This window comes from Cornus florida, unplaced genomic scaffold (assembly GCF_030987335.1).
Source record: "Cornus florida cultivar Cherokee Brave unplaced genomic scaffold, ASM3098733v1 CherokeeBrave_3.0.0_Hap2_Chr04, whole genome shotgun sequence".
Lineage (NCBI taxonomy): Eukaryota > Viridiplantae > Streptophyta > Magnoliopsida > Cornales > Cornaceae > Cornus > Cornus florida.
Window position 1 is genome coordinate 101,010,336 of NW_026775574.1, and position 60,292 is coordinate 101,070,627.

Below are 60,292 nucleotides of genomic sequence, written 5' to 3' on the forward strand. Positions count from 1 at the left end.
TGGTTTTCAATGTGACTGTTATATATAATGCTTTTCATAGGTGGCCGTCATTAATTATCACTTAGGTTTACCTATGGGCCGAGTTATATATGGATTAGGGTTTAATATCTAAACCTATATATGTGTATATTACGGTGGACTAGGGTTTAAGTCATCACAAAACAAAACGTAGGTTTTCTGTAGAACAGAGATACAGTGAGGTATTGAGAGACACAGAGGAAAAAAAACTAGAGAGTGGTCTGGAGAGGAAAACACAGAAGGAGAATCACAGAGTGTCTTGAGAGATTAATTAAGGGGTTGCTTCGGGATGGAATTAAGAAGCAACAGTGGAATGAAACTGTGATCAGAGGAGAAACGGTCTTGATGAATTCTGGAATTTAGCAACGGCGTTAAAAGATTTCAAACCGGAATCTTAAGGCAAGTTTCATTCTCTCTTTCCTGTAAACTTGTGTTCTGTGCATGCTTAATAGTCTCCAGGAACCTAATTAACTTTTAAAACAGACTTGTATGAATATTAGATTGGGTTGTAATCTGTTTTATGCTTTTAGAACTGAAACTGTGTTTCCTTGCATAAATTGCTTTGAATCGGTTATAGTTTTTTGTCAAGCAATGTTAAATGGAAATTGAGGAGTTGTTAGGACTGTGAGGGCTTAATTTAATTCTAATTAGTCTAAAAACAAAGGGGACAGAAGGTTGAACCTCGCCGGAAACACAGATGACAGCCAGATGAAGCAGAACGAAGTCTTGGATGTAGAGACGGCTCTCAGAGGGTGAGAGACGGCTCTCTAGGAGAGAGAGCCGTCTCCCATAAATGTAGAGCCGGCTCTCCATGAGGGAGAGCCGGCTCTGGATAATAAAGAGCCGGCTCCCGTGGGGGGGAGCCGGCTCCCTTGAACAGATACCCCTTCGGGGGTATTTTTGGCATTTTTCTGCCTCTAAGGCCCTAAACAAAGTTTCTGGAAAATAACGGGGTTCTAAATAATTAAAAATTTACCTATTAGAACCTTTAAACAGAGGGTTTATGCTAGGGTTTAATTCTAAGGGGCATCATGAACATAAACATTATTAATGTGTATGCTGTCCGGAAGAAATGAAGGGAGACGGAAAGGCTAGTTGTTTCCGCAAATTCAATGAACTGATATAACGAATATTGTTGGGATTTTATAGCAATGATATCTAGGATATATATGAGTCTCAAGAGGGTTGGTTGGGTTGTGGTTGTGGTTGACATGTAATTTTAAATATATATAGTTGCATGCTGTGAGGAGTGGAGGAAGTTATAACTACTGGGTTGTTTTCACCAGTTAAATGGGCTAGTATATTGTACCATTGGGGACTTATATGAGGTACAGTTTGACTTCTCTGTGTTATACAATATCAACCACAGGTTTTAAGTTGGAGGATTAAAAGGACGTCATATGATGCAAACATAAATTTTTATGCCGTCAGGGGGTTAAGGAGGTTTGTATTACTAGTCTTTGTTTTAATGATTTTTATGAACTAGTATAAGGGTATGGTTTGGGTTGAATGGTATTTTGTGCTCAATTCATAAGTCTGATAATCATTATACCCTGCTATGGTTGTTAATTGATGAACTGATTTAGTTTCTGTTTTGTCAATTGGATGGATGTGGATAACTTAAATTGTTTAACAGTACTATAACAATTTAACAGGAGTTTTATGATTATAATCATATACGGGATGCATAATAGGATCTTAATAATACCTGTTTTCTATTATGCTGGTTCATGGATATACTTGATGTTCTAATGAATGTGCATCACCGGTGGATCATTTGCATTATATGTACCGGTATAGGACGGTGACGTATCAGGGATGGATTAGATCAAAAAGCTAAGTCCTACCCCTTCATACATACGGAATGGATTAACTAAAACAGTTAAATCCTACATGGATGCATGTCCTGTCAACTAAAACAGTTGAACGACATAACGAATGTTTGTTTTATCTTTCTGCATTAGGAAGGAATTTATATATATATTTATGGTACCGTGATACAAGCTTGAATCTCCTGATCATGATTAGGGTGCGTATATTGCAAAGGTTTAGTAGCTGGATATAGCTAATGTTCCCTGGTAGGTCTAGGTACTTGGCCGCTGAAAAGCGTGTTTTATATGTCACCTCTACCCAGGCTGGACTATGTTATAGGCTAGTGAGCATCCTATAGTGTGTATATATATATGGACTATTTTAGACATTGCCGAGCTATCTAGGATGTATCTGCGTATCGGGTTTATGTACGGATTGTAGTAGGATGGAACTTGTATGTGGGCCTGACCCACCTTTATTTTTCAGGTATTCGCCAGTACCAGCTTAGAGCTTGATCGGGTGCGTATATTGCAAAGGTTTAGTAGCTGGATATAGCTAATGTTCCCTGGTAGGTCTAGGTACTTGGCCGCTGAAAAACGTGTTTTATATGTCACCTCTACCCAGGCTGGACTATGTTATAGGCTAGTGAGCATCCTATAGTGTGTATATATATATGGACTATTTTAGACATTGCCGAGCTATCTAGGATGTATCTGCGTATCGGGTTTATGTACGGATTGTAGTAGGATGGAACTTGTATGTGGGCCTGACCCACCTTTATTTTTCAGGTATTCGCCAGTACCAGCTTAGAGTTTGATCGTGTTGATGCAGATACAGACACTCACTCTTCCGGTTACATAGGATTTCCTTTCTATTATGGTTTTGGATTTTAATTTTGTAAATTTATATAAATATTTGAATTTAGGGGTCCACTAGGTGAATTCCCGAGTTGTACGGATTTAAATTATATTAAATTATTATTTAAGGTTTGAGGATTTTCATTTTAGTAATCTTTCTGTTTATTATTATTTAAATCTTATTTCAGCTTTTCCTGCTTGTTTACATATTGATTGTTTGGTATCCCTCGGATCTGTACTCGGACTTGATCACCCTTGGCTCTAGAAACGAGGAGTATCACAAAAAGGGACTGAGCCTCAGCAGTGGCACATAGGGCCATAGTGTGGTAGAGGCCCTACACAATCAATGACAACAATATTAGTGGAGTGGAAAAAAAGTTGAAAGAGTAACAAAGAAGGGAAGAGAGTGAACCTCCACAGCCCGAACTGGAGCAGAAGGAAGAAGCTGGTCCAACTTCATATTACCCATAATCTCTTCATCTTTAGGCAGCCATACTCCTCGTGCGACGGCCAAACCTATAGAAGGATCGGTAAGAATCGAGTCCCTGGAGTGAAGGATTGATTTATCCACCCTAGAAAAGGTAGGCCTCCAAGGCTCACCTTTCTCGGCGAAGATAAAAGCCCTCACCTCCTCCTGAGGGTCAACTTCACTAGCCTTCTTACCCTTGCTCTTTGAAGGGATGACACCCTTGGTTTTGGTTGCTACAGGAGGGTTTAACTTTGCCTTTTTGTGCAAAGGAACTTCATCAACCTCTCTTTCCTGCTCAGTGAATCTTATGACCGCCAGAGGCTAGCTCTCTGCAGTCTTCCTTTTTAAAGCTTTAGCTCTCTGTTTCTCTTCATCAGTCAAAAGGAAGCTGTCAAAGGAGGGGAGTGATAGGTCCATAAGGTCAGCAACACTGGAAGCAATTTCTTTAAGGTTAGAGGAAGAAAGTAAATCCTCAACCGAAGGAGGGTCATTCTAAACTTGTGCCTCGAGAAAAACAAATCTCTTCTTGGCTGTGGTGAAGGGGAATGTTGCTGAAAGAATACCAAGAAATTCGTAAGTATGGCGAAATAGTAAAACTTGACATAAGAAACAACTAAAGCACTTTTCATGAAGGCAGGGAAGATATTCTATACCTAGCTTCCCAAATTTGCGAGGGATGGGGAGGTTATTCAATTGATTCACGGACCAGTTCCCCTTTACAAGTATCATCCTCTCTTTCCACTTCTTCTCGAAAGAAGGAAGGTCTGTACATATCCTCTGTTGAAGAAGGGAAGTAAAATAAAAGCGGCCAAGCTCGGTCCCATGCCTGGCGATGGTGTAGGTAATTAGAAGGTCAGCAAGAGTCAAGTCAAAACTCTCTAACCTTCGGCAAACTAGAAGTGCCGAAACTATTCGAAGAAAGTTAGGGTTTACTTGAAGAGGAGCAAGTCTTAACTTATTGAATACCAGGTAATAGAAGGCGTGAAGAGGGAATCGAAGAACATTAAGATACCCGACTAATAAAAGCAATTTATTATCTCCGACGCCTTTGCCGGAACTGAAATCAGCCCCCTCTGGGTATTCAACAATGTCTACCCCTTCAGGGATCTCAAATTCCTCTATTACAGACTCAATGGTGAACTTGATACACCGAATGGACCAAATCAGCCTTCTATCCTCTTTAGTGAACACACTATCTGACCCAGAAGAAGATACTTCGCTTGTGGAAGAGAGACATCCATTTAAGTGGCTGAATCGTTCGCAGATTTAACGGGGTCAGAAACCCTAGGGGGAGGAATCCTAATGAGATTGGGGAAAGAAGAGGGTGTGGAATCAAAATCTACGATGTCTATATGGTCGTGAATGGATGAAGAGTTCATGATGCGAAAGAAATCAAACAAATGAATAAGGGACTAACCTGGAATCACATTGAAACAATAAGCACAATGAACGTCGCAAAGCCAAAAACAAGTTATGAAGAATCCTTTTGGTCAGAATGTCAATAATCGCTCCTCGAAACTGCCTCTTACAGAATTGACACCCGTACAACTTCAATTCCTTTCTGATTAGGAGCCGTAGTCCAATTAAAAAAGGAATTGGGGGCAAAGTGTGGAGGGAAAAATCCCCCTCCAATGAAAGCCAACCACATAGCCACAACGTAAGTCTTATGTTTAATCCTTTAATGGGTTAAAAAAGCCCAGCCCTATTCAAGCCCGAACAAAGACACCAACAACCCAAGTCGCTAGTGTTGGACCTCTAGCCATTAACAAAGTCATTTGGATCAAGTCGCGTTCGGCCCAAGTTTGTTTCAAAAAGGAATAACTCCTACTAAGCAAAGGATCCATTACGAAAGGAAAGTTCCATAAGAGGAAGAAATCTGATATAGAGATAGCTGTAAAAGGTAGTAATTTAATTAGTAAGGAATTGTATATGGAATTAATTGGAGAACAAGCAAGACGAATCCTACCATAATTCCACCACCTTTTTGCATATAAATAGAAGCCTAGACCTCCAATAAAATCCATTGAGCAATATACGCTTTTCTCTAAGTATTATAATTGCTTGTCTTGAGTGAGTTGTATTATTCTTTTTATTTCCTTTAATAGAGAAAAATTTTGCACCTACAATGGCGTTACAAGTCTCGAGACATGGGTCTCTAGGCCAACCGTTTGCTTCCCACGTCACCGTTCCAAGCCGTCACATCATAATTGTGTCATTTCGATAATCTCACCCTAATTAATTAGGGAGAGATTATGGGGGCAGATGAGGATATCAAAAATGGCCTGGGCCGAACAAAACCCAACTTGTCATAAACGGGTCGGGTAAGAGCAACCAACCAAGTCAAAGTTCTCATTCATCCGGCCTAGGATTGGAAGATCAGGGAGAGAGCCCGGTCCAAGATGAAAGGGGATGGGCCCATAACCAAAATGAGCCTAGAAGTTCAGCCCAGCGGGAGATGTTAGTTAGAAAACTTCTAGAATGTTTGTAACAGCCTATAAATAGTCTGTAAAAAGAGGGAAAAGGGGTTGAAAATTTTCTTGAAGAGTAAAATTATTCTTTCTAAATTGAGAGTATTTTTCTTGCATCTTCAGGACTGTTACTCAGGTCTGCCATGGATGCTTCGAGCTGGAGAAACGAAGAACAGAGACCGGAATGCCCCATTCTCTAACCAAGCACCTATACTCAGGCGAATCAGACAGATGACAAGTCAATAGTTCTTTCCAATTTAATTTAGCATTATTGCTTTTAATATTCTATCATATTATCATTTTTTATTATTGTGTTAACTACCAAATCAACTACCTATTCCACTCTCATTTTATTTGTAATTACATTATAGTGTGTTTTTTTTTTTTTTTTTTAATGTTTTATTCATGTTGCAAGTGTATATATTCCAAAAATGTTTGTAGTTATATAGTCTTGTTTCGTTAATTTGTATACATGTACAGTGTAAATTATTGAAAATATGAATAAAATGAGTGTTTAATGTTCTTAGCAATAACAGAAGTCGCCATTGATTGGTTAACCCTTTTTTTTTTGGACAATTGGTTTCGTCAAATTGTTAACTTCTTAATCATTAACCTTCTTGCCAAATCCATAAAAATTGAGCTTGGAATAGAAAAACAAAGATATATTTTTTCAATAATTAAAAAAAACACATTCATTACATAAAACATAGTAAACATTTATTAATAATACTGCATCAACACAACACACATCACCACCAACGCCTTAGAGCATTGTGGGAATTATTTGAAAAAAAAAAAAAGCGCACAACACTAGAGAGCAAGGGACATTATTACATGCACGGTAGCAAATACCATGATAATGATATATATATAGCTTAATCGGTGCAACAGCGATATGTGATGTACTTCTCCATGGGACGGTTACAGTCAATGCAGGCCACCTTGTCAGGGATGATTCCCTCGCCGGTCTCAGGCAATGTGAGATAGTTGCAGTGATGATCATCCCGGGAATGGAGTTTTATGAGGTACTCATTGAGTGCAAATATAAAAGTAGTCTTTTCCGCACGTTCCTGCCATTCCTTATATTCGACGAAAGTTTTGGTCATAATGTCACCCTTTGCTTTTGCCACTTCCCTATCCGCGGAAGATCCTTTACTAATCAAAGCCCATCCTTCGCTACTGCAATCGAAGCTGAGCAGTGACAGGATGTCTTTCATTATCGGATCGGAGTCTGCAGCCTTCTTGTCTTCCTCAATTTTGACCTTTGAGTGCCACATGCTCTCTATCCGTGACCAAAACCACCAGATGGCGGCTATGTCTGGCAGTGCACTACTAATTTTTTCTTGAATAATGGTGTCATTGATCTTCCCAACTTTATTGGTCGGCTTGCTTTTCCCCACGTAAAGCATCTCTAATGGGATGTTGGCGGCTTTTGCAACCGATTTTAGAAGAGTGGTAAAATTCCGAATCCATTCTAGGTTATCTCCTCCATACAAGCAAACCAACTTTTCTTCACTCATCTGAAATCAATTATTTAATTGAACAGAAATCAATTACTAATTCTTGATCTAACTATGACATATATATGTAGACATTCATAAATTGAGCATGCTCTCCTGTAAATTTTAGCAAATAACCCCAATTTAGGTTTAGTTGTGCCTACATCCCAAAAGGGGAGGACCATATCAATATTATCATCTTAAAACTTTTTTATGGTAGAGCAGCAAACATAAGACAGAAAACAGTTTGAAATTTCATTTACGGTTTGAAAACGTAAGACACTCCTAAAATGCTCTACCATAGTTTTTAGCAGAAAACAGTAATTTAGGTTTTAATAGTTCATATATCCCACCAGGGATCGATGATCATACCAGCATTGATCATCTTAAACTTTTTTGCTGTAGAGCAGCAAAGTAAGACAGAAAACAGTTTGAAAATTCTTTTACTAATTGAAAACGTAAGACATTATTCATAAATATTTTTTAGCAGAAAACCAAAAATTTTCGTAGTGGAGCAAACATAAGACAGAAAACAGCTTGAAAATTTGCTTACAGCCAAAATTGTGCATGCATGTGTTAATGTACATATATATATATAGTATAAGGCATTTAGGAAATTAAAATGTCATACGTACCCATCTAAGGATCATTGGCTCTATGGAATCTTCTACTACGAACTCAACCTTCAAGGTCAATTCCTGGTTCCAGAGATCTGTCTCTCTGGACTTGGTGAATGGGAAAGCCGAATTTCCCCAAATCGACATCATGTGGAATGCATTGTAGTTCACAGGTGTCCCATGAGGGTCTATCACCACAAGCACTGGCTTCTTGTTGAATTTCCATTCTTCATTGATGTACCTGATGACTGCCCCATCCACCAAGCTAGGGTCAGCCACCGTGTACCATGGCATTGGCATATAAGGATTGATTCGTGTGTCCTCAAAAATCTTTTTCTTCACTTCATTCCAAGGGGTTGATTTGTCCACCGACACCGGGAACCACACCACCTCGTAGTGGCTGTCAGCCCTTTCTGGTTTCTGCCGTGACTCGGCATACCTGTGCATGAGAATGGAAAGTCCTCCTTCATGGGAGACCTCAAAGTCTGAAATGAATAGCAACACAGTCTTCCTTCTCAATACATCAATTCCATGTTCATATGCCTAGTCACATATATATAGAAAGAATATCAGTTCATGACAAGCATTACAACAACAAAAACAATAACAACGTCGCTTTACAATTACTTGGAATCAGCAATATGAATCATATGTTTCTATTTTGCTCTATTTGAGGTCGTACCCTCAGTCATCATGACCGACATTGCAAATGAGAATTAAAGAACATAAAATAAATAAATTTTGAAGTGGCTTATGATGGAACAAACCATTTTCTTGGCATCATAGAGTGCAGGCTTATCCTCCTTGTAAACAAAAAGTCTTTTCATAATCACTGTGTTATCAAAGTGGGGTGTCGACTGGAAGAGGCGCACAAGGGCTTGATATTCGTCAATTTCTATCTTCTTACCTGCATCAATCATTCATACCAGTTTTTATTCATATATCATGAATATGATCCACCCTTTAAAATTATATTGACTTTATTATATTCATATAAATTCCATGATTGTCTTTTCTAAGATTCAATACCCGCCAAAATAATTTCGAAATACGTCACTAAAAAAAAAATGTGGTGTCAATAGTCATTTTTGTTGTAGTGCTTGGAACTAGTAGCATTTTACATGGTCCATATATATAATTAATTTAAAATATTTAGACAACTCACCAATGTGTTGACGACATAAAAACAGTTGGTCCGTCAGTTGCATGTGTAGGTTTTTAATCCTAAGAGTGCAGATAGAGAGCTGCCAAGCATCATTGGGTGATTGGTAACTGCAGTGGCGGAGTCAGGAATTTGATTAAGGGGCATATTAGACATGATAAAAAATAACGATAATAAAAATTCTTTACTGTAATCAAATCAATAATATTGCATGAATAAGAATTTGAAGTTGATATAATATGAAAGAAATTAAAACTTACTCAGGACCCAAGCTCATAAAGTTCAAAATTCGTGGTGCACAATCCACAATACTCTCAATAATGTAGTAAACTTTGGTGGGTATTTGAGCATTGGCATTTTGGTAAACGGGTACAGTGGGAGTAAAGTACTGAGACGGGAGCTCATAAAATTCGATAATGCTCTTGATCAGATCGAACAAGGCTTTGATGAAGTCGTTCAGTGCCTCCAACTTGGGTTTCAGAGTCTGGAAGCCCTCCTGTTTTATGTCCGGGAGTTGCCTAAGGAATCCGACCGACTTGGCGAGTGGATTGGTGGAGTGAAGCTGAGCAAGAAGACAACATTCCCCATAGTTCACTGCGAAAGCTGCCAAGACTACCACCACTTTGCCAACCCATGTGTAGGTTGAAAGTGTCTTGAGAAGTGCCATAGAGTTGTTGCGCGTATCTCTTTCTCCAGAACAATGGCATGATATCTGTCAAAACACATTTTTTTTTTTTTTTTTTCAGTTCTTGAAAAACAGTGCATGTTTTTAAATAACATATAAATATTTCTAAAGAATTCACAGGTCATCATCAAATGATCGAGTATATTAATTAAGAAAAATGATATTTGAACTGATAAGTTAGGTCTTTAACAGCTAGCTAGCTAGTAATACCTCGCAGGAAATTTTGCTTATTGTGAGTGCCAAAAAGTCAGGCATGTCAGTGTTGACACTACGAAGGGCCTTGTCATCAGATGCATCCAATTTTTGAGCTTGAGTTCCCTACAAATTAAAATTAATTAAAATGGTTAATTCAATGAGTAGAAGTAGAGCTAGAAAATGCAAAACTATACTATGCAAGTACGGTATAACAAAGGTGGAGCTAACTTTCTGAAAATAAACAAAGGAGGAGCTAGGTTGATCGAATACTTGAACAATGCTGTTGATGGTAGGGGTTGAACGGCGCATGATATCCTCGATGATTTGGAGAATAGGTTTGACCTCAAACTCGTGAATGAGTTCATCTTCAGGAGCGTGTGTGGCTTGAACATGGCCCATCAACACTTCGTCCTCCAGTGATAATGTTGAGTGGCGATCTTTTTGTTGTTGCATCTTAGCTGCAGATGCAGTAGCTGGCTTAGCAGGAGCCATGAAGCCAAAGGTGAGGTTGTGAATCAGAGAAGAATGGGTATGTAGATACAGTATTAATTGTGTTTGTTGGTTTACATTTGCATTGCATCCTCATCAGACTTATATAGCTAATGGAAAGTAGAATAAAGGCCACTAGTGAACCAAATAAGTGCCATTTAGTACCTTGCTTCCAATGTGGTTTAAATTTTAAAGTCACGCATACAAGAGAGCTTTTAGAATTTTGGATGACAAACTTGGATGGGTTGAGGTGGTCCAATTGGTAATTTCCTAATTATCTGTAGATTGTAGAAGGTTAGTCCAAAGAATCGTAGGCAAGTATATATGCTAATATATTATTTTAATCAATGTGATGAACAAGCTATCTAGGTTGCGTATTATTTATAATGATTCTGATGTACATAAAAGTTAAAAACTTCAAAGACAATAATAATCCAGTGGTAGGAAATTTTCTGTGAAGTTACGCAGTGCGGAAGCGATTAGTTGATTTAATTGTGATTAATCTTCTTTAATGACTTAAATTAGATTATTAGGTGATCAACTTGTCCAATTTTTGTGATTGATTAAATTATTTAAGATATATGATCAATTAAACATCCACAATCATAAATATAAATACAGAAAAATAAAACAAGTCGAATTAGAGAGATGAACAAGCTATCTAGGTTAAGTATCATTTATAATGATTCTTATGTACAAAAAAGTTAAAAACTTCATAGACAATAATCCAGTGGCAGGAAACTCTCGTAGTGTGTCTGTGTGTGTGTTTTTTTTGGAGGCTTGATAGGAGAAACATAAAAATTGTTGGTTAGAATGGTTGGTTTTTGTTAGTTGTGTCTGCAAAAGTGTGGTTAGTTTTTTCGAATGATGAAAGTGTGGTTAGTTAATTTAACGTTACCTTGGGAAAAAAAAAAAAAAATTAACATTGCCTGATTTTTAAAAGAACGAAAGAGAGAATAAATAGGTCCCTTTACTCTATTTTTGTGAATATTTATTATATTTTCAAGGCTAATGAACAGTAAAGGAAAAAAAAACACACTAATTTTGTACGTGAAAAAATTCAGCAAGGAAAAACCACGCGATGACCATAGTCCTAGACCGATGCCATCAGCACCTTGCCAAGATATAGTTGCTAATAATTTACCTTAAAATTTATAACTTAGGACAGCTGTTACGGACTTCAGACTTACTCCAACGATCTTGCAAATAGGTCGCTGACTGTGTTGACATCCTTTTTGATAAAATTGCATGGGTGACGTGGCCGTGTTTGAATTACAGGTTGATGGTAATTTTTTTTTTTTTTTTTTTTTTTTTTTATACGTGAATTAGAGTTGAAATTTCATGTAAGAGTGATAAAGATGAGAGAAGTCTTTGAATTAATTAATAGATAAGAATCAAGTGCTACTATTTATCTTTTAGTTGGTTTTAGTTAAATGTTAGTGGTTATCTATAAAATAGTTTAATTTAAATTTATAGTTAGTTGGGTTACAGAGTTGTAATGTAAGTGAAATATTTATGTGTAGGAATTGGTTTATGCATTTTTCTATAAATAATTGTAGAGGTATGCTGAGAAAGAGGTTCAGCACCCTCAGAATTTTTTAATTATTGTTATTGCTTTCTTAAGCCCTTCTCCCATATAACATCCTTGCCATTTCTATCTCTCTCTATCTCGTTCTACTTTTCTCTCTATCCCTCTTTCTATCTTTTTCTCTATATCACCTTCTATATCTATATTTTCTCCCCTTTCTGTTATCAAATTGTTACTATATTATTCATTGTTAAAGTCCTTTTAATTAAGGCAATCCTGAACTCATAAGAGGAGTTTTATTGTTCTCTTTCTCTTCGCATCGCCTGAAAGTCAACGTTCTCAAAGAGACTTCAGTTAACAATTTACACTCGAACCACATTGTTGGTTCTGTCACGCCCGCAACACAGATCAATTTAGAATCGGCTAAGCCAGTCGATTTTAGCATCAACATTCTTGGCACGCCCAGTAAGACCCCACTAAGTGAACGATTTATAGTAAAAATATGCAGTCGGTTTCTCAACCGACGTACGAATGTTCTGATTAGTCATATCAGCTGATGTATCAGTATTCTAATCAGCCATATGGTTGGCTAGACAATTATTAGTAATCAGTCGCTGATTATCGGTAGACGCCAATAGTTGATTATCGGCAGACACCAACAGTCGATTATCTGCAGACGCCAGCAGTTGATTATCGGCATGTGATACACAGGGGGCAGCCGATGGCTAATAAGTCATATGGTTGGCCTGAAAGTTATCAGCGACCAGCAACTGATTATCAACAAGTAGCAAACTAGTCACCAACAGCCGATTATCGACATGTGGTAAATCAATAAATGGGAGAAATAAGATCCTAAATAAATCCCCAAATGGGAGAATTTAATCAGAAGGTATTTGCCCAATTGCGGGAGATTAATCAGGAGATTAATCAGATGATTAAAGAATTGAAGGCTCAGATATCGGCTACCCAAAGTCGTCATTAAGCTGAAAACTCAGCATCTCATGAATCAATTTTTCAACGTATTTCTTTACCGTTGACAAATATTTCTCAAGGGCCACAAACAACTACGACAGGAATTGTCCCATCGAACACAACTCTTGGTATGCCCATCGGCAATTCGCCGATAATAACAAAAATACCATTTATGCCAATTGAGCCGAATGTAAAATCGACAAAAGTTATTCTACAATGCCCACCAATTAAGTCGATTCCCCCTCAGAGAGAACAGCAAGATATGGGGGGCAATCAGAACCGAGGAAGAAACAATCCACAGGTACCACCGACGGCTGCCGGGGGACATATGATTGCAAACCCACAACTGGAATGGGTTGATCCGTATACTCTGCTTCAGCCTGATAATAGGGCACTGATTTTAGCCCTGATCCAGGCCGAGGTAGCTCAAGGGCGTAGATGTCCTTAACTCGTGTACATGAAACCCTATCCTGACCAGGTGGTAAATAAGTATATCACCCCTGTATCACAACCTCCGTTATATGAGGGGCTGTCGATAACCAGTACTGAAATTGGCCAGCCTTGCCGATCTCAGCAATAAATTTTACCAAAAAATCGGTAGCAAAGTTTGATAGAATATTATCGGTCACTGACTGGCGATTTTCGGCAAGTTCCAACAGTCGAGTATCAGTAGGTGGTAAATCAGCCGGTTGCTCCTGTGAATCAAGACGGAAAGATAAAGCAAACCCAACTTGCTCCCATTCAACATGGTTGCTGCCATATATGAATGGAAGGGTACAAATCGGCTGAAAGCAAAGCAGCCTATGTACTAGAATTCTTTGCCGATTGTGATATCTAATAATCGGTAAAAACAATCATTAGCTGAAAGAATTGTTTTAGCTCCCTCAGCTCAATTTCAAGAAAAAAAAAAAAAAAAAACTAGCCGATGTTAAATTTAAAAGGTTACTTAGAGCTCGGTTGAGAAAATCGGCTGAGGCAAAATCGGCTGAAATACCCGCAACTGCTTGGGGGCATGTGATCGCTAACCCCAAACAAAAATTAGTTGATCCATAAGCTCCACTTCAGCCAGCCGATTATAGTGAGGTCATATTTGCCAATCAATGGAATTTTGGACATGATGCAGTCCTGCTGATAAAGCTGAATGCAAAATCAACTGAAAAATAATCGGCTGAGACAAAATCGGCTGAAAGAAAATCAGCTAAGAAAACTCCTTCCTGGCACAATGTCATAGAGATAATAGGCAGATTGGCTAGAATGACGCTTCACAATAATTTAATTCCTGCCGATCATAATCATGATTTGCTGATGGAGTTAGAAAATGCATGGGGGGCAAGTCATTCCTAGGTTTATAAGCAGGTGATATCGGTAAACTTTCTGAGAATCTAGAAAGAAGCCTAAATCGGCAAATTTGGCTAATATGAAATAAAGATCATCTTAGGGGTCATTCAGAAGAAACAAAACTTTGGTGCTTGTAATCTTATTCCAAGTGAGTAGCGCAGTCCTTGTTCAAAATTTCCTTCCAATGTACTTTAAACTTCAAATATCTTATCGGCTTAGGCAGCCAACAACCGATAAGACATTTAAAATCGGGGGGCATTGTTGACACCTTTTTTGGTAAAATTGCATGGGTAGTGACATGGCAGTGTTTGAACTACAAATGGATGGTATTTTTTACGTGGATTAGAGTTGGAATTTCATGTAAGAGTGATAAAGATGAGAGAAGCCTTTGAATTAACTAATGAATAGGGATCAAGTGCTAGTAGTTGTATTTTAGTTGGTTTTATTTAAATACTAGTGGTTATCCATAAATTAGTTTAATTTAAAGGGTAAAATGCAAAAAAAAAAAAAAAAAAAAAAAAAAACCCCTTAAACTATGAGGAAACCTACAACTAACCCCCTGAACTTCTAAAAATGCAAAAAACCCCCTTGAACTATGCAAAAAAGTTGCAGATCACCCCATTCGTCACTGTTCCGGTTGGATCTTGCCGTTAAAGTGATCACATGATGGTCACATGACACTTACTATATCTTTAATGACCATAATGCCCTCACGACCATGAAAAGACACTAATGCCCCTTATTTTAACAATTAAATCCATACCCCTTTAATAAACCCCAAACACACCCTTATACTGTTGATCCTCTTCCCAAACATACCCTTATGATCTTTTTCCCAGCATTGCCTGAAAAAAAAAAAAAAATTTGACAAATCTTACAACCCCACAATCAACACCCCAATTCATAAAATCGGACCATGTAATCAACAATCCAGAACTGGAAATTCACACTATTGTAGCAAACAACTATCCACCCTCATACCTTTCAACCCACGGCCGGAGAAGAACACAATCCCAGCACCGAACCCGCAAGCGATGCAAAACAGCGACCAACAAACAGTGGCCATGTGAATTGGGGTGTTGATTGTGGGGTTGTGATTGGGTGTAAGATTTGGTTTGTTTGATTGATTACAGTGGTGGTTTGTGGGTGTTTATGCACTTTTTTGGGGTGAGCACAGTGATCCAAATTGGTGATTAGTTGATTGATTTTGGGAGCTTTGCAACAAGAAGTCTTGGTCGTCGAATATGTAGACGTGGCTGAAGTGGAGGGCAATTATGGCCATTGGAACAAACGAAGCAAGAGCATCACGAAGAAATCGATTAGCTAAAAACTAGGTTTGATTCGCCGGAGATAGATCAAAGGTTGTCGATAACCACACAAATGCACTGCCACCATCCCCATAGATTTGGGCGAATTCGCCGTCGTTACGAAGAGGAGAGGAATGAAGGCCTGACCAGTGCTGGGTCGGTTCCGGGAAGAAGCGGTAGGTCAGTTTCTAGAGGGGGAAGCCGCCGCGCTACTTCGTTACCGCCGCCGCCGACCTTTGGTCTCCTCTCTCTACTGGTTTACTCCGGTGATCAAGCCGGATCGATGACCTCCTGCTCCGCTGACGAATTGTTCTTGAATGGCCGGAGCCGGCCGAAGTGACAGTGGCAACCGACGGCCCGTCTTCATCGCAATCGCAATCACCATCGCCATTGTGAACCCATTTGTGGCACAACCGAAACCAACTTCTCCACCATCCTCAGCATCCCTACCATTGGCACAGTCACCACCGTCCCCATAACTACACCAGCGGCATCACTCCCATAGAAAAACTAAGTCTTCTATTACGTGAAATCACTTCCAATGAAAAACTTAAGTCTATCTGAAATCACACTCCAGTTGGTGCAGCGACGACGTTAGACTGTTGTGATGGAGCAATGAGACGAATTGGATAAAAATTATAAGTTGAATGAGAGTGTGAGTCTTCCTCTCTTTCATCTTCTCTCTGGAATTGTTATGAACCTAAAAGGAATGGGGTTTTTATTTATTTTTTATTTTTTCATTTTCTGTTTTGTTAATTTGTTTGACTTGTTTGATGCAAAAAAAAAAAAAAAAAAAAAAAAAATTTATTACAATATTAGTTGTCAAATTCTTATTAGTCCATGAGATTGCACTGTCCACGTCATCCTCTATCCCATCCATTTAAGTTTTTAGTTATTGAAACTACGCCGTTTTAGGAAGGTTAAGCTTGTCTTTTGATTTTTTCGGTGACTGGTTGTCCTTAACTGCAACAAAATCAAAGTTCAAGGGGGTTTTTTGTAGTGCGGGGGGTTAATTGCAAAACCCCAATAGTTCAGGGGGGTTTTTTTGCACTTTTCCCTAGTTTAAATTTATAGTTAGTTGGGTAATATAGTTGTAATGTAAGTGAAATACTTATGTGTAGTAGTTGGTTTACGCATTTTTCAATGTAGTTGGTTTAATTGTAGATGCATACTGAGGAAGAGGTCCAACATCCTCAGAATCTTTTAATTATTGTTAGAGAAATGATAGCTCTTCCGACTTTAATTATCGACTCATTTTCCGAATACAACGTGGTTGGATCACGGTTGAAACTCTTAAAACAAAATCTCGTAAACAGCTGTTTCTTTTCGACTAATTTCCAACTATGTTGTATTCGTAAAATGAGTCGGCAATTGAGGTCGGAAGACGTATCACTTCTCTTATTGTTATTACTTTCTCAAGCGCGCCATTTCCCCATATAGCATCCTTGCTATTTCTATCTCTCTCTCTATCTCGTTCTATCTCTCACTATCTTTTTCTATTTATCACCTTCTATATCTATATTTTATCCCCATTCTATTCTCAAATTCTTACTATATTATTCACTGTTAAAATCATGTTAATTAAGGCAATCCTGAACTCATAAGAGAAATTTTATTGTTCTCTTTCTCTTCACATCGCCTGAAAGTCAACGCTCTCAAAGAGACTTCAGTTGACAATTTACACTCGAACCACATTGTTGGTTTTGCTACACCCGCAACACATAACAATTTAGAATCGGCTAAGCCAGCGGATTTTAGCGTCAACAAACGGAGAACATGATTCTTACATAAACAATCGTTCCCTTCGTAATGATTCTTTACTTCTCCAAAAAACACGTACGTAAAGGCAAGGGTTCTTCATTCCTCCAAAGAACACCATTAAAGCAAGGAAGAAGAAAGCTGGTTGATGAAGATCAATATCAATAAAGTTCCATGCTCTTAATGCAATCACACGTGACCATAGATATTTATTAAACTTCCTACCTTTTTTTTTTTTTTTTTTTTTTGAAAGTTAAAGGGTAATTGTTATTAATTATATAAGAATACATAGAAGCCTGAGGAAGCACTTGATTCCATTTCATGGGATTTTCTCCTTGACACACTCAACCTCATGGGCTTCCCTGTAGTCTTCACTACCTGGATCATATTCCTACTTGTGAGAGAAGAAAGCTCACAAAAAACACTATAAAAAAAAAAGAGGATATGTTTAGTTTCGTTTTCTATAACAGGTTTATGTTAAACAGTATGAAAAAACTTACTTTAATTGATAGACGATTTTTGAGAACTGTTTTATAAAATCTTAGTTAGAAAAAACAGAGTCTGTTTTCTGATTGATACCCTATGATTTTGAAATCCAAACTTGAAAGCAACACATTGAACGGAATCTACAAATATCTCAACTGTTTCCATAGCATTATAGACTAAAGCAAAATTATCTCAAAATTATTCCAAAATTACCCCCAACAAATTTGCTTTCTAAAATACCATTTAGCTGGTTCTAATTTTGTCTCAAGCAGTTCTATATTTTGTCATACCAAACTATTCAAAACAGAATCAAGTTGAATCAGTTATGAAAATATGGCCAACTAGCTGGTTCTACTTGATTCTGGAAACCAATTTTAAAAACCAGTAAGTCACTTTAATTCCCGAGACTGCATGGAGTCATGGACCAGCGATTTAATCTTATCTTATGCAACTAATACTCTGCTTTGTGTGACTTTTCTTAAAACTTTTCATTTGACATTATAAAAAACTTTTGACAAACAAATATAATTGAAAGAGAAAGGACAATATTGGCAAGTTTTGTTTTGTTTTCTATTTAAAAAATTTTTTATCTAGAATGACTAGTCCTTTATTTAATGATCTAAAACTTATTTTATATTTCCAAAACTTGGTAAAAATTGTTTCACTTAATTAAACCAAACAACCCTTCACGAGTTCCTTATGTCTCATGATCACCAAGTGAGTATTTTGTGTGTGAGATCAAAATCCTCTCTAATATATTTTTTTCTCCTTTTTTTGTTGTCCGTCATGTGGTTCTCACTTCATCACATTTATCTTAAAATTTTATCATTGCAATAATAAAAATTTATCCTATGTACATAATAATGTCTTTTTATAAATGAGTAAAGTGACGCTTTGTGTGTTGTTGGATGATTAGGGTTTTTGGATGATTAGGGTTTTGATCCGAGAAACACATTGGGCACTGTTTGGCTCTACAGATTCCAAAATGTTAATACGGGGCCCAAAATTTAACAAAAGCAAACAAAAGGAAATGCCAGACGTCCTTTTTCTTTTGTCGAATTTACAACCACACATTCTCGTCTAAAGCTGTGCCTAAGATGCGTCTATAAACTAGGAGAAGCAAAACATCTACGTGGGGCATGAAAAATTCTTCCCTGAAACACGTTGTCTTCAATTAATCGGTGGATTATAGACTAGATGCTATAAAGGACGGTTGAGGGTTATGATACGGCATTACCAAATGTGACCACACACACACAACAATCAAAGTAAACTAACAATAATTAAACACATTTTAATGAATAAAAATACAAGTTAGTTTCTTTTTGGACAATGATACCCCTGTCAGCTCTTGTACATAAAAATATTATAAAATGTCTAAATTGCCCTCGTCTTTTTAAAGATTTTTAATAAAAGAATGATAACTAATACTACGATAAAAATATTCAAAGTAAATAATTGAATCTAAAATATATATATATAAATAAAAAAAGATTTTGGCACTAGCTAAGATTTAATTAATATAAGCAAACATGTTTGTTATAATATTTATGTTAATATTAATTAAATAATGCATAACGAAAATGATATCATTTTAACAAGTTCAAGTATTGTGGATATTATATATATATAACATCCGTTTTTTTTTTTTTTTTTTTTTTTTTTTTTTTGGTAAATGGTAAGCTTGTATAAAAAAGAAAATATGTACAAAAGGACACAACAAGCCAAAGGAAATTAAATTGTTCAATGTTCCATTTGAACTATGGTCTCCCAAAGGACTCAGTTACCTTGCAAGTGCAGTTGGCAAACCTACCCTAGCTGATGCTAACACTCAAGAAAGGAGTAGAATTAATTATGCTAGGATCTGTGTGGAGATTAACCCCCTCTCTCCTCTCCCAAAATCATTCCAATCAAAAGTGGGAAAACTAATATTATAAGAGTCCATGTTACCTTTGGATCCCACATGTATGTACCAATTGTTCTTCTTTTGGTCACACGAATGAGTTCTGTGTGATTACTAACCACAGCTTGGAAATTGAAACACAGAATCAACCCTGCATATCTTAGTCTTAGCAAATTGTCACTAGGAAGAAGGGAAAAAGCTCCTGCCATCCTATCCCTAACCCTTTTCCAAATGATTGTCATACACAGTTGGATGCATCCACCTTAGCAAACCATAAAGGAACTAGCATTGATCTTCATGATTTGGCCACCTCTGCTGTCCCCATTATAATGCAGCATGGTGGTCAAGGTATACCAACCTCACCAATGATTTCCCGTCAGAATGTAGTTGTTGTTTTACCTCAAACCTCACCCATTGTTTCAAAATTTTCCACTGAACCTCCACACATTAATACTGTCACCTCTGCTATCCCCATCCCAATTCAATCTGGTTGTCAAAGCACTACAGCCACACTAATGAATTCCCCACAAAATGTAGTTGTTGTTCCTCAGACTTCACCCATCATTTCTGAAATTCCCACCGAACCTCCCCACATTGACAACACAAAAGCTATTAATTTTGTCATTGACCTATCACAACATAAGCTCCAACCCCACAATCTTTCTGCAGCTACTTCAGCACAAATCAAGGTAACAAACGCATTTGTTATTCTCTCAAAGGATGCTAACAGTACTGATCCAACTTTTTCAGGGGAATTAGCATTATTCTCAAGTGAGGATTCCTCTTAGAACCACAATGACACTGAATACCTCCCCATTATGGACAAATTATTGAAGCCAAGGAAACCATCCCATGCCAAACACTCCAAGATTGCCAAAAGACCAAGAGTGGTTTAAACCAACTGTTAACAGTATCTCCTTAAAGGGGTTTGGGGGTCTGTGTAGCTTATCTTCATCCTCAAAATGAATTGGGCAGCCTGGAATATTAGAGGGTTTAACTCTACTCTCAAACAGATAGAGATTAGATGTCTTATTAGAAATTTTGAGCTAAGTTTGTTGGTCATTTTAGAAACCAAAGTCAGCAGTAGCAACATACCTATTATACATCAATTCATTGCTCCTCAATAACACCTCACTTTGATCTATTTCGGGAAGGGTTTGGATTCTTTGGGATCCTCTCAAAATCTTTTTACACTCTAGAGAGGAGCATGACCAAGTTATTAACCGTTCCATGAGTTGATTGATCTTAAAAAGAGAGTGTTGGCTTCTTTTGTGTATACTGCAAACATAGTAGTTAATAGGAGATTCCTTTGGAGAGCTCTTAACACACATTACACCTCAAATGAAACTTGGATTCTACTGGGGGATTTCAATGTCCTCCTTCATGTTAATGATTCTTCTGGAGGGGCTTTAATTAAGATGGACACAAGGAATGCAAGATTTCAAGGATTCTTTTATGCTCTAATTTGGCTGAATTGACTTATTTTGGGGATAAGCGCCTGAAAAGGGTAATAACATGAAATTAATCTAAAACAGAAAAATAAGATAGATAAAGGTCCTAGAAAACTCAAGCTTAAGGGGTTTAAATACGCATTTTTCAGCGTTCATCAGGTTTCTGATCTTGAGCTCTCAAATAGAATTGCAAATCTGAAACATATTTGGAAATTGTGTCTAAAGAAAGAGAGTCTTTGGGTGGCATGGACATACTCTGACTTAATCAAGGACAAAAGTTTCTGGTCTGTTAAACCCTCTTCACTCAGTTTTGGTTTTTGGAGGAGCTTACTAACACTAAAGGAAATGGCAAGGGGTATTATCAAATATAGGGTGGGGTGTGGAAAGGATACAAGGTTGTGGATTGACTACTAGCTACCCAATGGACCGATTGTAAAGCAGTTAGGGCTTAATGAGGTGGAAATTCTTCAACTGGACACTATGGCCACAGTTGATAGCCTAATTTCCATTAATCATTGGATGGTTCCCTTATCACTAAGTCATTTACAATTCTTTCAATCTTTGAATTTTCTTTCTCAGCTTTACTCCTTACCTTCCCCCTCTGATGAACAAGATAACATTAATTATATGGCTTCCTAGTCCAACTGGTTCATACTTCTTCTCACATAATATTGCTTGTTTTGCTCTACCATCCCCAATTTTTGTTTGGCACAAACTAATTTGGTTCAAGAATCATCTACCAAAGCATGGCTGCATAGCTTAATTGGTTAGCAGTCAGAGGTAGACTTTACATATTAGATTCAAAACCAATGATTTATAAGTGTTATACCCTTAATTTTAAAAAGAATAGTCTGGTATTTATTTTATGGTTTTATTGCATTTTTAAATTCATTATTTGGTTATTTGGCTATTTGTTTAATTGTTTAATTGAATTATTTGTTTTTCATTATTTGTATCTGCTTATGTGTATTTTGTGTACCTTGATTGTTAGGAATTAAATCATTTAAATGTTTGTTTTATTTTATTTTAAATTTTTATTTTTAATGATGGACTTAGACAATAGTAATGGACCAACCGTTTAGGTCTCATGAACTACTTGGATAGGAGATTTAAATGGGTACAATTATTACCCATGGATAGTGGTACATATATATATGGGTATATATGTATATAAGTTTATGGTAATTATTAATTAAAATTAATAGTTACATTAATAGTGATATTCAGTATATACTATATATTATATAATTATAATGGTTTATATATATATATATATATATATATATATATATATATATATATGATATCATGTTGGATTAGGGAGCTGATATATATAATATGTATTTTTTTTTTTTTTCTTTTCCTTAGGTAATTAAAATTAGGTTAAATTAAAATTGCCTATAAATATATCATTATATGTCTGTCTAGGGTTTAAAACCCTATTCACTTACAGAGAGGTTTGAGAGAACAAGTTAAGGTTTTGGCCATAGATTGAAGGTCAGACCAAGGAGGAAGGAAGAAAAGTTACTTCTAGGTTAAATCAGGAGCAGTTGAGGAGTTTAACGGCAGTTAAGGAGTCGTCGAAATAATTAGAGAAGACGGTTTAAGGTTTCAAACTGAAACCAAAGGCAAGTTCTTTCTCTTACTCCTTCCTTTAGACTTGTGTTCTATGCATGCCTAGATAGTCTCCAGGAATTAATCGGATTTTAAATTAATCTTCTGTTCATGTTTATTCTTATCTAAAACAAGTTTTGTGAATATAATTACAGTTGATTGATCTTGAAGTATATGGCATGAATAATTGTTTTATTGTTATTAATGATGCATAATTGATTTATATAAATTACGGCGATGATTTGGGACATAGTTCAGACACTTATGATCATTATCAATGGAGAACAGAAGAGTTGAAACTTGCCGGAGACAGGGAAGAAGGAGTAAAATAGGTGGAGAGCTGGCTCTCAAGGTGGGACAGAGCCAGCTCCCTTTTAAAATTGGTTTAGGGCTCTCAGAGAGGAAGTGGGAGCCGGCTCCCTCAAGCAAAGAGCCGATTCCATGGGTTGGGGAGCCGGATCCATGGGTTGAGGAGCCGGCTCCCTTATGTGTAGAACCGGTTCCATGGTTAATGGAGCCGGCTCCCTTTGTGGTAGAGCATGCTCTTGTCATGATGCGTACAGAATGTGTTTTTAGGCACTGTTTGGATGTTTTAGGGTTCCAGAACTGTTTTGAGTTAATGTTGGGGATTCTAAATAATTTTTCATGACATATTAAAATCCCATAATGCATAATTTATATCTATATGCAAACGATTAGAATAATATGAAATTTTAAACAAGTTTTCATGTTGTTAATGGGTATAGAGGATTTAATTACTTAATATTATTTTAGCAACTTAAATGACTGTGACATAATTTTTAAATCTTATATTGGATGCATAATATGGTCATATACATATCAGATTTTTATTATGCTTATTCTAGATTAATTGATGTTTTAACTTATTTTTATCTCATCAATTATTGGACTGTATGGATGTGATGTACCAGTATAAGATGGTGGCATCTTAGGGATGGATTAACTAATAAAAGTTAACTCCCTCCTACTTGGATATATAAGGGAATGGATTAACCATAGAGTTAAGTACTACTTATTTATGTCAGGCCACAATATCAGATAGATGACATTTTTGTATTAGGCTTATACAAACTTTATATATATATGATTATGGTGTCATGATATGAGCTTGAGTTTCAGGATCATAGTTAAGGTGCATATATTGCCTAGGATGGATAACTGGATATAGTAAACATGTGGGTGCCCTAGTAGGTCTAGGTACACGTGCCCACTTTATGTGCAATTTGTATGTTACCTTCTATTCAGGTTGAGACAGACCTATAGTCCAGTGAGCGTCTTATAGTGTATATTTATATATATTTATGAACTTTTTAGCTATTGTTGAGTTGTTTAGGATGTATCTGTGTATCGGGTCTCTGTTTGGATCGTAGTAGAGTAGAACTTGTTCGTGAGTCTAACCCACTATTATTTTTCAGGTGTTCGACAGTTCCAGGCTTAGAGCTTATTCGTGCCCGGCAGAGACAATCACTCACTTTTTTTACTACGTAGAACTTTGCTTCATGTTTTAGTTTTGGTTTTCTTTTCAGTTCAGTTATTTTAATTACAGTTTGGATATTATTAGGGGTCTATTAGATGGATTCCCGAGTTGTAATATTATTGGAGGTTTTGGAATATTGGATTATTTTATTAATACTTCGAGGATTTATTATTTAGATTTCTTTCAACTTAATTATTTTTTACTCCCTCCGTCCCTTATTAGTTGTCCATCTTTAGTTTTATAACTTTTTAAGGGGACATGCAATTAATGCATTGTCCCCTTTTCAAATTACTAAATTGTCCTTTAAATATTAAATATATATAACACCAAGTTGTAAAATTTTTGAAAAGTTAGAAGAGTAATTATGGAAAGATGACATTTATTTTGTTTGACTTTTCAAAATGGACATTTATTTGGGACACTCTAAAAAGGGAAAATGGATTACTATTATGGAACAAATGGAGTATTATTTTATTCTTCTTGTATTCTATGCTTGTTTATACACTTAATTATTTAGTATCACTTGGATCTATGTTCGGACTTGATCACCCGTGGCTCTAGAATCGAGGGGTATCACAATAAGCACTATGTTAATAGATGCTACTTGTCTCTCAGAGAATGACTATTTAGATCACTTATCTTCAGGTGTAGATACAGCTCACTGATTTGGAGATTTCTTCAGGAGATTACAGGATTTCATTCACTCCCCAATAGTTGAATGGATTTAATCCAATGGTATTCAACACATTGGACCTCTTCTGATTTCTTGACACAACTCTTACTTTCTACAGCAATCTATTTCCTATGGCAGGAGAGAAATAATAGAGCTTTCAGAATTGTCTCTACTTCCCACCATCACATCATTTCTCAAATCAAGACTTGCATCAGAGCACAACTTACAGCAATCAAGCTTAAAAGGGGTTCCAACCTTAGGCAAATCACAACTAAGCATGACCTTCATAGTCTGTTTGTGCAGGCATGTTCAAACTCTGGTATGCATTATTGGTTAATCTTATAGCTATGTAGAACATACCTGAGGTAGTGTGAGATTGTTTTTCACTTCCACTTTGCTAGTTAATAGTCAAAGTGTTGTTATAATGATGTATTACATTGGAATGTGCTTGTAATGGTTGTATAGTAGGCTGCAGTAAGCTACATTGCATTGCATTATTTTGTTTTGTTTTGGCTGTGGTGATATTAGTTTGCCACTGGTTGTATTGTTTCAGTTCATTCCCCTCCTTAGGGACTCCATGTATATTATTCCTTTCTTTAATACAAGCTTACCCTTTAACTAAAAAAAAAAAGTCAAACATACTCCAAAGGCATACTCCCAAGGCAGTGAGGTGAAACAACACAATATCATTATCATGACAGATGGTAGACCATACTTGCATTAAGGCACACTACGCATACTACAACCAAAGAGAATCAACCATACTTGCTCAACCAAATTGTTTCAAGCAAAGGATATTCAATTAAATCAAATTAGAAACCAGGATTGTCCATTTGCAAGTGAACAACCTTACATAAAAAGCTAATGCATATAACACCCTTGAATATGCATCTCGTCAATAATTTTTTTAAAATTTAATTAATAACAGTTGTATAATCACTAGTATGATAATCATCGTGTTTATCATACTACCAATTAGAACAATGAATCATATTATTTGACGATAAAATGCTAATAAGTTTGATCTACTAAAATGTTGAGAATTAATAGAAAATTTATAATAAGAAATTTAATGCATATGTAATTATATTTTTAGTTATGATTTCGTAAGAAATGAAAGAAATTAAGTTCAACCCTTTTAATAATGTCAAATTACTAAGGTCTTGTTTGTCTCTCATAATTAGTAATATAGAGAGAGATGGAGATTAAACTAATCTGTAAATGGGTCTATTTACATATTTGTACAGATTTTCATCCTAATAATTAAACATATGTGTGTGTGTGTGTAGTTGGTAAGAATGGTATGTAATTGGTAAATTTATATATATGTATGTTGTATACATAGTTTATATATATATATATATATATATATATATATATATAAACTAACTATATATAAACAACATATATATATATATATATATATATATATATATATATATATATAGTTTGGTTGATAAAGAATGAAGCAAAGAGTATGGAGGGTTAGTTTGGTCCAATAAAATAAATTGTAAAGGTTAAAAATGTAATTTTATTATTCATATGGGTCAACTAATAAGTCAAAAGGCAATAATGTCAATTTATCATGGGTCAGAAGTGACAAGTGGTCATTAGTGGTGTCTTTGTTAACTTTATCAGACGTATAGAGTTTTATTGTTAAAAAATGAGTCAACTTGTATATGCATGTCAATAGAGCAAATAATTTACCCTAAATATTACTATAAAGATAAGACATGAAAGTAATATCATATATAGTATTTATATATGGGGGTATTTATATATATATATATATAGAAAGATAAACAAATTAAAGCATCACTTTGCAGCTAAGGCACGACCACTTCTATAAAGGTGTCATGTCGATTGTGTCGTATTAGGCACTCCTCGACGCATGGCTGAACGATACTTTATATTTTGCCCATAATTTATAAATAATTTTTATTATTTCAGATACTTTACTTGCACATTTTGAACACTTCGCTTCCATCTTTCGTCCTTACCGCAAGACCGCTGGCGAAACCACCGGACATCAATGTAGGAGTTTGAGGAGATCTTCTCCATGAGCCTCGCAGCAGAGTTTGCCTCCAACGGTCTTCTTGTCTCTTGGTTGGGCTTCTTTGATTGGGACTTACGTTTCTTTCAACTATATGGGCTGTAATGTTTGACAGTTATGTTTGTATTTGGGCTGCATTGGTTAGCATTGGGCTAGCCTTTGTTTGGCTGTTTTTTATATTTAAAATCTAAATCTGAACTTTCAAAATATATATATATATATATATATATTAAACACATATTTCAAATATCTTCATCTTCTAATTAACTTATGTAACTTTAACCTAAAAAATATATATTAATTAAAATTTTATAATTGTTTTAGATTAAATAAAAATTTATAACTGTAAGTTTTAGACTTAGCCATGTTGTGTTCATGTCTTACTTTTAAAAAATTTGACTTGTAAATGTGTTTGTCTTACTTTTAAAAAATTTGACTTGTGAATATGTTTTTGTCGTATTCATGTCATATCATGTTTCTTAGCTATGAAGAAAACTGGTCTTAGAATATGAAACCAAACATATTTTAGGCCATTATTTCCTCTTTTATGCAGTTAAAAAAGCACACAAAACGGTTTATAAAACTCGTCTAAACAAGTTAACAGGCCCAAGGTTTGCAATGACTTCTTTTGTTCGTACACTTTCTTCAACGACCATAGAAGGTGATTGTGTTGCGAAATTAACTTAGAAAACACAAGAAAGATATTAAACATACATATATAAGAACACACAAATTTTATTTGATTCACCCAAAAATCAGAGGTACGTTCAAGGGTTGTAAAAAATTTACTATGATGATCAAAAATAATAGCGGATACGTAAAATTCAAAATTAATGAATAAATATTCTCGCACTAGAACGACATAATAAGTGCAAAAATTACCAAATACCCTCCAAAAAAAATAGGAAGTTGAGATTTGGTATATAATATCTATCAGGCTCTACACTACTCATCAAATTATTGGTTCTCAGAAACTTTTGTCCTTATTCATGTAGCAATGATTAAAGAAAATATAGTGGCTCTTTTGTGAACAAAAAATAAAATAAAAATTCCTATTTTATGAGAAAGCATAAAATACCAGAGTACTTACCAACCAATGAAATATGGTACAAATATTTATTAGTTACACTGCGCGCAGCAACACAACACACATGCATTAAGCCTTTTAGGCTAGCCAAAGAGCAAGGGATCGACCCTGCAGACACAATACAGACATCTTTATTACATATAGTAAATATTAATCTTTCTTAAAACTAAAATAATTAATTAGACTTCATGCATGCATGATGTATAATCAATCCTCAATTTGCATCATGCATGGTTAATAATGCCTAGCTTTGAGTGATCGCTGCAACAGCTATACATGATGTACGTATCCATTGGACGGCCACATTCAGCGCAGACCGCCCTCTCCGCAGGGAGGCTTGCGGCACTCTCAGGCAATATAATACGGTTGCAGTGATGCATGTCGGTGTAGAGGCCGGAATGGAGGAGGTGGTGATTGAGTGCAGGCACAAAACCAACACTCGGCACACTTTCCTTCCACAAATCATAATGTGTTAAACTCTTCAGCATAATGTCACCCTTTCCTTTAGCCATGTCCGATGTGCCTTTACTGATCAAAGCCCATCCTTGCTCACTGCCATGGAAGCTGATCATCGTCGAGATCTCTTGCATTATCGAATCGTGCTTTGCCGATTTGCTCTTTGAGTGCCACATGCTCTGCAGCCTCTCCCAAAAGAACCAGATGAAATCTTCAGGTATATGACCGAGATTCTTGTCACCAATGAGCTTCTTCTTGTTCTTATCTTCATCCCCTGGCTCGCTTTTCCCCATGTAGAACGTCTCGAACTTGATGTTGGCCGCTTTCGCAACCGAATTCAGAGTTTCTGTAAATTCAGAAATCCATTCCTTGCTCCCCCCTCCATACAAGCAAATGTACTTCCCATCATTGATCTGAAATTGAACAAAAATTCTCTTTTTTTAATAATAATATAAAAATGAACTAAGGCCAAATTGTGCATGTGTACATAAATGATCGAGTCATGATACGTAGTCTGACCGTAGGACAACTCCAAGTATTTTTATGTGAGTGGGGCTGATGTTAGTCCCAATCAATGAGATTAATCTGAGTGTCAGACTGCATGTCATTTTTCCAACATAAATATAAGAAAAATGTCATTACCCAACTAAGGATAGGTTCTATGGAGTCTACTAACAACTCAATCGTCCAGGTCTTTTCCTCCCAAAGCTCATTCTCTCTAGAGCTAGTGAATGGGGATGCCAATACGATACCCCAAATCCAAATCATGTGGAATGCATTATTGTTCACAACTTTCCCATTTAGTGGGTCTAACACCACAAGGATTGGCTTCTTGTTGAATTTCCAATGGTCCTTGATGAACATGATGACCGGGGGATCGAGCAAGGTAGGGTGAGCCAGCGAGTACCATGGCTGCAAGGCCAGTCTTTCCTCAAATTTCTCTTGCATTTCGTTATTCCATGGCGTTGATTTGTCCACCACCGGCAGCCACACCACCTCGTATTGGCCCTCCCCCGTTGTTGCGTCCTGCCGCGACTCCTTGTACATTTGGTGCAGAAACCAGAGTTCTTCAACACGGGAAACCTCGAGGGTCGAAATGAATAGCAACACAGTCTTTTTTCTCAATACATTAATGTTGGCCTGTAGTCAAACATAGAAATTAATATCAATTCCCCATATATATGTATATGTTAAATTATTAATGGGAATTTAAGTGATGTTCTTCTAAAAATTCAATTACTAGACAATAGTTCATTTAAAAATAAAAAATAAAAAAATCTCAGTCAAAACTGAAAACCATTACGAATAATGATTCTCAAGCCTAAAACTATGACAACCTCGACTAGACTTCTCGGTTAGAGTCATAACTAGGTCTAAATAGCATTGTCTCGTCAGAAAACTAAGGCAAGCTAGCAAAATGATTAATTATGTAATAATCATGATATATAGATAGACATTGCTAATGGAAATAAAGAACATAAAAGTAAATTTTGAGGTGGCTTATGAGCAAACCGATTTCCTGGTAGGACAATGAATGAGCTGGTCCTTCTTGGCTTGAATCAGTAAATTTAGAGGCTTTAGGTTATCACGTCCCGTCGTGCTTCTCTCGAAAAGGAACACGAGTGTTTGACATGCTTCAATTATTTTCTTCTCTTCTGCATTCATCATTCCAATAGTTTATTCGTACATAAAATTACATTCTTTATATTCCATCAGAGTCTTTTTTAAGATTTGACTAAAACTAGTAGCATATATTACATGGTCCATAAAATTAATTAAAAAAAAAAACATTTAGACAACTCACCAATGTATTCGTAACAAAGATCCAGTTGCCCCTTCAGTTCCCTTTGTATGTGTTCTAAGTGAGAGAGCTCAACATTAGCCTTCGTGGTTGATGCTCTGTATGTACCCGAGAGCAATGATTAATTTTCGTATTGTTTGCATTGCATTGCATCGCATACATAGTAGTGAAAATTGATTACATATATGGAGCATGCTAATCCTCTCTAAATTTCCATCTATCAGGGGGTCTAAAGGTTATAAATTTTCTATTTTTCACAGCCTAGATGTTAAATCGTGTTATAGGTTATTGTCCCACATCAAATGCATACAAGGGGGTTTTGGGCTTACAAGGACGGATAAGCAGCAATACCTAACAGTTTAAGATACCCGCTACACGGAGCTTACCTTAAGTTTTTGAAATCGAATAAAATATTGCATGAATATGAATTTCAAGTTCATATGATATGAAGATGATGAAGGAAAATAGAACTTAAGATGAAGGAAAATAGAACTTACTCATGAACCAAGCCTACGAGGTTCATAATTCTTGATATACAAGCCACAATACTCCTAATAGTCCGGTAGACAGCCATGGGGATGATTTGAGCATTGGCTTTAGACATTGCACCGGGGTCAATGTACTCAAGCGGAGGCTCCTTGAACTCGATAATGCACCTGGCCACTTCAAGCATGGCGTTGATGAGGTTGCCGACGCTAGTCAGTGCTTCATACTTGTCATTCGAAGAGTCGGCAATCTGTAGTATGTCCGGGAGTTGCTTGAGGAATGCAATGGACTTGGCAAGTGGGTTGGTGGGGTAAAATTGAGCAGCTAGCCAATATTCGCCATAGTTCACCGCAAAAGCTGCCAAGGCTATGGCCGCCTTCGCATCCCATGCGTAGCTTGAAAGTGTTTTGAGAATTGCCAGAGTGGCCTTGTGCGCATCTTCTCCTCCATAACACTTGCATGATATCTGTCACAAAAACAATATTTTAAAAACATTGAAAACAGAAATTGTAGGTCCATTTTGTTTCAGTTTTATGATAACTGAAAATAAAAAAATTATATAAAATTTACTTAGTTGATAGCTTCTGAGAACTGTTTTGAAAACTAAGTTTAAAAAAAAATTAATAATAATAACATATTTTTATAGAAATGTCTTTTTTTTTAAATTTTTCACTGTTTTCTAGTGACAAACCATGTACTCTGAAATATTTTTAAAATTTGAAGGGTACCCGAATATCAACTCAGTACGTATATATGTGTGTATATATATGTTGTGGGACTTAAATAGTATACCTCGAAGGAAATTTTGTTTATTGTGTTTGCCAAAGGCCTAAGGATACGAACGGTCTTGTCATCCAATACATCCAATATTTGTCCTTGATTTCCCTGCAGAAATGGTTCAATGAGTACTAGCAAATGCAAAAACAGAATTGCATCACATAACAAAGGAGGAGGAGGAGGTTAAATACATGAACAATGCCGGAGATGGTAGGGGTTGAACGGAGCACGACATCCTCGACGATGAGGAGAATAGGTTTGACATCAAACTCGCTGCCATCTAGACGGTGATCATGGTGTGTGGCCAGAATTTCCTTCAGCAACGCGTCATCATCGGATGCCGAGGACACGTCGGTATCGGTTGTCTTCGTCTGTTGAATCGCAATATCAGCCATGAAGCCAAAGGTGAGGTTGTGTATATATCAGAGAAGATAGATTATGGCAATAGCTTGGTTGTGCTGGTTTTTACATACTTGGCTTCCTCATAAGAGACACATATACATATAGCTAATGGAAAGTGGAATAAAGTTAACTTCCCAAAAAAAAAGTGGAATAAAGTAAAGCCAGTGAATCAATTAGTACCTTGCTTCCAAGGTGGTCTATATTTTAAACTCCTATAAGAGTTTTAGAATTTTCTACACGCGTTTCGCGGAAGTGATTAGTTAATTTAGTATTACATGATGTTCCTAATGACCTAGAGAGGATGAACAAGTCTCAAGTGATTAGTTAATTTAGTATTGCATGATGTTCCTAATAACCTAGAGATGTGAATAAGTCTTGCTCAATTGTTGGAATTGATTTATGGAATCTTAGATCGACAAGAAAGTTCAAACAACACGAAAGTTCAAGCGTCTACAATGAAGATAGCATAACTATCATTTTTGTGATTGATTTATGGAATCTTAGATCGACAAGAAAGTTCAAACGACACGAAAACTCAAGTATCTACAATGAAAATAGAATAACTATTATTCTTTCTTATATTGGAAGAGTCCCATGGCAAGAGACCAGTACCAAAAATTACATAAAGAGTCTCTTTTTTGTATTCAATCATTCAAATACTAACTTGATCGTCCCGAGCGTATAAGGTGGCACCACTCCAGTGCCAGCCTCTCTTCTCTTGCAAGGACGGAGTTTGGTTCCAGGTCGTTCATAATTTCAAATTAAATCAACAATATATGTAATTATTTTGATAATTAATCTCTCAAAGGGCATCTTTTCTAGAAGGAAATTTCATTAAAACGATGACTTCTTCTTTTCTTTTCTTTTCTTTTCTTCTTCTTCTTCTTCTTCATTTTTTTTTTTTTTTTTTTTTTTTTGTCATATTAAAACAATGACTAGGACAGCCTACAAAACAATTTTCCCGATAACAACATGGAGTCATGGACCAAGAATTAATCCCATCTTATTATAAAATTAATACTCCACTTTGTATGACATTTTAATTTTTTAAGTATAAGAGTAGTTTATTTTCTTTTCATTTTTGTTTTCGAGGCAATAAATAAGTATATTGTTAAAAGCCAGATTATGGAGAATTACAACCTCTCAAAGCTATGTCCTTTATATCAGAAGGAATAGCATCACAAAAAAACTCTCCCCTTTAGTATTACCCATTTTGCTTGAATAATGAGTTACATTGGCATTTCTACTGACCCACTTGGAATGGCAACTTTCACACGGATTCGACCAAAAAAAATATATTAAAATAGAAAGCATTAATAGAACATTTAAGACTGCATACAATTCTGTTCAATGCGGTATAAAGTTAAATTACACCTTAATCTATTCCAATAACAGTTTTTAAAAAATTAGAATTAGAATCGAAACCGTTAAACTTTGGAACCGAACCAAATCATAAAAGATTGGTTTGGTTCGGTTCTAAACCACGGTTAAGGAACTTTTAGAACCTTCTAAATAAAATAATGTAATAAGACACTATCAAAGGTCTCCCTAAGCCACCAGTAGTGTGGTACTACTAGCTTGTTAGAAATTGTGTTTAAAATTTTATTGTAATTATGTTTCTATTTTAGAATTGTATTTTATTAAGTACCTAGTTTTTAGACTCTAAGAAACTTCTAATAAGGAATTAGGTTTTGAACTCTATAAATAGATAGCTAGGTTATTGTTGAGAGGGTTGAAATTAATAGGTAGAGAGGGAGAAAAAAAATACTTGGTCAAAAGTTTGTGTACATATGGTTTGGTGTTGGAAATTCTCTACCTATATTATTATAGTGAAAACTTATGATCTAACCCTGATTTTGGGTGAACCGTGTAAATCTTGTGTTCTATGTGATTATGCCCGTTGTTTGCTTTCGTTGTACCACAGCAATTGATATCAGATCCGATGGTTCATGTTGGGAAGTTCAGCTTTTATTTGAAGGAATTTGAAAAACACAAAGAGTTTCAATCACAAATTCATGCAACGAGTTTCGGTTGCAAGTTGAGTACTCAATCTATTTGTTTGATCATAAAGGTGATAAAATAATGATGCGTTACTTGACATGGAGCTCGAGCAGTCCAGGCGAAGCCTCAAAAGTATAATTGATCGAGCAACATATAGCAGGGACAATTAGAGTTTTGCATGCAGGAGGTATCATCACGATTGAAGCTATAATGAAATGTCCAAATCAATGCTGTGGAATTTCCACAATTGACTTGATGGAATTTGAGCCAATTAAAGTGGAGATTATTAGGAATTATGTCTCAAATTCCTATTCTAATTAGGTTTCTATTTTATAATTTTATTGTATTAGGTTATTTCTTAGTAGACAAGTATGGGGATATAAGGAATTGTAATCCTTGTCCCACAAAGAATTAAGTTTTCAGCACCATAATTAGACAACTAGGTTGAGGGTTAAGAGTTATGAGTTAACATATATGTAGCCTTATAAGGCCAAGTTGGAGATGATGGGTAGAGGTGTAGTTAAACGTTGGGTTACATTTTTGGGTTGTGTGAACATTAATGAGAGGGAATCTCACGGAATATACGAAGAACTCTAAGAGACTTTGTGTGCATGGTCGGGTGTTGAAAATTATTTTACTATTATAATATCTTTATACATGATATAGTGAATTTCATTATATTAATCCGTAGACATAACCCTAATTTTGGATGAATCACGTAAATCTTGTATTTTGCGTGTGATTGCTCTACTCTATCATGTCTTTCGTTGGATCTCAGTGTTTTGTGTGCTTCCGTTGTACCCCAACATAGCTTACTGTTAATATTAGAATATAAATTGTATGCAAAAATGATAGTAGAAAGAAAAATGGTAAATGTCATGATATGAATCTTGAATGACGTGACTTGATTTTACAAGGAAAGACTTATAATAATAATGAGTTTTAATAGGTATTTACGATCAACAAAAGAACAAAAAATTATAATCAAAATTAGGATTTTTTTTTTCATCTTTGCATCGATGAAGGTAAGACTCTTAAACACAAAAGATATAATCAAAATTAAGATTTTTTTTTTTTTTTTCGTCTTTGCATCGTTGATGGTAAGATCATAAACACAAAAGATATCATAATCACACACACTATTGGCACCCATAACTCAAAAAATTTCAAAGCATTGATTAAGAATTCGCCCATGGAGGTAGATGATAATGTGTTCCAAAACTGTCATAATCCTAATAAATTCTGAAAAGAATATCAAATTAAAAATAATGAAAAATGGAACAAAATTATATAAATCTTCACTAAAATTTTCAATTCAGTTAACAATTGTTGAGAGATAATTCAAGCAAGTTTAAAAGAGAGGGTAAGTGGGCCAGCAAAAATTTGAGAAATATGGGATCAAAATTGGAAGAAACGGTGCCGTATTTACTTTCATGATACAAATCTGGAATTTTGATTCATAATGTGTATCACTGCTCTAGTAGAAATATTACTCCCTCAGTCTAAAAAAAATATCTTTCTATTTTTTTTTATCCCAAAATAAGTGTCTCATTTTCAAATCAATGTACTATTTTTTTTAATATTACCAATTTAACATTTTTGCATTGAACCCCTAAAACGTAAATCATCACATCATTGTAGACTGACTAGGGATAAAATTGACAATTCATTCACCACTAATACAATTTCAAAACAATAAATCATTCTCTTAAAAAATTAGATTCCCAAAAATGGACACTTTTATTGGGACAGAGAGAGTGAATATAACATTGAATGTATACAATTTTTTCGTAATGAGAGTATAAAATAGGTCTCCCCAAGGCTTGCACTTAATTTTAATAATTTTTCATATATACAATTTTATGTTTTAGTTTATGGTTTGTTTCGGTTCAGTCCTAATGGACTTGAAATTGGAACCGAAACCGTAAACAAACAATTTCTTATTTTTAAAATTAGAATTGGAATTAAATCATAGAAGAATCGTACCGACAATTCATATTAGTTAACTAATTTCAACAATTTTTTGTGCACCCTTAAGAATATTGAGGAAGTTTGACTCAATGAGCACCTTAGAACACCAAATCTTGCAATGTCCATGTCAGCACCATTTCGCTGCTGCTTTAGCTTTTTGTCATCGCTGCTTTAGCTTTTTGTCATCAGAGCAGAGGCAGAAATGAGCTGAACGAGGGGAGGAAAAAAAAAAAAAAAAAAAAAAAAAAAACAGTGGCATGCTTTCAAAAGTAGCCATTAGACATATAAACAAGGATTGTTGTAGGTTCATAATTATTTTTAAATCTACATTGATGTTGATAGCATGTGCATGATTCATGAATATTGGCAAGTTTAGTTTTTTTTTAAGTTAAAAAGTTTTGTTTTGTTTTGTTTCTTATGATTAGTTTGTATTTGTTTAATGAGTAATATACTTGGTAAGGATTTTGATTTGTGAAACACATTGCTGCTAGTAGATATAGATATTTGGTTATTCATGGAAAGCAAAGGACTTGCAACCATGTGAGCCCTACTTGGCTTTAAAGAATTCCATAAGGGCCATAACTCACCTAAAGCAAAAGTTCGGAAACAGGCCTGACATTCTGGTCTATAGCTGTGTAATGAAAAGGACATGGCCAAAAGTGATGGAACACAGATCCTCTAATGTAACAGCATCATCCTTTACGACAACGACAACTCTAATCATTCACACGTGTGAATGATTTAAGTAGTTCAAGTGCTGTGGGTCTTGTTACAACACTGGATCCGACCTCATGTTCGATGAGTGTATTACTAGGAAAAGCAAAAGATTTGTGTGGGGGCATGAAAATTCTTCTCTAAAACACATATAGTGTCTTAAAATGGTGAATATTTTTTAAAAGATCGGTGTTTTTAGTAACTTTAATACTTCACACGTGGACATCGATCTAATCCACGTCATAATCCATACGGGATTTCGAAAGTTATTAATGAAAAGTCGGTCGCTAGGAATCAAAGAATTAAATATGAATCTACAAAAAATATTTAATTGTGTGAACCGAAAACTTAACATTACTGTCACAAGAATTGCAAAACCTTATGAAAATCCTAACATTCTTACCCGGACAATTAAAGAATACAGTTTTATTTCACAAAGCAATGAAAAAGGCTCTGAAATTAACTGAACAAGAAGATAGCCGTCCAAGTGAAGTCGGTGTTATTACAACACTGGATCCAGCCTCATGTTCGATGAGTGTATTACTAGGAAAAGCAAAAGATCTATGTGGGGCATGAAAATTCTTTCTGAAACAGTTGCCACTCGAGGCCTCAGCCAAAGGCCCATAGCAAAAGCATTAGGCCTTGCTCTGAAGATATTGCCAAGGCTCACATTGTTCTTTGGACCATTTTACTTTAATGTGAGGCAAAGCATATCAGGCCCAAAGCCCAACCCATATTCAACGAACTTGATAACAGTTTTCTTGAATTATGAAAAAAAGAACAAAAGTTGTTTATGGAACCAGGCCTTTTAAATTAGAAGAAATGATTTATTGAGTAAGAAATTTATCCACAATAAATTTGTTATTTCTTTAACTATTTTTTGGTGTGGAAAAAGTTTTTTTACTTACCTATATGCAAGGAGAAACTTAAAAATTTCTTGACGAGTTTCGTGTCTCACAACTATCATGAACTCCACAGTTGTGAAACGTCCAACATCCGTGTGTTGTCAATTTTATTATTTCTCTATTTATACATATAATAGTAATTTACGGGCAATGGTAACTGCGGAATTCGGTTGGCAAGAAACTTACACACCTAATTTGCTCATTTGGAGACTACTCTCGTGTCGATCCCAATTAATCATCCTTTCCACAGAGGTAAAAATTGCCTCCTAAGCAAGAGGATAAATGAAGTAATTCATTTTCATAGGATCACACAAGATTCGTCACTACAAAAAGGATAATGGAAATTCTCACCATTCACTTTGAGAGGTAGAGGAGATACCACTGACCACGAGGCCATTGGTGAAGAGAGATATAACTTCAAGTAACCTTTAATAGTTTCTTTACAAATGTTTAGAAGTCATTAAATTAACATGATAGCTCATTCTTTCTCAAATGACAGCTTAAACTCAAGCAGTCTACTTGCAAAGAACTATGATGAACTCTGCAAGTTTATTCTACAAATGTTTGAAAGTAAGTGAACTTCAACATGATAGCCAAATGATCATGACAACACTGCCAAGTTCAGCTACTCAGTTGTGTATCACATTTATAGAGAACAAACTTCTCCATGGGACGCTTACATTTTTCACAGACTGCAGTTTTTTGGATCAATTCTTCAGCGAATGGGACAACACTATAGTGATCACAAGGCTCTGCAACAAGAGGAGGCGGCTCAAGAAAAGCTCTAATTTCATTCACTAATCCCAACTTGTCCACATTTTCTATAAGATTCAAGCAATTAGAGCCTTTCCCCAAGACCACCCATTCATTGTCATTTTCGTCGATATCCAGCAATCTTGACACCCCTTTTATGATAAAATCGTCGTCAAATGTGTGTCCTAGACGGAGTTTTGATTTTCTCATACTCTCCAACCGAAGCCAGAAGAATCGCATTTTTGTTGAAGTGAGTGAACCACTTAGCTTTTCCTCAACAATGGTGGCCAAAATGTCCTTTACGCCTTCACTTGGATTTTTCTTGCCAACATAGACCATCTCAAGCTGCCCTCCTGCACTTGTTATCTCCCTCACTTTAGCACTGAATTCTCTAATCCAATCTAGGTTGTCGCTTCCATAAATGCAAAGATTTCTCTCTTCTTCTACCTATCATATATAAAAATAAAATTAGCATAATATATATATATATATATATAGATATATGTCACAAGAATGCTTCATAAGATTTGAGTTGGAATCCTACCCACATAGCTAATAGGGGGTCAATTCCATCCATTAAAAGTTGTAAATTCCACTTATCTTCCTCCCAAAGCTCTCTCTCTCTTGTAGCTGAAAAGGGATATGCTCCGACACCCCAAATCAGCATCATATCAATTGCATTTATGTTTGTAACCATACCTTGTGAATCCAATACTACCATTAAGGGGTCCTCTTTGAAGCTCCAAACTTGCTTGATAAAGTTTATCACTGCTGACCTGAGCAACCATGGGCGATGAATCGAGTACCATGGCAAGTAGTCGGATAAAAAATTGAAAAATCCCTCCTCAACATGAGTCCAAGTGTTGGAATGTGAAATGGGAAGCCAAACGATTTCATAGCTTCCTTCTAGCTTAATCCGGAGAGGATGATCGTATGCCTGCTGCACCAGCAAGAGTAGTCCCTCTATAGGCATGAGCTCTGGCTTTGAGACCAACAGTATGACTATCTTGTCTTTCAATTCAGACACACCAAGCTGTTAATAAACGCCAAAATGCTTAGAACGCGCGCGCATAACTTATGGAAAGAAATCTATACAAGCATATCAATTAAGATGAAGCAAACCTGTGCCTGCGAGGAACAATTTTTCAGTGGCAAGTCATTTTTCAAAGGGAATAGAAGACGAAGGACCTCTTGGTTGTCTGTGTGAGTCTCCTTAAAAAGATTCAAGAGCTTGTTATGCAAATTTGTCTCTGCAGTAATAGGAAAAGTTGGAATCAAATATCTAGTACTTTGCATATATAGTACCATTTTTGCAGTGAAAGGATTCTAAACCATTCTGAGAATCTGAACAATAACCTATTCGCTGATCACACACATCCACTAGCTGTCTAAGGTGACTGCATATGCTGCTCAACCTACACACCAAACTTGAGAGCTCCCACGCCGCAATGGTTTCTGAATTTGAATGCCTGAAAATAAAATTCTAAAAACATCACTACAGCATTCAAAATCAATGTAACGAACACAAGATCTATTCAAAACCTTCATGGGACACTAGAACTTTCAAAATAAATTCGGATATCTGTAAGCCTATTGAAGGGAAGGAACATGCACTTGCTCATTTTTAAAGGCTATCAAGTTTGTGATTTCCGAAGCACATGTCAGGGCACTCCTAATGATCCAGTAAGCAGCAGTGTAGATCCGAGACTTTGTAACACACAATGCCTCATTATCCAGGGCTACATGTTGCAGTGGCAGGCCTTCGAATTTGATGATGCACTTTGTCACATCTACCATAATCTTAACCAAAATGGTTAAGGCCTTAAATCGCGGCTTCAATGTGGTCAAGTCACCAGGCAACTGCTTAAGCATTGCTAACGAAGCTGCCAAGGGGTTATGAGGGTGCACTTGCATTATGAGCCAAAATTCACTGTAGATTGTCACAAAAGCAGCTAGTATCAAAACCACTTTCGCATCCCATCTATAATGCTCCAGCATACCAAACAAGATCATCGTTTTTGCATGTAAATTCCCTTCCACAAGACACTGGAGTAGCATCTGCATTTGCAATTTCAACCGAAATATTAGAGAGATCGAGATGGAGCTATAGGGAGTGAGGGGGAGGGATAGGAGATGACCTCGCGTGAGATCTTATAAATGGTGTGTCCTAGTGAATCTTCTGATCCAACTTCGTCAATGCTGCATATATTACTTTTTGCAAAGTCATCAAGATGCAGATAAGAACCCTGAAACGTACAAGTGTTTGATGTTTATTGAATACTTCAACTGTAATGTTTTGCATTTCATAGAATGAGCAACACCTATAAATGATTCTGTTGCAAATCATCACATAGTGACCAACAAATTCAGATTGACCAAACATGAAAATCACTACAAAATATTGTGATCTGCCATAGCCCATTTCTTTAAATCAAATGAGAGATCAGAAGTAATTATCAATTTGTATGACCTTAGTTTCTCGACCTAGTTTTAGGTCGATCAAGTTAAATGCTTTCTCATGGTGTCAAACATTGTGAAGGACACTGAAGTCATGAATAGCACAATAGTATGTGGAACATCATATACTATGCAGCATTTGTGTAGTGAACCAACAGGGAAACATGTTCATTTTGTTCTAAATTCCTAACACAATGCAGCAAATTTATGTATATTAGTGCATGAAACCATATAAGAATTTTTATTTTTTTTTAGAAAAAAAATAAATAAAATGAAGGTGAAATAGGAACATGGCAAAGCAAGTAATTAAGTTGTTACCTGTGTGGTAGTAGCATGGCACATGATAGTCTCCACTGCAAGAAGCAATAGCTCAGAATCGAGTCGACGACCATCAGGGTCATGGATGAGGTTGATCATCTTTATCAGGAAGTCATCTTCTGCAGACGACGATAAATGTGGTAAGAATTGTTCACTTCCAACCAAGTTCATGGCCAAAGTAGTGATTGGCGCCAAAGTAATAGGTTGAAGTAAGTTATATTGACTTGTGAACTGACATGTTCAGTTGTTCTACATATCAAATACTCATTTAGAAAAAGCCACAACATATCCCTATGTTGCTTAGACAAACCACATTGTCATATATTCTGATGCCTCCTATGACTGTCACTCTCACTCTCACATTCTGCTTCTATATACAAAGTCTCTGAAACATTATCATAGAAGATTGTCTTTTTTATTCTTTTCTTTATACATGAAGACCATCTAAAGAAGATGTCCTTGGGATTTTGAAGAATTGAATCATATTCAAGGCTTTCCCTTTTGCACTTTGGTGTTATTGTCAATAGTCCTGAAGAGGCAGCTCCCAAACTTGAAATAAGTAAACAACATATAAAAAAATAATAATACCATCCAAACCATTTCACTGGCTTCGCGCTTGGGTGTGGACAAAAAGTGTGTGTGAGCGGGATGTGAACAACGAAAAAATAAAAAAATAAAAAAAATAATTGTATGATCCAGACCTTTTCACTGGTTTGCTATTTACACTCTGTTTTGTAGTACAGTTCTTGTGGACCTGCAACATTTTTAGCGGATGCATTTGTGATGCGCCTTACAATATATGTCGTGCCAAAGAAAAGAAAAATATTCCAAAAGTGCTATACATGCAAATAACTTGCGTAAAAATCAAGGGTGGATTTAGGATTTCTCGTTAGGGTGGGTTAATATTAAACATAAATTTAATAACAAAATTTCTTAAGCAAAAAAAATAAAAAATTATAACATAATATAGATAAATATTTGAATTCAAAGATTACAAAATATCTATCTAAGTTGTGTTCGAAAAGTCTTTAAAGACTCGAATTTTTCAATAATAAATTTCAAGTCAATTTTCTAAACAAGCTCCCGTTCAAAGTTGATGGTAATGCAATCAGCAAGAAATTCATCTCCAATCCTGCTATGCATAGTTGTTTTTACACGTTTCATGCTTAGGTGGGAGGCTGAGGTCGGCTAATACTATTATCTTTTTTTTTTTTTTTTTTGGATCTGGGCTAATATTAGTATAGTAAACCTTTTTTTTAGGTTGGGCTATAGCCCAACTTTGCCCACCCCTCTGTCCGCCTTTGGTAAAAACTAACATCTATTCATTTACGACAGTGACAGACGATATTGGTGCTTCACATTTGACTTCAGAGTTGTTAATTTTAATAATTGAAATGACAAATTTACCCTTCCTCTCCTAAATGAAACCTCAAGAGTTTATTTGGGAATACAGTGCAAAGAGAAAGGCAAAATAGTCATTTCAGTTACCTTAAGCTAAAGTATTGGGGAAATGAAAAGGAAAAGAAAAAAAGGGGTGTTCTTCAACAGTTCGTAGCTCCTAGGAGACAAAAGCAAAAGTTGCAGGACAAAAAATAAAATGCGCGTATTACAAGTTTCACACTTTAGTAATAAAATCAGCAAAAACAAGTGTTATAGAAGTTGCTTTAAGATACTTCTTTATTGTCCATTGTGATTTTCATAACAACCTTTGAATCATCCACCTTTTCCCCATTTCACCAGTAAAGTGGTGTTGGGCAATGCTCACTTAGTAATGTTGTAGACATGTTAATCTGTGATGAAACTTTACAAATATATACATACATATATATATATATATATATATATATATATATATATATATTATTAGTAGGTAAGTGAAAATTTTACCACAAAAAAAGAAATGCTAATGATCTAAGCCAACAACCAAAAAACCAGGCCAAGCGACAAAATTTCAGGGCCAAAAGAAAGAGGAAGATAAAGGCAACAACCATCAAAGCTTCCAACAAAATAATGTGAAAGACAGCACCGTAAAACCCATGTCATGTCAAGGCTAGGCTGATTGATTAGAAAAGTCCAGTATAGATAGATTAGTGTAAGACAAAGCACACATTAGTATTAATCAATTTCACAAATATATGGTACTCTTTGTTTAGAAAAAAGGCAAGAATAATGATGACTAATTTGTCAAATTCTTAAGTTGAAATTTCAAAGTTTTCTAATGGATATTTGAGAAATAAAGCAATCAAAAAATTTGTATTTAATTTAATAATAGTTCACTTTTCTTCTCCTCCCATCTCTTTCGCCATTTTTTGACATAAAAAAATTTATAAAGAATGAAAGATGATACAATCCCCTATCATTCTTTTTTTTCCTTGCATAATCATTTCTATTGAACACCTTCTATTATCCTTTCTTTCCTCGTATGATTATCTCAACCGAACAAATATATTTAGCTCAAACTCTATTTCTATCGCAGCCCTGGTCTAAATACTGGAGTAAAGATATTGTCTCACAACTGTAATGCCATGGTCGATGAAGGCCAGAGACCTCACAACTGTAATACTGACCACAAATTGAATTCAGATGAGGTGCCAAATGGTTTCAATTTGGATCTATGCCTACATATATCAATCTACTAAATCGATCAATGAACTCTTTCTGGCCCGATATAATTATATTTATTCTACTAACCGTTTGAAATTAATTCTACTAAATGAAACTGGCCCTATATCAATATTAATTCCTACAAAGAAAGTTAGATAACTATGTTGAGTGTAGGAGAGCATATATTGTTGGAAATTTTTTTTATATATAAATAATAAAAATTATTTATGGTCCTATGCATTATGTTTTCTAAAATATGATTGTAATGTGATTATTGATATTGATGGATTGGGTTATACTTTCCAATTTGGTGATCTAATTGGGAGTATGATTTTATACAGTTGGATTGTGATTTTCCAACTTATTTAGAATGATTTAAGTCTAACCATTTATATTTAAGTTTCCATGATAGGAAGGGAGATTTAAGTATGTTTATTTGTAGAGAAGCCGTCCCCTGTTGTTGTTATATATAAGGGTTTTAAATCCTTATTCAACCCTATCGAATGACAACTCTCAGAATGGGGTAAAGCACTCTAATATTTTGCAGAATCATAAAGAATTGTAAAGCTATCCTCCAAAATCAAAAAAGTATATATGATTTAATCATTAATCAGGTACAAGACTAAATTCTCTATTTAATTAATTGTAATATTCTTGATTTCTACATGTGAATTATTTGATTAAAACCCAACAATTGGTATCAGAGCCATGTTAGTACTATGATTTATTTTGTAAAAATCATGAAAAATAATTAAATATATATTATAAATTATTTCAACACACAGCACGTAATTTTAGGTGGCTGATTTTCTCTTCAGATCACTGTATGTATAATTCGTCCGAGTATTGCCTTCAGTTCATACTATACATTAGCATCCAAAACTGCATGTCAGTTCTAACCTCGTCAAACATGTGTGGCCAATTTGAAGGATTGTTGTTAATTGTTGAATATTAATTGTTGTCTGTGTGTACCACCAACAATTGATTCATATATGCTTATTATTATTGAATCGTATTTGTTGGTATATTAGAATGTAATATTAACTTATGTTACATATATCAAGCTTTTGATATCTCTGCCATGAGGTGTGGATCTCGAATCGCGTGCGTGAAATTGGATACAATGAAAGCTTTAATATCTTTAGTTATGGGGTCTATGCTTTGGGATAACCCGCATGTAAAGTGTAATACGGAGTATATATTTATATATCGTTGTTTCATATTGTATCACACCAGATATATATAATCTGTACATGACTAAATTGTTTCTTTTTTAAACTAAATTGATGGAGGATTAAAGTGGTCTATCTTGATTTCCATGCACTATATGTTTCTTGAACATCAGTACATGCATAAAGTTTTGAATTATTAATGTAATATTCAATTAGTTGGGGCTTTCTATGTGATGTTACTGATGTGTATAAAGGCATGCATGTGGTTCTAATAGAAATTAGAATATAAATATATAATATATATATACATCAGTATATGCATAAAGTTTTGAATTATTAATGTAATATTCAATTAGTTGGGGCTTTCTATGTGATGTTACTGATGTGTATAAAGGCATGCATGTGGTTCTAATAGAAATTAGAATGTAAATATAATATATATATATATATATATATATATTGATTTGCACTTGCTGCATTAGTTTGTGCAATATGATTGAAGGCACGAAAATTTTAAACCATAACTCTGGTATGTACAAAATTCTATCATTCATAATATATTGCATATCCCAGTTGATATGATTAATGGAATATAATAATTCATATTATATTATATGGGGTTTTTGAATGATTTAAACCTCACTATTGATACTTATACCACATGTATTAATATGAGGTATATTTTTTGAATTACATGCACAAGTGACCTTGTAGTTTAATGTGAAGTTATGTGGCAGTTTGGCCAACCCGGCCCTACGTCCAATGCTAAGTAATTCATGATGCTTGTTTAATTTTAAGTTGAAAGAACTTATGGGACTTGCATGTCATAAAGAAGTATTATTGACCTAACTGATTTAAAGATTCAAGGTTTTAATTGTTTAATTTTAGGTTGAAAAACCTATGGGGCTTGCATGTCATGAGCAAGTAGTATTGACCTGATTGATTTAAAGAATTGAGATTTTTAAATCTCGATTGACATGTATGTTATTATTATATTGTTCATTGTAATTTCTTGTATGATGAGACTTTATTTTATTGGTGTTAAAGTCATTTATATTACGGTGAAATCAAGTGTTCCATAATATTTGGATTTAGTTTATGTGCATTATAAAGAAATTGTTGAACTTAAATAAATGGAACTTCTTCAATTTAGGTTTTTCCTTTGGGTTTGGGAAGACCAGTGACCGTTTCAAATGTGGCAGCCAAAGTGAGTTGTGATACTCCTCGATTCTAGAGCCACGGGTAATCAAGTCTGAGTACAGATCCGAGGGATATCAAACAATTAAAGTATTTAATTGAACACAGAATACAAAATAAATTAAGAATAAATAAATAAGTGGAAAGAAAACTAAATAACGAATCCTTAAATTAATAAATAAATAATCCTCCAAATGAAATATCCAAAACCTCTGATATCATTACAACTCAAGAATCCATCTAGTGGACCCCTAATAATATCCCAACTGAAATAATTGAAATAAAACATAATCCGAAACTAAAACATGAAGAAGAATCATACGTAGAATCGAAAGAATAATGTGGACTGTCTCTGCTTCGCACGAACAAGCTCTTTCTACGATAACCCAAACAAAGACCAGAGAACTACACATCTATAGCTAACCCATGCAATAACTACATAGTCCATAAATACATATACACACTAAAGGAACCTCACTAGACTATAGGGATGCCTCAACCTGAATAGTAAGCAACTTGCAAAACGCACATGTAGTGGGCATGAGTATCTAGACCTACTAGGGCACACAACTATACTATATCTAGCTACACATCTGTAACGACCCGAATCCGTGGATCCGGACCGTTACCGGGTCCTAGCCCGAACCCGAGGTCAACTAGGTCATACACTCCCTTTCCTATGTTCAAACCTGTCATACAATTCACTCCGGGGCTCATAGAACTCAAGAACACAGGCTCGCAATGATGATCAAACATTACAGGTCAAAAAGAAACAGTCAGCTGGCTGATGGACCTTCATCAGCCGACTAACAAGGCCCGGTCGGCCGGCTGACCTACATGGTCGGTCGGCCGAAACGATGAGAAGAATTGAGTGCTCTCAGGACTTTCACTGTGCATGCCACCGGTAGGCTGACGATAAGGGTTCGATCGGTCGAACCTGGTAGGTTTCGGTCGGCTGATGAGGAGGTTCAGCAGGCCGAAAGGCCTTGGGATGCAACCCAATTCTCTGTAATCTACATTCTGGCTGTACACTATGCACACAAAACCCACATTGAATCTGTTATGGACTCAAATTCCGAATTCACGTCATCAAACAAATTGTAATCAACTAAATGGCTTCAATAATAAAACTAGGCATAACTCTTTTTCCCATTCATTACAACACACTACCAAGGTTTCCCTCATACAAAAGTGTTATCAAAATTCATAGCTACATGGCCATGATTTTATAAAACGAATACTCTCTTCTAGAACATAGAATTTTACAAAAGAATGGGAATATACAAAAGGTAACAAAGTGGACTGCTAGTCATCTTCATGCTTGTGGAAGGTCGGCATCTAATACTTCTTTTCCTGGCCCTGAAAAAAAATGTTAAATGATAGGGTGAACATAAAGCTCAGTAGGTAGTGCCTAAGACACACCTCTTGTGGCCCCGTGAATCCAAATAAGGATTAGAACGATGGGAAGCAGGGTCATACTATGTCGAGAAGAAGTAACACAACATCTAATTTCAATATAAACCACATGATGCTTTGAAATGCAATGTATGTCAATGTCGCTCCCTATTTTCAACATTCAAATCCTTCACTTTCAAACTGTTAATATAACCCGCCCTTTGGTGACCCCGCAGTGACATGAAGGAATGATTGGCTAGTGTCCCTGACCCTTGGTACTCTCGCGGCGTCATTTTGGATCCAGCTAGCTCAACCACGCTAGGGCAATCTCCCTAGTTCCCCCTATGCTATATTAACACTCCGGCCCTTGGGTACCCCCGCGGCGACCGGGTTTTCACAAAACCTTTTCATCAAAATTCTCCCGAAAATCCCCCTTTCATTGTTAAAAAAAAAAAAAATCATTCCCATCTATGCGAACCCAATATGTGCATATATATGTCTCATGCCTTCAATGCTATGCTACTAAGGGATTTTCAACAATACAATTAGGCATACCTTCAAAACATCATAGCTAGCAATTTATAACACTTTAGGCATAGAAAATTAACATTTATCATGTTTTTCAAGTAAACCAACAATTTCACATAATCACATGTTTCATACACTCAATTAAATCATCTAAAGAAGTGATCAATTTAATTTAAGCATGCTTGACAACAATTCAAGTAGAGAAACTCACAAAAGTACAAGAAAAGTGTGAATTAGAGACCCCTACCTCTAATTGGATGAAAAATCCCAAATTCTCTCATAAACCCTAAAATCAAAGATCCTCCAAATGGAAGCCAAATGGGGATTGGCTTCGATCAACTTGAAGCCCTCGACGCGTTCTTCGATTTGCCACAAACGGCACTTAAAAATACTAAGTATAGAAAGAAAGATCTAGGATTGAAGTTGTAAATGGAAAATAAAAAGAAAAAGCAAGATAAAGGGGAGAGACAGAGAGAACTAGCGGGAGAGAGAGAAGGAAATGGAGACCAAAACATGATCTCCTTGCCTTTTTTGTTTGCAAATGGTGGGTCTCACTTTTTTCTTTTTATTTTTCCTTTTTCTTTTGTCTTTTAATTTACACCACATACATATACATATACACAACTATATAAAATTCACATAAGGCACATCAAATAAAATGCATGGAGTGCAATTGGACCCAATCAAAATCCCCGGATGCAACAATACCGGCAGCGGGTCCCACACGGGACCATCCGACCCGAAAAACTGAAAAATGAAAAGAAAAATCACCCTTACATTTCAAAGAGTCCTGGACTCAATGAAATGTCCCAAACAACTCTCAGACACGACCGGCACACTCCGTAGTGTCCGGTACACAAAACGGTAAAAGACGAAATTGCCCTCGCCTCGACGAAATTCCAGAAAAATGAAAAATGCTGAAAATTGGAAACATCACAACATCCTTGCAATATACGCACCCTCACCACTGATCTTGAGACTCAAGCTCATATCATAGCACACACACACACACATATATATATATATAACATCCATCCTATCCAATACAAAATAAACCACGATGTGTTATCAAACCTGTTCAATTGACTTGACACGAATATAAGTAGGATTTAACATTTTAGTTAATCCATTCCCTTATACAAAAATAAGTAGGACTTAACTGATAAGTTAACCCGTCCCTAGAATGCCACTATCACATACTGGTGCATTACATCCATATAATCCAATAGTTGATGTAACACTTAAAGAAGTACATTAAATAATCCAAAATAAATATAATAACAGAATATCATGCTATCACAAATAGGAATAACTTATAATTTATTTAAACTTCCTACATCATGTATCACACACAAACTGAATCTTAAACATGCTGATATTTTATTTCACAGTCAAGTAAGCATTCTCGAAATACAATTCATGCTAGTATTTAATCTCAATTACTAGAACAAATTAAAAAGATTAAATCCATTCATTCTTCAAAGAATTCAAATAGTATGCATCGTTATGATCAAGTCTATTTAAAATTTATTTAAACTCATACATAGTCCCTATTTAATGTTCGGGACCCCTCAAAACCGATTAAGATTTAATTATACGCTATTTACAAAAATTCTCCAGGTAAGGCTCGAGCTTTTATCCTGATAGCTCGAGCTTTCTATTCATGGCTCAAGCTTTTCATCAATAGCTTGAACTTTCTGTCCATGGCTTGAGCTTTACATCAATAGCTCAAGCTTTGCATCAATAGCTTGAACTTTGCATCCAAGGCTCGAGCTTTTCACTTATGGCTCAAGCTTTGCTTCCAAGGCTCGAGCACTGTTACGCGAATCAGCCCAAAAATTCTACTGTGAACTCGTTCTTCATTCTTAAGGATTCTAAGGTATGTTACTAAGTTCCATCAATACACAAGTATGAAATTACATCATTTAAAACATGTAGAAATCCACAAAGAAATCAAATCTAAGTCATGAATTTATCAATTCACACAACAAGAACAATCATGAACATAATTTATAAAACATATGTTCTAGATCAATTAAATTATAAATTCCAGTTTTAATTGTTCTTTAAACAACCTTAAAATTATACTAAAGATATATAGTTCACAGATCAAAAGAAAAGTGTAGAACAAGAACTTACCTTTAGGGATTTGATAAATAAAAAATAAAAATAAAAACCTCTAACCTCCTTCTTTCTCTTTCTCTTCCTTCTTTTTCCTTTTTTCTCTTTCTAAACTCTCTGTCTTTTTCCTCCAAAATATATTACGTGATATATTTTCTAGCCCTTTTTTTACTAACCTATAGTTCTATATTTATAGGTTAAATAATAACCCTACTTCTTTTCCCAATCCAAGTCAACTTAATAAAAAGAAATAATAAAATTAAAATATTAAAAAAGTAACTAAAAATATGTTACGTATATAATCTATGTATATCCTTATTATATAAATATATAAAATACATACATCAGATTATTTATTAATGCTAATGTTACCATAATATTAATTAATAAATTATCTTCCTTATATATATACACACACACATACAACTACCCATGGGTAATTATCCGTACCCATCAAACCCCTTATATAAGTAGTTCATAGGACCCAATTGGTTGACCCATTACTACTGACCATAACCATAAAATAAAACAAAATAAACATTTAATTATTTAATCTACAATTAACTACGAATAAACAATATATCAATTAAATCAACAAATTCAAGTAACATTCAAGCACATACTTTTAATTAATCAGTTAAGTCAAATAAAATATTTAGGCAAATAAAATATTTAATTAACCAATTCAATTAAATAAGTAATCAAATAGCCAAATAATCAAGTAAACAAATAAAAATGCAATTAAAACATTTAAATTAGTACCGAAACTATCATTTTAAAATTAGGGGTATTACATGGGTGATGCCTACCAAAAGGTGACACGCTCATGTAGGTTATTATTTTTTGAGTATTTAAGATATTGGTCTTATAGAGGTCTCACAGTGCACTTACCTGCATGAGGGTATTAGTTCTGCCAAAAGGTGATCAATGTCTTAGTATATAATAAGTGAGTAAAATATTTGAGAGTGCTTGAATTATAACGAAATAATCCCTTGCCAAAAGGTAGTGGAAGTGTTTAGCAATAATTCAAGTATAATCAAATAGATCTATGCGCGATTTTATCGAAAGTTTGGGGAATAAAGTAAAATCTAAAATTCTGCCAAAAGGTGATTTTTAGATGGCATTTTATTTGTTCCCGTAAGGTGGATGGTTTTTGCACATAGTAAAACACCCTGAGAAATTAGGCTTAAAACCCCAAGCACGAATTAAAATAATAATCCCTAAAGTTGTGACATATTATCTTATATGTTATTTATATGGTGTTATTGAATATAACATTTATTCAGGTTATAGACGCTTTTGCAATTTAAAGACAACTCATATGCGTTGAACCATTGAATGGTTAAAATTATATTGCCTAGAAGACGGGTTTTGATATTATATTGGGTTTATTAGACTACGAGTCGATGCTTTTTTGAGGAAGAAACCCATATACCTAGTGCAGAGTCTTCTTAGGTAGAAAATTTGTTGTATTTTTAAGTGGACTAAAGGTACTACCATGCCATTAGATTAATTTATGCTTCCATTGGTGATACTATTCATAGTGGTATTCTGATTTTTGATACTGCCAAGGAGCTTCTTGATTTGATCAAGAAAGAGTTAAGGTGTATTAAGAAGCAACTACAATACTATTATCTAACATGGTTTATGTTAGTCAGATATAATGGCAATGGTTCAGTGAAGGAGTACATCTATAAGATGTGCAAGCTGGTTAATGATCTGAGGTAGTAGGGAATCATATTTGATCTATTCTCTGCATAGGTTTTTTTAAATTTTCATGGTGAATTATAATTCACAAGAAGTTAAATGTAACATTAACCAGTTGTTAGCACTTTGTGTGATTAAAGGGGAATGAATTAAGGGTGTTAAAACTGAGTCAGTTCATCTTGTCGTGACAGTAAGAATAGTTTCAAGAAGAAATTAGGCGGCAAGAAAGTGTATAAGGCTAAACAGAATAAAGAAAGACAGAACAATACATAAAAAGACATTGATCATAGAATGATAAATGTTGATCCTGTAGAAATAAAAGGACATCAAAAGAAAAAAGGCTATTATGGTGAAAAAAGAAAAACAAAGCAGGAAAGAAAATTGCATGTTAATATTTGATCCTAACTTGGTAAAAGTATAGGTATAGACATGGTGGATGGATTTGAGTCTGATCCTACTTATTTCTTGTTTTTCTATATACTCAATACTTTCCAAATAAAATCGTGCTCTGGTTAGAAATGATTCATCTATGCTATGCATAGGATACTGGGGAATGTCTCTTAAAAGAGACTTGAACGTTTGGTCAATGATGAGATTATTGGGCCATAAATTTTATGCGTTAGTTGTGTCAAAGGACAGATGCTAAGAAACATAATTTTTAAGGCTAGTCGGTCATTTGGTCTTTTGGACTATATTTATATCGATATTTGTGGTCTATTTCTTATTATAGCTCATTTGCGGCAAAGGTATTTCATTATCTTCATTGATGGGTTCTCAAGGTATGCTTGTGTACTTAATCCACCATAAGTCCGAAGCACTTGATGTGTGTAAAATCTACTAGACTAAAGTTAAAAGTAGTTGGTATAAAGATTATGATCTTAAGATCGGACTAAGGTGGTGAGTTTTAATGGGAGAATGGTAAGAGGGTGAAAATCGTAGTACTTTCAGTATTGTAATATCCCTGATTTTAAAAGGATAGTCTCGGTATTGTTTTAGTTTTTTTAATTGTTTATTTGATTTCTTGACTAATTGTTTACTTGTTATGTGTTAATTAAATTATTTATTTAAATTAAATTGTGTGCTAAAATTATGTGTGTTCGATTTCTTAGTTTAAATTAAATTGTACGTAATGATCTACATTTGTTTAGGAATTTAATTATTTTATTTTTTATTTTTTTAAGGAATTGGATATGGATAGTAGTAATGGACCAACCAATTGGGTCACATGGATTACTTGGATAAGGGATTTAATAAGTACGGATAATTACCCATGGATAGTTATATATGTATATATAATAAATAAATATATATATATATATAAGGAAAGTTCTTTAGTAATAATCTAATGTATATTTATATATTATATATATAAAGGAATATACATAGATTATACGTAACATATATTTTAGTTACATTTTTAATATTTAAATTTTATTTTATTTTTTATTAGTTTGACTTGGATTGGGAAAAGGAGTACGGTTATTATTTAGTCTATAAATATATAATTATAGGGTTGGAAAATGGGGAGAGAAATATATCACATAATATATTTTAGAGAGACGGAAAGAAGGAAGAAGAATGAAGAGAAAGAGGAAGAAGGAGACTAGAGTTTTTTATCAAATTCCTAAAGGCAAGTTTTAATTCTTCTCTTCTCCTTAATTCATACCCTATGCATGCTAGATTAATTCTAGGTTTTTTAAATAAATTAATTGAATCTAATTACATGGATTTATTTGGAAATTTCAGTTCATGGGTTTTAATAATGGGTTTGTGATAATTTTCATGTTTTGATAAATTAAATTTTCATGTGTTGTAATATATTATGTGTTTTAATTATGTATTGTAATATATTATGGGTTTAGCATGAAGTAGTTTATATAAATTAGATAAAATTAAATTTGGTTCATAGCGTGCGCGCCGAATGAGGGGATTATTTTTTAGCATGAAACAGTTTATATATATATTAGATGAAATCAATGTGTGTTTCCTTCAATGCACGCAGAACGAGGAATTACTGTAAACATGAATCAGTTTATAGCTGTGGGGGAAATCAGAATTATGTGTGTGTATATATATATATATATATATATATATATATATAAGCACGCCGAACGAGGTGAATTATAGTTTGGCGTGAATCAGTGCAATGTGAAATCAAAGTAAAGCAATAATTGATATAATGATTGATATCATGATTTGGTTTTTTTTAAAGTAAGCAATGATTGATATAATGATTGACATCATGATTGATGATTAAATTAAATTAATATTTATTATTTTTAATTGATGAATTTGTATTAAATATTTATTTAATTTAAATAGATTCATTAAGAATTGGATTGCATGATTTAAAGTACTCATGCTAAATATGAAATTTAATTTAAAAGGTTAAATTAATTAAATAGGGTTGGATTAAATTATTAAAATCAATTATTTTGATTTAAATGAATTTAATTAGATTGTGGAGGAGTATAATTAATTGAGACGCATGTTAATTTCTTATAAGGTAAAATAATTGCATGATACTTAGAATTTGTTATTTTTGCTCAATTAAATGTAAAGGATATATATATGATTTATATCATGTTTGTGTGGATTATTAGATATAGATGTTGTTTGCATCTTTATATGGATATGGAAACATTTATGTGGTTATATTGCGGATTAATGCACCATTATAGGATGGGGGCATGTAAGGGAATGGATTAACTAATAAAGTTAATTCTTACTTATTTTTCTGTCAGGTCAACGAAATAGTTGGATGACATATTATTAAAATAATACTTGGATAGTTTATTTTGATGGTTGGATATGACAGATTTTACATATATAATTATACGCCATTATATGAGCTTGAGTCTCAGGATCAGTGGTTAGGGTGCATATATTGCCGGAGATATATAGCTAGATATAGTGTAGTTGTGTACCCTAGTAGGTCTAGGTACTCATACCCACTATATGTGTGTTTTGCATGTTGTCTACTATTTAGGTTGAGACAGTTCTATAGTCTAGTGAGGTTCCTTTAGTGTGTATATATCTATATATGGACTATTTAGTTATTGTTGAATTAATTAGGATGTGTACGTGTATCGGGTCTCTATTTGGGATGTAGTAGATTAGAACTTGTTTGTGAGCCTGACCCACCTTTATTTTTCAGGTGTTCGTCAGTTCCAGTCTTAGAGATTGTTCATACTGAACAGAGACAGTCATTCACTTTTCCGACTCTACGTAGGACTCTTATTCATGTTTTAGTTATTGGATTTATTTCAGTTCAATTATTTCAGTTAGGATATTATTAAGGGTCCACAGTATGGATTCCCGAGTTGTAATCTAAATAATTACTTGTATCAGAGGATTGGAGGATTGTATTGTGGGATTTTTTTATTATTATTTATTTGAGGATTATTAAGTGATGATTTATTATTTAGTTCTTTTGAGCTTATTATTTATTTATTTCTTTATTATTCTTTTTGTATTCAAATGCTTGTTTAAATATTAATTGTTTGATATCCCTTGTATTCTGTGCTCGGACTTGATCACCCGTGACTCTAGAATCGAGGGGTATCACAAGTACATACTTAAAGAGCAGTACATTATACCACAGTACACCACTCTTAGTTTTCCTAAACAGAATAAAGTTACAGAAAATAAAAAGTGTAGGGATGTTGTATAAAGACAGAGTTATATAATGAAGATATCAAGGAGCTTGATACTCACACTATCAATAATTATTTTATTGGGCATCTTGAAAGATTAAAGGATTGAAGATTTTTACTGTCCAGTATACCTATTGAGATTATTGATATATATCATACAAATTTGATGAAAGTGGTGAATCCAGTGGAAGTATAGAATACTGTAGTTTCTTTTTTGCAGAGGAGCAACTTTCAGTATCTATTCCATTTTATTTCAAACTTCATTCCACTTTCTTTAGTGATTTTATTTATAATTCATATTTTCACTCTTTCAGCTATTCCCACTCATTTAGTTATTTCTCATTTGCAGTCTTTTCTTTCAGTTTCCAATCTAGTTCATGAACTTGTTTAGCTTAAGAGATCTTCTAGAGCTTGGAACTATGCTGTAGTTGGTAATTTTGAGGTGTCTGATGGATATAAGACAAAATTGATAGCCAAGTGCTTAAGCAAAAATTAAGAGTTTATTACTTTGAGATTTTTCTCCAGTTTCATTAAAGGACTCTTTAAGAGTCATTCTTTCATTATCACTCATTTATGACTTAAGCAAGTTTTACATCAGTGGTATCCAAATTTTGATAAAGTGGTTACTAATTGTAGGTTCAAAGAGAATATTATTGATAAATGCGTATGCCTCAAGTTCAGTGGGAGTCATTTTTGTTTTCCTTATCCTACATGTTGATGATATTTTGCAAGGTAGCAATGACATTCGTGTGATATATGATATTAAGAATTTTATATAAAATTTTTGACATGAAGGACATAGGTATGCAAAGTATGTCCTTCGCATTAGAATCCATAGAGATCACGCTACTAGAATACTTGAACTTTCTCTAAAGGCTTATATTAATTAAGTATATGGAAACAATTTAAGGGTGACCAAACATAGTAAGCCATTGACATAAAGTACATTTTCAAGCGTGAGAAGGTTAAGGTTTAAGTGTTATTAAGATTTCCCCATATGGTTACAGAAAGATTGTTGCAAATCATCTTACAAAAGTCTTCAGTCGAAGATAATAAAGCATTTTAAAAGCACGTGATTCGGATAGGTGTTCAAGAGTCATTATGTTATGATGTCTAGTATTTCTTTTGTATATGCTACATTGCAGTTATTTTTCCTCCGGTTTACACCTTATGGTAACAGTTATTTGCATCTAAAATAAAGTTATGATGCATCATTATTATTATCTTGATATATATGGTTTATGCACGTGCTATTATGTTTGTCTGGGAGTGGTATTTCACTCATAATGTTGTTTGGGTTAGATGTGAGATTGGCACCACATCGGTAAATCTAAAATAATTATTAAAGGTTGTCTGGGAGTGATATTTCACTCATACGTTGTTTGGGCTAGATTTGAGATTGACACCATATCGGTAAATCCAAATATAAGATTTGTCTGTGAGTGGTATTTCACTCGTGAGGTTGTTTGGACTAGATGTGAGATTGACACCACATTAGTAAATCCAAACATAAATATTAAAGAAGTATTTCACACTCCATGAGGATAGTTTGGGCTAGATATAAGATTGGCTCCATATCGGTAAACCCTCACACTGAACAGAAGGTTGGCGGTTTGTTATAATATGTTCAGGTGATATATTGCGATGGTATAAAGCAGGGCGAATAGTGAGGTGTGCGTTTAGACCACATGCAGTTTGCACATCTCATGAAATACAGTAAAAATCACTATATTTGCTTGAATCCTAGATGGAATCGGTTTTGAGATTATGGAACTGTTTAGACCAATATATTACTTGTCTACGCATTCATGATCCACTATTGAGGAAGTTTATGGAGTAAAGTGTTGTAAAGTATCAATCCATCTATTTCGATAATTGTAATTTTATAAAACAAATTGAGTGGTCACTCGTCTTTTCTAAAGTGTGTTACAATCCATAGTGTCATTTTTTTTTTATAAAACTTGGAGTGCATGGACCAAGTGGGAGATTGTTAGAAATTTTATATATATATAAATAATAAAAATTATTTATGGTCTTATGCACTACGTTTTCTAAAATAGGATTGCAATGTGATTATTGATACTTGATGGATTGGGTTATACTTTCCAATTTGGTGGTCTAATTGGGAATATGGTTTTATATAGTTGGATTGTGGTTTTCTAACTTATTTGGTATGATTTAATTCTAACCATTTATATCTAAATTTTCATGATAAGAAGAGAGACTTAAGTATAAGTATTTGTAGAAAAGTCGTCCCCCCTGTAGTTGTTATATATAAGGGTTTTAAACCCTTATTCAATCCTATCAAAGGACAACTCTTAGAAATGGATAAAGCACTCTAATGTTTTGCAGTATCACAAAGAATTGTAAAATTATCCTCCAAAATCAAAAAAGTATATGTGATTTAATCATCAATCAGGTACGAGACTAAATTTTTTATTTAATTAATTATAATATTCTTGATTTCTACATGTGAATTATTTGATTAAAATCCAACATATATATGCACATATGAGAGAGAGTAGAATAATGAGATGTTAACCATAATAAGTTTAGTTTAGGAACTAAAACCCCTCAACTTTTTAAAACCTGCAAATACCCCTCCCCCTCAATATATTGAAGCAACTATTCCTCCAAACTATCAAAAAGTTACCATTAAGGACAGTTCATCCACACACCATTAATGACCATATAAAATGACACTAGCATCCCTGTAATATTTAAAAATAATAATAATAATAAAAATAAATAAATAAATAAATAATAAATAATAAATAGAAAATATATATATATATATATGTAGGAGAGCCCTCTGCTCCAGAGAATTCAAAGAACTATTAGGAAAATTTACAAATGAATTTGAAATAACCCGATTCTATGTTGCTTACAATGGGTTGTTGTATGATCCAAAAAATGCTCCGAAGGCATTTCGGACAATATAAAAGGGTAAATTAGTAATTTGACAAAATAATATGCCTTTTTGTTCTTATTTTTAAGTTAATTGTAGGGAGTGATTTGCAGGGGGTTTTCTATAGTTCAAGAGGTTTTCTAAATAAATATAATAATAGTTGAGGTGGGTTTTCTTCATTTTGCCCTCATTAAAACTGGAAATATGCAGTTAGGAAAGTAATGAGTAGGACAATGAAATGTTAACCATAACAAAGTTTAGTTGGGATAATTAAATTGGGAAGTGGATAGAAAATAAATGAGTGGGATCAAGAAATGCTAATATGGGTATGTCTAATGAATTTATATCTTTCTCCGCTTCATTAACAACCATTTCCATTTTGATTCACCACCTTGAAAAGATGCTTATCTTCTTCCATTAAATCGCTTATCTTGGCTTGTTAGCCTTATATATATATATATTTGGAAAATTTAGCAAATATATATTGTTTTGCTCTCACAACAAATGATGCTATACAAACTGAAATATCATAAAGAAAGTACTCCTTAGAGTGAAAATTAAGCATAATTTTAGTTACAAGCATGCTATGCATATGGGAATTTAGAATTTTCTAATATAAAATTCTTGTAAATTTTTTTTTTCCCCCTCATAGATAAAGGGCAAAGTAATTTGACCATTATTGAATGGGTTTTTAAAAGGGAAATTTTTTAAATAAAATAAAATAAAAAATTAGGGAAAGATAAATTTACTCTTTTCTCCAACCTGTAAGATAAAGGGATATATATATATGGGGAAGGGTTTCCCTCTCCCTTTCTTTCGCTTTCCATCTCTTACCCTTTTCCATCCTTCTTTCTCTTCCTTTATCCATTTTTCTTACTACCAAACAAGTTGTAAGCCGATGACAGAAATCACCAAAGTGATAAGGGTCATACAAGCAAAGGTACAGGTGAAGGAGTAATTGATTTGTTGAAAAGAATTCAATATCTAGTCAAGCAGTTGGAGTCCAATTTTCAATTTGTCTTCTCTCAAAAGTTTTTAGATAACATGCATTAAATGATTTTATCTTTATTGTGATACTTCGTCCAAATTACGAAATTACTATCTAAAATGTTAAATATAAAACCTAAGTTACCTAACCCAGCTTTAAGGCCTAGTGAAATTACCAAATAATCTTAAACCAATTTTTTCAAAAATAAAAAATTAAAATTGGGAGCAAGACATATATTACCAAATAGTATATAGGAAACAAAGATGTTCCTGATGTTGACACAAGATTTTTACCTTAATTAGGCTACGTTTTTTTAGACTGAAGGTGTCAAAAACTGATGAAAATAGAATAAGAAAATCTTGATCTTGCAGTTTGGGATTTGGATATCAAAAGATTTATAAATAATAATAATAAATAAATAAAACAACTTTTGAAAGAGTAAAATCCTTCTAACTTCTACTTAGTAGGTAAAATATACATTCACATAACTACAGAAAGCATAGAACTAGAACCCTCCACCTCTTCTTTAAAAATACTATTAGAAATATATATTGTATTGATATATGAGATACACAGGAGTTTATATATGTAACAAGATGCGTGGAGAGTAAGAAATTTAAACCCTATATAGTAAACTTATACATGGTTAGAATATATTACACAATATAGTAATAATATATTCTACGGTCAACTATCCTAACAATTAATTTCCAAATTAATTTAGAAGAATTTACATAAATATATTAAGAATTACAGCTTTTGAAAGAGTAAAATCCTTCTAACTTCTATTTAGTAGGTAAAATATACATTCACGTACCTAAAGTAAGCATAGAACTAGAACCCTCACCTCTTCTTTGAAAATTCCATTCAAACCAAAGTTTGAATAATATTCATGTAATTATCTAATTACAAACCAAAAAAAAGAAAAAAAGCAGAAAAAAAAATAACTAACTGAATTATCAAAAAAGAAAAAGTGCTCCTCTCTCATCCAAAAGTTTGGATTCATGTCTTTGATTTTGTGAATTCTTTTCTCATA

At 34.5% G+C, this 60,292-nt stretch overlaps 3 protein-coding genes across 3 annotated transcripts; all 3 read right to left on the reverse strand.

The window, feature by feature from the left end:
* Window positions 1-6,319: 6,319 nt before the first annotated feature.
* Window positions 6,320-10,360, reverse strand: LOC132304237 (protein SIEVE ELEMENT OCCLUSION B-like). The gene is made up of 7 exons (XM_059801818.1): window positions 10,053-10,360; window positions 9,798-9,905; window positions 9,163-9,614; window positions 8,906-9,012; window positions 8,508-8,647; window positions 7,759-8,283; window positions 6,320-7,144 (listed from the first exon to the last, which is right to left on the reverse strand). The coding sequence occupies exons 1-7, from the start codon at window positions 10,272-10,274 to the stop codon at window positions 6,500-6,502; spliced, it is 2,199 nt and encodes a 732-aa protein (XP_059657801.1). The 5' UTR covers window positions 10,275-10,360; the 3' UTR covers window positions 6,320-6,499.
* Window positions 10,361-27,907: 17,547 nt separating this feature from the next.
* LOC132304238 (protein SIEVE ELEMENT OCCLUSION B-like) lies at window positions 27,908-31,939 on the reverse strand. Its single transcript, XM_059801819.1, has 7 exons — window positions 31,651-31,939; window positions 31,475-31,567; window positions 30,694-31,148; window positions 30,200-30,294; window positions 29,908-30,050; window positions 29,038-29,535; window positions 27,908-28,808 (listed from the first exon to the last, which is right to left on the reverse strand). The coding sequence occupies exons 1-7, from the start codon at window positions 31,852-31,854 to the stop codon at window positions 28,164-28,166; spliced, it is 2,133 nt and encodes a 710-aa protein (XP_059657802.1). The 5' UTR covers window positions 31,855-31,939; the 3' UTR covers window positions 27,908-28,163.
* Window positions 31,940-37,848: 5,909 nt separating this feature from the next.
* LOC132304239 (protein SIEVE ELEMENT OCCLUSION C) lies at window positions 37,849-41,312 on the reverse strand. The gene is made up of 7 exons (XM_059801821.1): window positions 40,981-41,312; window positions 40,344-40,451; window positions 39,818-40,263; window positions 39,562-39,674; window positions 39,328-39,455; window positions 38,750-39,238; window positions 37,849-38,652 (listed from the first exon to the last, which is right to left on the reverse strand). Exons 1-7 carry the CDS (start codon window positions 41,149-41,151, stop codon window positions 38,074-38,076), a joined length of 2,034 nt encoding a protein of 677 aa, XP_059657804.1. The 5' UTR covers window positions 41,152-41,312; the 3' UTR covers window positions 37,849-38,073.
* Window positions 41,313-60,292: the final 18,980 nt, after the last annotated feature.

What these genes read in the sequence shown, in the direction of transcription:
- LOC132304237 (XM_059801818.1), bottom strand. Translation starts at nt 10,274, where the DNA reads ATGGCTCCTGCTAAGCCAGCTACTGCATCTGCAGCTAAGATGCAACAA. An exon ending in TAAGCAAAATTTCCTGCGAG is followed by an intron (nt 9,615 to 9,797) that starts GTATTACTAGCT and finishes GTGTTTTGACAG; the next exon opens with ATATCATGCCATTGTTCTGG. An exon ending in TTTATGAGCTTGGGTCCTGA is followed by an intron (nt 9,013 to 9,162) that starts GTAAGTTTTAAT and finishes CCGCCACTGCAG; the next exon opens with TTACCAATCACCCAATGATG.
- LOC132304238 (XM_059801819.1), bottom strand. Translation starts at nt 31,854, where the DNA reads ATGGCTGATATTGCGATTCAACAGACGAAGACAACCGATACCGACGTG. An exon ending in TCTTTGTTACGAATACATTG is followed by an intron (nt 30,051 to 30,199) that starts GTGAGTTGTCTA and finishes TGATGAATGCAG; the next exon opens with AAGAGAAGAAAATAATTGAA. An exon ending in TAGAACCTATCCTTAGTTGG is followed by an intron (nt 28,809 to 29,037) that starts GTAATGACATTT and finishes GTTCAATTTCAG; the next exon opens with ATCAATGATGGGAAGTACAT.
- LOC132304239 (XM_059801821.1), bottom strand. Translation starts at nt 41,151, where the DNA reads ATGAACTTGGTTGGAAGTGAACAATTCTTACCACATTTATCGTCGTCT. An exon ending in TTTATAAGATCTCACGCGAG is followed by an intron (nt 40,264 to 40,343) that starts GTCATCTCCTAT and finishes TTGCAAATGCAG; the next exon opens with ATGCTACTCCAGTGTCTTGT. An exon ending in ATTGTTCCTCGCAGGCACAG is followed by an intron (nt 39,239 to 39,327) that starts GTTTGCTTCATC and finishes GTTTATTAACAG; the next exon opens with CTTGGTGTGTCTGAATTGAA.